Consider the following 72,089-nt stretch of genomic DNA (forward strand, 5'->3'; position numbering starts at 1 on the left):
GGAGCGTTACAAGCTTCACTAAGACTGTGTCTACACTACAAGTGCTACAGAGGCACAGCTGCAGTGTTTCACCTACGCTGGTGTAGTGTAGACATACCTACAGTGAGAGATGGGTTTTTTCTGTAGTTGTGGTAAATGCCCCCCCTCGAAAGGGGGTAGCTTAATCAACAGAACAATTCTTTAGTGGCAACAGCTATATCAGGACTTAGGGTGGCTTAACTCAGTCTCCCAGAAATGTGATTTTTTTTTTACACCCCTGCGCAATGCAGCTAGGAGGGCTGAAGTTTTAGATGTAGATCAGGCCTAAGAGAGGATCAAAATGACAGGCCACATTTTCAAACTTGGTCTCTGAAATTGCACCCTCGGGATTGCACCCTCATCAGTTGGCACACACCAGTAAGGCAGGTGTACAGTTCCCTGATGTGCATCTGCCACCTCACAGGTCATTTTTGAAACCTTGGCCTGGTATACAGACAGTAGCTTTATCCATCACCAAAATGCATCCACCTCTGAAGTGGAACACAGCAGCTGTTCAAAGGCGCAATGTGACACTGCATAATAATTTAGAGCAGTGTGGTGGAGTATATCCCCCACACAGACTCCAAAAGGGTTAATATTGGCCTAAGAGGCCAATTAATATACCAGGCTGCACCTGGAGGGGGAGCCAAGGTTGACTGAGGATGAAGCTTAGCTGGGGAAGCTCTGGAACAGGACAATAAACAGAGGAAGCTGAGAGCAGAAGAGGGCTGCTCTTCAGTATAAGTGAACTTCAAATAGTGATAATAAGCCGTCAGACAAAAATGAAATAAGCCTTGAAATGCTCAGACACCTAAGTGCCGAAAGCCTGAGGGTCATACTAAACTTCTACAATAGCACATGGAGAAAAGGGGAAATGCTTAAGGACTGGAAAAATGTGATTATTGTCCCAGGGAGGAAACCAGGCAAGATTCACTCTAGACCTGAGACATACAGACCAATTGCCCTCACAGCATGTTTAGGTAAAACTATGGAAAACCCGGTGACGGAGAAGTTAGTAGCACACTTGAAAAGATACAGCTCATAGATGGAACACAAAGTGGGTTCAGAAGAGGCAGGAGTGTGACTGACCTGACCATGTTGTATACATAGAGACACAAGCACAAAAAAGCTTGACAACCAAAGAACACATGACAGTAATCTTCCTGGACATAGCAAACGCCTACGATGTGCTATGGAGAAAGGGACCATTATGTAAGTGGCAGTCATGGACATTGTAGGAAGAATGTGCAGATGGATAAGGGATGTCCTAGGCAAAGGGTAGGGAAAGCTTTTTCCACCATATATTCCATTACAAATGGAACTCCCGAGGAGAGTGGCCTTAGCCCAACCACTTTTAACATCATGGTGAAATGAGCTTCCAAAGGAGATGAGTGCAAGAACAGGCACCACGTTATTTGCTAATGACTCTTTTGTTGGCACTTTCAAGGTTTCTGCTTTCGGGCCATCTAGAACAATCACTTCAGAAGAGTACAGAACGGGCAAATAGGTGGAGCTTCAAGATCTCCATTGACAAAACGAAGGGAATGATCTTCACAACACTGGAGGAAAATCTATCTATATACACCCCTGGGATAAGAAACGGTGATCTATACAGTGTACTAATAGACTTTTTATTGAGTATGGCTGCCAGGCTCTTAGGTCAGTACTGAAAACAAGTGTGACAAAACTAGACTGTATCCAAGTACAGGCATTACATATTGCATGTGGTGCCTTCATTACTATGCCTCTGTCTGTAATGCGGACACCAGCCAGACAAATGCCTGTCACTCTTAAAATGACCCTCCAAGACTTAGGCCTGGGCTACACTAGTGGGGGGGGGGGTTTGAACTAAGATACACAATTTCAGCTACGCTATTCGCATCACTGAAGTTGAAGTATCTTAGTTCAACTTACTTGGCCGTCCTCACAGCGGCAAGTCTACTGTCACGGCTCCCCCGTCAACTCCACTTACTCCTCCTGCCGAGGTGGAGCGCGGGTGTCGATTAGCAGATCGATTTATCGCGTCCAGACGAGACATGATAAATCAATCCCTGATACATCAAACACTACCTGCCGATCAGGCGGGTAATACAGACGTACCCTTAGGCTTAACTTTTTGGGCCAAAGTACTAGGTCATAGTGAAGATGCTAACACTACGCTAATATAGACTGTTTGTTGGAAATTAAGTGGAAGTAGGCCCAAACCTCAAAATTCCTCATGAAATTAGGGCAAAGTAGTAGATTAAGGATCTCAATGAAAAGAAAGGCTTAGAAGAGGGAAAGCACTTTATCACCTGAAAAGTATCCCCTCTCCCCCCGAGACAGACATGGAATTATATAATAAAATGAACAAAAGGAGAAGAATGATATAGATACAAGATATCGCAACTCAATATATTTATGACAAATGGGGACGCTATTACCAAAAGTATACTGAAAACTCCAAAGAGAGAGCAACAGGACTCAAGAAAGCTGAAAGACTATCTAATTTTACCTCCACCTTCACAGCTGAGCTAACAGGGATATTTCTGGCACTAACCTGGGACTTAGATTTGTGGCCAGCTGCTGCGGCCATCCTGTCTGATTTCTTATCAGAGCTGCAGGCACTGTGCAATGGCAAGTCTGACAGCAGAAGCAATATACTTAAGGAAATATTACTGCCAATAACCAAATTTGCACAATTGAATGTGGTCATAGTAATAGCATGGATCCCGGCGCATGTAGGGATAGCTGGCAATGAACTGATAGATAAAGAGACAAAACATGCTATTAAACACGAACAAGTTGACCTAGCCCCTTAAACAAACGAGAATTTAAACACTTAATCAAAAGTGAGCAAAGGAAAGAATCGCAAGAACTGCGGGCACATGAAAGAAAAGGGAAAAACTCCATGAACTCGTTGAAAATGTCGCTATAATGAGAGGAAGAGTGAAGTGGCTCTATTTTGAATTTTAACAGGTTATCGTGGATTAAATAGCAATCTATTTCTAATAAACAAAGCTAAGGACTGTCAATGGGATTCTGGCTTCTAAATCTCTATGGAAAATGAGATTTAGGATAATAAATCAGTGGGCCATTGCAATGCTGAGCACCGCAACCCATAAATGCCTTTAAAAATCTGGGTCTAAGTGTTATGTCCACTAACTAGAGGGAGCCCTTTCTATCATTTGACCCTTCAAACTCTTTAAAGTTACTTAGAAAATTCTAAAAAATATATCCTCCCTGACGTTTTACTAAAGACTTTTGTAAACTTGTAAAATCTCTGTTCTTTCACACCTACACAACGATCAGAGACCAAAACAAAATGGCTGCATAAAGATCTTGGGGTCAGTGGGTGAAATTCAAGCCTGTGTAAAGAGCCTGTTTTTCACAATGTTAGTGGGAGTTAAGTGATGGCTAAGCCTGTGCATTCACAAAGGGGTGAATTTCCCTGCATGGTGAATTAAGGCTGGATTGATCTGATCAGAGGATCTGGGACTGCCAACCTGAGGGGAACTTCGAGGATCACTTCTTTTTCAGCACTCCCCTTTCTTTGCATCATTTCCTCCAGCAGCACACTTCAGGGGCCTAGGAATGCCCAATTTTTTGAGTGATGGATCACTCATCGGACAAGAGTTGGAAGTAAATTTTTGGAAAAATAGTAAAAACTTAATTGAAAAATGGAGTTTCAGGGCAACTGAAACTATTTGCTAATTCAGGCTAAATTCAGCAAATAACTTTAGCCAAGTAAAAAGGAGGGAAAAACTTCCAAAAAGTCAAAATGGTTTGTTTTGACTTTTGGAAATGAACTATTTTGACATTTTGTTTCAGAACGATCTGTTTTGTTTCAAAATGTCATTTTGAATCTACATTTCATTGTAAAATGATGATTTGTTTGAGCCGAACAAAACTTGCAGTTTTTTATTTCAGTTTGAAAAAACGGGGAAAATCAGTTTCTCTTTGAAACAAACCAAAGTTTTGTGTGCCACCAAACCAAAAAATTAATTACTCACTTAGCTCTACATAGGACCTGCTCCCATAAATCCATAGTCACACAATCAGCCTTTACTCACAGGAGTAGAGCCTTATGGAAGCCAGCTGCACTCTAGCCAGTGTAGGGACTGGGACCTGAGTGTTTGCTGGGTGGGGACCATATTAATTAGTTTAGTGACTATTCTCTGGGTTAGTTTGAAATGTATCTGCAGTGCTGTGCATGGCATGCTGCACCGGTCACTCAAGTATGTTCACACAAAGATGATCCTTCTGTGCTCTGAACAAGTTTCTCTGGCTCCACAAAAATATTGAACCCCTCAGGGAATGCAACATATTTTGACTTAATGTTTTCTGACATTTCACTCGCCTTCTTAATAAGATGGGTGAAATGTCAGGAGAAATTAAATCAGTGAGTGCAGCAATCCCTCAAAGGGGAACATTTGGAGTTCTAATCCTTCCTCTGGATTTGCTTTTTAAAACAATTTGTTACCCATTCCTAATGGTTAAAATTACCAGTTTTCATAATTGTTACAGAAAGTTCTTATCCAAGTATCTAGTAATCAGTGGAACCACTCTTGTACTCGGTGATTTTACACAATGTCCTCTACAGTAATATTACACGTGCACTTGGTGACACTAAATTAGCACGTGTTAGTAGTGCTACTCTAATATTTGTCAGAAGTACTATATTAATCTACTTGGCGTTACTGTACCATTACTCAGTAGTACTATTTTAGTATTTTGTGGTATTGTACTAGAATTCACTAGTAGTATTTTGTTAGTACTTGGTGGTATCATACAAGTATACATTACGAAAACCAGTAGATTCTAGGAAGAGTCATAGCGCATGTCCAGACTAACCCGCGGCATCGGCGGGTTAAAATCGATTGCTCAGGGATCGATATATCGCGTCTAGTCTGGACACGATGTATCGATCCCCGAGCGCGCTTACATCGATTCCGGAACTCCATCAATCTGAACGGAGTTCCAGAATCGACACGGAGAGCCGCGGACATCGATGCCGCGCCGTCCAGACGGGTGAGTACCTCGATTTTAGAAATTCGACTTCAGCTACGTTATTCCCGTAGCTGAAGTTGCGTATCTAAAATCGATTTTAATACCTAGTCTGGACTGGGTGTTTGTCTATATGTCTTTATTCGTATCTGGATTAACTCCTTTGTCTTTTTATTATTGCCTTGGTTTTTTTAAAGGAGGGGCAGATATTGCTGCAGGTGACTATCTGTTCAAATGGCAAAGTATTCACCAAAAATGGCAAAACTCCAAATTTCCACCCTGAAGAAAATTGACAAAATTAAAGATCTTTCTCCTGGATTAGCAGTTTCTACAGTATAGTTTTCAGATACTGCAGAAGAGAAGAAAGAGGGGGGATTTGATAGCTGCTTTCAACTACCTGAAAGGGGGTTCCAAAGAGGATGGATCTAGACTGTTCTCTGTGGTACCAGATGATAGAACAAGGAGTAGTGATCTCAAGTTGCAGTGCGGGAGGTTTAGGTTGGATATTAGGAAAAACTTTCACTCAGAGAGTGGTGAAGCACAGGAATGGGTTACCTAGGGAGGCGGTGGAATCTCCTTCCTTATTTTTAAGGTCAGGCTTGACAAAGCCCTGGCTGGGATGATTTAGTTGGGAATTGGTCCTGCTTTGATCAGGGGGCTGGATTAGATGACCTCCTGAGGTCCCTTCCAACCCTGATATTCTATGATTCTATGAATCTATGATTCTACCATCATGGTCTTTCTGGGGTCCTCTCAAGTATGGAGCTTTTTTGTTTTTGGTCCATCAAAAGATATTACCTCACCTATCTTGTCTCTCTCCTATGCTGGGACCAGCACAGCTACAACAACACTGCAACACTCAGTTACTTAGGTCCTTGTCCTGCATTTGACACTCCCCAGGAAGTTCCCTGTACCTGGACAAAGCCGCACTGAAGTCACACTCATGTATGTGTCCTTCTAAAGCATCCTGTACTCTGCACAAACTTGAGAAATACTCCATTCCTACTATGAGTCCTGCGTTCAGCTCTGCATGCTTAAAGGGAGCATCTCCAACAGCACAGTGAGCACTAACACCAGACTGGGACATACTAACCCAGATAGAATGCTATCTACTGATAAATGAACACCAATTCTCCTCGGCGATTCTTGAAAGTCTCCATCCAAGTACTGACTCCACCTGAACCCATTTGGCTGGTCAGATTTGACAAGATCATAACTACTGGTAGCAGGGAATTATTATTTGTGGTCTTTGTAAGAAAAAAGTGGCAATCCTGGAAAGCTCTGAAACATGTATGCTTAGGCCTACAATTTCTAAATCAACTAGTGTCTCCATTTTTGGGTCCTGAATGGGAAACACCCTTTGAAAGTGAGGCACCTTTTAAGGTGTCTCACGGAGACATGCAAAATGTAGGCTCCCAAAATCACTAGTCATTTTTTAAATATGTTGGCCTTGGGCATCAGTAGAATAAGGAGAATAACTTGCGATGGCTACCAGACTCAATGCCAGAGTGACAGTCTGTACGCTATGTTCACTTTTTACAGGACTATGATAAATTTTGTACAAAGTATGCCTTGTGAGGTATCATTTGAAAACCAATAATTTGCTGCTCATTATTTTCATGGTAAAATATGTGTGGCAACACTGTATGTAAAGTTCTAAGATTCTGTTATATGATGTTACTTAAAACATATTCCAAATCTGGGGAAGCAGCCACAAATCAGTTCCCCAGATAACTCAGTCAGGTATTAACAAAAAAAAATGGACCATCATCTATTTAAGTAGCCATTCTTTGGCAGGAAAGAGGATGTGAGCAGAAAATCTACATCTTGACAAAGAAACAGCTTGGGGTTCCCATTCACACAGACTTTCTGTCTCCTGAACCTCAGCTGGAGATGCTTCTCAAAGAAGAGAAAGAACTATAAGAAGGGAAAAGAGATGCCTCAAATTATTCCTTCCTTTCTCTCTACCCACCAATTTTGACTTTTATGCCTCATCATTTGTATTCACTTAAAATCTATCTTTTGTAGTTAATAAATTTGTTTTATTGTTTTGTCTAAGCCAGCATTTGTCCAAACTCTATTTGGGATAATAGGATTTGTGCATATAATTTTCTATTAATAAAATGACTGACTTTATTTGAGTATGTATTGTCCAGAAGAAAGCAGGGCCGTACAAGACATATATTTGGGGGGAAAGTCTGGGAATGGGAATTTGCTGGCATTGCTTTGCAGAGTAATATATGAGTGGCTGGCCATTGCACTCTTACACTATAACTGAGAGTAACTTACAGGAGTGGTAACTCTCACAGCAAAGCCGTGTAAACGATACCCAGGTTGGGGAACTGAGGGAACACAGCTGTTCATCAGTCCAGCTTGTATGCTGGGCAATGTCACACTGGGTGAAAAGGGCATGATTTCAAATTAACCTGCAGAGACATGTTCTAATTGCTCTAATTTTTGAGTAAGAGGAAATCAGTTACTATAGCTGCATCATGGATTTTCTTCCCTTGAGAAAATCTGGCAAATCTATAAGCGCAAATGTTAACATAAATATTCAAGAAAAGCCAACTGATTTTTTTTCCAGTTTGTCTTGAGACTTACCATTGTCCAGGTATCATAGTTCACCTGAATATTGCTATTGATAGTACTGTTGACAGGCATCACTCAGCAGAACAGAATTTGTTCATTCCTCTATGGGAGGTTTTATTACTATATTTAATCTGGAACTGCTCTTAAAATGTGTTATCTTGGCACTGTCTGCCAATTTTTGAAACGTTTGAATACTCAGGCAGAGAAGTGATAGAGGAGAAAAGCAGAGTGAATTACATTTCTGGATGCTAACTTTGGAAGTTCTCCAGGGTCTCCTTTGAGCCTAGGTGTCTTTTTTTTTCTGGTGGAGGATGATCTCTGTATGCTGCACAAATCCGAAGAGCTGCATGATATGAGAGTGACTTACAGCTTGCTACTGCTCCCATAGTAGAAGTTCCACTGAGTTCAGTGAGATAGGGTCACTTCCCCAGAGCCCAAGAATGAATCCCCAAACTCCCGACGAAGCCACATGTGCACATGGTTTTACATGTGATAACTTTGGAAGGAACACATCAATGCACAGGTTAACCTTTCCTGACACATGGTCAGAAACCAAACCACCAAGAGTCAACCATTTTAAAAAATATTTTGCCATTACTCATGTTTACAAGTCACACCAGCTCTGTGCCTCAATTTCCCTTTTAGTACAAGGGGAATAAAACTACTTACGTTATCTGCATTACGGCTCTGAGTTCTGATCATTTTTATTATACAGGGTCCACAAGTATGCTAGGTGACCCACAAGATGGACAAATTGCATAGGGTCCTTGCCCTAAGAACATACAATCTATTTTCTGTTCATTAATATGAAAGGTAGTATATAATGGGAATTGAAAATATTATTATTATAAAAAAATATTCACTCCAGGCAATTAAAAATTGTTCACATCACTTGTGTTGCACATGGTGTACAGATGCCTACGCCTACGAATATATGAATCATGATCCCTTAATTCACTTTACTGCACTAAACCCAAGGAGAGATTTATAGTCCAGTAAACAAAAAGCTCTTAGCCCACTTTTAATATCTAATAAAATAACATAGCAGGAAAACAGCGTGAGCTACTGGACAGGGCCCTAGGCTGGGAGTTTAAAACTTGGGCTCTATCCCAGTTCTACCAAAGACAATCTGCGTGACCATAGGCAAGTCACTTCACCTTTCCGTGCCTCAGTTTCCCAGTACATAAAATGGGGACAACAAGATCTTTGTTAGTAGCATTCTTGGAGGCTTCCAGATGGAAAAAGACTTTTAAAGAGCTAAGTATTACTATTAATAGGCTAAAGGGCCCAATCTTGCCCATCTGCCCCAGCAGGAAATAAGCTATTGACGTGGGGCAGGACTGAGCCCTAAGTTTAGATGAAACCTGTTTTCATGGAGCTATCAGTATTTCCATTTGCAAATTCATAGATTCAAATATTTACATTTTGTCATTGCAACGGTGCCTGGATCTTAAGTCAATCTTGTGCTATTAAAGCTGCCCAATGCTCAAAAGGAGCAGCTGACTCGCCCTCCTTAGTGTCCTTGAATTGGTTTCCGCAAGACAGGTCTTGCTTGTAAATACAGAGCAAAGCACAAAGCATTTATCCGCTAATTTAAAGCTTGACTCAACTCACCCCATAGCTATAGAAATCCTGCGTTTGAACTGCGTTCCCATCATTCCCTCAAGTTACTGCTGACAAGATATTATCATATTAAATGATCACAGCAAAATGCTTTCCTAGCGCAAAGAAGAGGTCTCTCTCAATGAATATGCCATCGAGCCTTAATTGTGCCCCTCCACATAAAGACAGAGTCTCTGCTGCTCTGTATCTTCCATGAGAGCTATGTGGATGTAAACTGCAACAAATGAAAATGATAGCATTTCACACCTACTTTGAACTCATGTTGTACAGGTGCAGATGATGACAGAAGGTGCAAGGTGGTGACCAATCAGGCCCTGGCTCTCCAAACTTTCACTCTGTCCCCTTCTGAATATTCATTAGATGATGTCGTTTGCCATATATTTACTTATTATGATACTGTGACCGGGGTCCCAGTGAGGACCAGCTACGATCACTCAATTAGGGTGAACAGCAAAGAATAGGGCAGACGATCCCCCAAAAGCTGGTGGATATTCCAATAATTAGATTCGCCAAGCCAGCATTAAACAGCTTGTTTATTACCTTGCTTGTTACTCAGAAGTCCAAACAACGCAGTTCCCTTAAAGTGATCCAGCCCCAAACTCCATCCAGGTACCTAAGACAAATACGATGATTTCTGAAAATCTTATTTCATCATATAAAATAAAAGGTTCTACCAATCCCAAAGGATCAGACACATTACCTCCCAGGTTACTGAATATTCCAGATCTTACCCAAATAAACGCTACAGCCAATTCTTATTAACTAAACTAAAATGTATTAAAAAACAAAAGAGAGCGAGAGTATGGTTAAAAGATCAATATGCATACAGGCATGAGTTCAATTCATTTAGCTGCAGATTCATAGCAGAGATGGTAAGCTTTGTAGTTGTAAAGAGTTCTTTTAGAAATAGTTCATAGGTTTTAGTCCAATGTCCAAATATCATACACAGGGTGTACCAGCATAACTGGGACCTCAGTCTTGCGACTCAAAACTTCCCCTGATGAAGCCTAAACAGATCTGAAATAACAGAATCACGACCCAAGGATCTTTTATAAAATTTCATGTTAAAGTTGGGATTTCTTCGGGGAACAAAAGGTAATTAGGATGACTTTGAAGGAGGTCCATCACTGGTACTTAGCTATAGAATTAACATAAGGCCATTTGCTTGTTCCTCCACCATTCACAGATGATTTGCTGTACATTTCAAAGGAGCGATGAATACCAAGATATGCGGTGTTTACAATTCATTTAAATGCTAGGCTGTTCTTTTGACTTCTGAATTATCAGAATACACCATAGACAGGAACTGTTGATTACATTGTTGACCCTACTCATACATATGTAAATACACAGAAACACAAACATTATCTTCCCACATGTCTTTTGAGGGTTATTTATTTTGCAGGATGTTTAACTCTTTCTAGCCATGCGTCACAGATCCAAATTGATGCTTTTTTCCTCTCATTTTATTTGAAAAATCAGATCAAATTACATTTCAAGAGAAAAGTAAAGTCCAAATCAGGAAAATAAAGCATTCAGAAACCCTATTAAAAATTAATTATTTGGAAAAAAAATTCTGATTCTAATATCTTCTCCCAGACAAAGAACTAGCACTCATGGATGGAAGCAAGCCCTTATTAATTTAAAATAATGCTACTGTATTTTATTTGATGTGATTAGAAAACTGGGCATATAATTTGTGAATACCTCTGGCTTTTACAAATATTTGTGATTTTGTTGTTGTTGTAATTTTCAAGTTTTCAGACTGGTTTTAGTTTGATTTGAGGCATGCTTTGCCTCTAAGAAACCCTCAGATTGCTATTAACTGTTGAACTTGTTTCAGGGCCCCATTCACTCAGCATTACTACTGCAGTTGTCAGTTCAAAAAAATACACTTGTTTCTACTTTGCCTTTTATCTATTTCTCATTGTGGCATGTGATGTTTCATTCTCATTCAAAAGTATATCTTGGGGCGGGGGGGGGGAAGGAGGGGAGAAAGAGAGACATTGGTATCTGAAAATGTGGCACAGAAGCTTCAGCCCATGACTCTGGTTTGTTTAGAGTGTATTTGTCTGCTAGAGTTTCATGGTGGGGGCTGAGGGAACAGTAGAATCCAACAAATAAATAGTGACTGAATTTTAAGAAGTGCAATATCAGTAATGCAACTCCCTCTAGTGGTCACAGAAAGACTAACATTTATAGGCTCCCTTGTTGCTCGACTTCTTTAAAAATGATTTGGAAATACTTGAAGTCAAGTCATATCCTGCTGTTACAGAACCAGGGAAAGACACTGGAATTACCACCCTGTGAGCACCCTTTCTTGACTTTCAAAGCTTTGCAGCTCTCTAGTCCTATGTACATCTTGGCTGTCATGTCTTCCTTCCCTCTCACATTTGTTTCAGGCACCTTTTACTCCCAGTTGCTCCCTTTTCACCCTCTTTTCATGTTCATCCTTGCACCTTCTTCTATGACAACCCTTATCCCTGGAAGATTTTCTGACTCTGCACAGGGATGAATGTCAATCCCGGTGATTTATATCTGAACGGTTTCCTGTGTGCCTCTGTAAATTATAATCTCTGTCTGTATACTGTCAGCGCTCAGCACAACAAGAATGAAAATACCCAAAGTCCTAATGACAGACCTTTGCTTTAATATATTCTACTCAGTTTAAAACAAGAACAAGCTCATATAGATCCATTTTATACATCATAGATCTGATGAGGGTGAATACACAGGACTTGTGTCCGGCTTCTTCTTTTTTTGTTCCCTCGCTATATTGCTTTCCATATTTAACTGCCCTAGTTAAATAACCATCCGTGCCCTAAGAGAACTTATGTCAACGTTGTAATTTTTGGTTAAATACACGGTGGTCATCCAGAGATTTAAAATTAGCAAAGTAAAGTAAAGAGTGAGCTTTCCATATTTAATTCTGTGTCACACTATTGTAGGTCATGTAAAGCTAACTACTGGCAAACTTTAGAAAGATTTTTTTCCCCTGGATAAAGTGGCAAAAATCAAGTATTGTGCAGCCTAAGCAGCAAGTCTTAACTCCTGCAAACAGTTGTTACCATACGGCCTCCCATTAATTTCAGTGTGATTAATGTTTGCAGGAATGAGCGCTAAGAAAGCAGAATAAACAGTCTCATCAGCTCTCTTTTATTCTCTCTGCTAATGTAAAAAGGGAATTGAGGGAAACAATGAACAGTTACATTACATACTGTAGTCAATGGGACTCCTTTTGTTAATAATTTGAACTGGGCTTCCTTAACAAAAGATAACCACATCTCATGCCTGAGAGTATAAACTGATTGTCACAACTGATCCTTTCTTTTTGCTCAACACAACATTTCATGACTGGCTTAGCACAGTATACTTTTCCCCCCTTAATCTAAAATACCAGATATTGACCACTGTCAGAACAGGATATTGGACTGGATGAACTGATGGTTTGATCCACTACAGAAGACCCTATAAAAGCTCATTCAACGAGATCCTATTCTATACAGGTTCTTATACGCGCTTATCCCTGTAGCATCTGAATGTAGAATCTGAAAAGTATTTTTGATGATCTACAAGTTTTCTTAATCAAGGTAGTACTTCAAAAGTGTGTATCATATCCCATCCCCCAGAGGCTAGACCTCACGGAGGTTAACACCCTTCTCTACCGCTACCAGACAAGTTATCAGTAGTTGGTTCTCAGGATCAAGAGGTAGGGATCCATTCTGTAGGGGACTGCGGAAAACTGTGTCACGGCCTAGCTAGGGTATTTCCACTTTCTCGGCGGCCTTGTGAAAAGCCCCTGCTTGCTAAGTGGCCGGTCATTGTAGGACACGGCATGCCAGTTATAACTTGCTTTTAACTGGTTAAAACTAGTTTGTATGGCCTTAGGCCAGAGGGCGTACACCACCCGTGAACAGTCCCTGGCCTTTGGCAAAGGGGCAAACATAGCCTGCAAAAAGGCCCTTTTTGCATACGTATAAGTTGCTTTTGTATTGTGTCTATATAGCTGTATGCTCCCGGTCCCGCCTTTGGACTTCAACCCAGGCCGAGCTGAGCTTCGGTGCTGGGTTCCCCGCCAAAGTAACAGCAATGCCCAAAGTCCCCGTTGCGAATGTGTCACTTTACCTTCATTAAAGCCAAATAACTCACAGTCTGTGTGGGCCTCGTTCTTGCAGATCATCCAAGCACGTTACACATTCTTTGATACAGAAGGGCACAGATTCAAACCCTGCTTCTGGCAATGACCCCACAGTAAGAAACAGGAAACCCCAGGCTTTGAAATGCCAAAGGCAGGAGATAAAGTCACATGAATGTCATTTGTAATGTCATTTGCTTTTGAAACACAATATCTGAGACCAGAAACTTTTGACAGGTCAAAAAACTGCCAGCATTCATCCCCTCCAGACTGGGCTACTGCTGACTGTGCGAGCAACATGGAAAGTCCAGCTTATGCAGGCTACAGCCATCCACCTCCCTAGTATGAAACTATACAGAGACTCATCGCTGAATCCTAGTTCACTCTGAGTGTCAGTTCAAGGCCCCAAGTTCTCACTGGGTTGAAACCTGGCCACTTCAGAGATTGCCTCTCCATTAACAACCCACCAAGACTGCTGTTATTCCAGAGGTAATGCAGCTGGCAGTGGTCATATTTAAGCTCTTGAAAGACAGATGTAGGACATTTTTGGGCAAAGGCCTTTGACTGTAAAACAGTGTTCCGGAGGAGCTAAGTCTGAGTGCGACCATTTTCAGATACATTAAAAGACTCACCTTTTTGCCACAGCTTTCTATGGCAGCTGAAGGTGAGGAAGACAGTAACAAAGCAGAAAGTACAAGAAGACAAATAGAAGAAGCGTGAAGAGCAGGTGATCTTCTCAGTGCAATTGCTAATAACTTATATTCTATGGGGATGGATGATAAGAAATACTGAAGACAGATAGATCTGGGACCTAGTGGAGAAATTTTGTGCCAAGTCTGTCGTAAGCTGAAACACCTTGGCTTATGTCACATATCTAGATCAACTGACTGAGCACAAACAGTGTTTTTATGGCCTCTTTTATATTCTTAAGTAACAGTAAAGAAAATCTAAAAACAGCCTTAAATTGGCTTAACATTAAATCCACGTTGTTTGAAAATTTCCCATGAAGAGTTTCCAGCTCTCTATGTTTCCTCTCTTTAAAAAAATCTCTCTCTCCCAGGGTATGTCTTCACTGCAAAGTTAGCCTGGGTGATCAGCACCTGGGTCAGAGCACCTGGGTTATCCTACCCTGGCTGTGAGCATCCCCACTACAAAACCTTTATATGTTACTTCATCCCCTCTGTTTCTGCACTCGGCCATGTGGGTCTGGGGGCATATAGCCTTTTGTTTGTGTGCGCTGAGAGGCTCTAGGCTTCTTTCCCAGTCAGTTGCAGGAGAACTTGTCGGTCCTTCAAGGGAGACTGTGGGAAGGCATGGGAGGACTATCAGAACTTGAGTGATATAGCCTACTTCTTCAGTGCAAAGTGGGCAGGTTCCAGCTTGAGTTAAGGCAAGACACGGGCTCTAACCTACAACTTCAGCTGGGTAGGCTAGCCCAGGCATCTCCGTACCCGAGGTATTTTTTGTGTGTGGACAGTAGAGGGGATCGGACTAAGTCCTGGGTCAGAGCCCAGGTTAACTCTGAAGTAAAAACATACCCTCAAACGCTTGCCTGAATATAGTCTCATGCAGGGAGTCTCTGAGACTGCGGTCCTTTGTTTATCCCCATTCCAGGCATGACACAAATAAGTTAATGCTTCCTCATAACACACCTCCACCTGATCAAGAAGACCATCTCCATGGCCTGGTCAATCCTTGAACTGTGAACTGAGCTACACGAAACTTACCTCACTTAGTCTACCTAAAAGCTACTGGCTTAAGCAGAAAGATGATATACCCCATTACCAACCTCCATAGCCATCTTCTTCCTATCTCTTGTGGTTTGCCAAGATAATGGAGGTACATTTTCCCTGTCACTTTCCTTCCAATTTATCCTGTTGAGTTTCCTCTCAACTCATATGAGCTAAAAGGGAAAAATGTATTACACACCTTGACTTCAGATCTTGCAGAGTTCCCAGCTCAACTCATGTGGAAGCTTTGTGTTTTGTGTGCACGCTTGTTGTCGTATTCTGTGGTCCCTTTGTGGAAATGATAGGCTGCACTCTGCTTCTGTCTGAATCCATGAATTTCTCATTGACAGTAGCATGAAACACTCTTGCTTTATGTTTTTGTCTATGCATCATGGGCCAGATCGTGCAGATTTGTATAGCTGCATCGACTTCAACAAGGCGGTGTTGATTTAGGTCAGCTGAGGAGCTGACTCCTAACCTCTAAAACTGAGGATAAATTAGGCAAAGTAGAGAAATAGGCTAGGATTTACTGTTCTAATTTGAGATCTCCATGGCCCAGCACTGATTCAATGTTCTGATTTAATAATCTCTCTGGACTCTACATCTGACAGTCATGGCTGGGCTGACAGGCCTGAATATATTATTTTAAGGTCCGAAGTATTAATGTTCAAGGAAGGATATTTGATTTATAATTGTTTACCTTACAAATTGTCTACCTAATATGCAGGTTTATGGACATCAGTGAAGTAGAAGAATCAAGAGTCACCAGTCCAAGCCTGTAGGGAACATTTCATATTTCTAAGTAGTCAGCTCCCCATCAGCTCCCTCTTTGATCTTTATATTTATCTGCTCCAAATCTGACTTCACATCCAGATGATTATGCTTGTCAGTCACAAGCTGTTATCTGCTTTAGGGCCATACAATAAAGCTACTGTGAAACAGCAAATGGAAAGAACAGAACACAAGAGTTTTCATGGCAAACACCTTCACATTCTCCCATTCCCTAATCTCTGGGTGATGGAAAGCTTTTTGGATTGACATTCTTACATAAGTCCATCTAGCCAGCATCCTGTCTTCGGCCAATGCCAGGTGATTCAGAGGAAATGAACAGAACAAGCAGCCATTGAGTGATCCATCCCCTGTTGTCTGATAGTTTCTGCCTATCAGAGGCTAAGGATACCCAGTCATGGGGCTGCATCCCTGACCATCTTGGCTAACAGCCATTGATGGACCTATCCTCCTGGAACTTATCTGATTCTTTTTTGAACCTAGCTATACTTTTGGCCTTCACAATGTCCCCTGGCAATGAGTTCCACAGGTTGACCGTGTTTTGTGTGAAGAAGTACTTCCTTTTGCTTGTTTTTAACCTGCTGCCAATTAATTTCATACCTGCATCTTGTGGTATGTGAAGGAGTAAATAACAATTCGTTATTCACCTTCTCCACATCATTCATGATTTTATAGATCTCTATCATATCCCTCTTAGTCATCTCTTTTCCAAGCTGAAACTGCGCAATCTTTTTAATCTCTACTCATATGGAAGCTGTTCCATACCCTTAATGATTTTTGTTGCCCTTCTCTGTACCATTTCCGCTTCCACTATATCTTTTTTGAGATGAGGTGACCAGAACTTTACACAATATTCAAAGTGGGGGCGTCCAATAGATTTATATAGTGTCATTAAGATATTTTCTGTCTCACTATCTACTACCCCTTTACTAATGGTTCCTAACACTCTGCTGCTACACATTGAGAAGCTGTTTTCAGAGAACTATCCACAATGACCCCAAGATCTCTTTCTTATGCCGTGGACAGCAGGTAATATGAAGTGATACATGCAAACTGGTCTGTTGATCATTTATTCTGAGCTGGAAGTATACACAAAGTTCTGGGAAGTATATGCAAAGAAACACAACTGGCAAATCACGTCGGTAAAATCATTTAGGGAACAATCTAGTTCCCTCTGAAGCCAAGAGAAAAACTCCCATTGACTTCAGTGGGCTTTGTATAAGGCCCATAACACTCACTCCCTTTGTATCTATTGGAACAAATGCGAGTCAAGTGTTTTATAACAGCATGGGATCTGGTTTTGCATACTCTAAAACAATGGGTTGGCCAAATGTTTTGCAGAAATGAGTTAACATAGTGACTCAAGCTGAAAAGTCAGCAAAATCTGGTACAGAATCTTGGGAATTTAGAACCTCTTCTGGGGCCTTTGAGGGTTGATCCCCATTTTTCTTTCTGGAAAAGAACCCTTGGAATCTTGCAGCTTCTACTTAGTTAGCTCTGTGAAATGGGGCTACGCCAACTCTACTATCTATTTAATGTCTGACACATAGAGGTGGTTTGAAAATGGGTTGCTTTTATTTCCATGGAAAATCTTAATGGAAAAACTGAAAATCTCTGGCTGAAAATCCAAGGTTTCTGATGGGAAAATCAAAACAAAATATGTTTGAGTTGTAATTTGGCCCCAACATTCCCCTTTAGGTTAAGCTCCTGGGCTAGACTGCCTGTCCCATGATGCACCATGGTCTTTCCTCTTCTGAGCTGCCACAGTGCATCATGGAAGATGTAATCCAGACCGGGAGCCTGTATTGGCAGTATTACATGTTCCAAGTTCAGTCTAAATACAATACCATGAATGTTGCAGTCACATTAATTTTTCCAGCAAAAGGTAATCAACAAGGTGTAAATGGTGATCACTGTATACTCTAAAATGGATATAAACAATAAAAATGAAATTTTCTTTAATAAATGGTTTTTGCCTTTGTAAATTTCAAGGGTGTTTCTCTTCTCAGTCTCCAAATGGATCCCTATAGCTTGCAGATCCCACTGAAAATAAAAAGCTTTGGTTTGGCTTTGCTGTGCACATTAGTGCCTATTTCCTTGCACCTGTACCTTTTGCTTCTGCTTTCTGGTCACTTAAATGAACTAATGGGTGTTCTGTCATTTACAGTAAGAAATGAGGTATTTGACTGTTTGGGGGACAGGTAAAGGATTATTGCAGCAAGTCTCTGAATGCAAAAAATTCCACACTGATGGTCTGAAACTGAAGAGGTATAAATCAACAAAGATTTGTCCTTTTCACTTCATTTCCTGCACTGCAGTGAAATAACCATTGAGTACCCTTATGAACTGGCTAGTGCATATGTGCATCACTGCTCTATATGCCGTGGCATCAAATAAAGATTCTTCTATAGCTCAAGTGGCCTACACTCTTGAAAAAGGAGAACATAAGAACGGCCATACCGGGTCAGACCAAAGGTCCATCTAGCCCAGTATCTGTCTACTGACAGTGGTCAATGCCAGGTGCCCCAGAGGGAGTGAAGCTAACAGGCAATGATCAAGTGATCTCTCTCCTGCCATCCATCTCCATCCTCTGATGAACAGAGGCTAGGGACACCATTCTTTACCCTTCCTGGCTAATAGCCATTTATGGACTTAGCCACCATGAATTTATCCAGTTCCCTTTTAAACATTTAAACATTGTTATAGACTTCAAGTTTTCTCCTGGCTTTCCTCCCATGTAGTTTCTAGTTGCCAGGACATGCAGCATGGAGACAAGCGTGAAGTTTCTGGCTGGTCCCACATTTGTTATAACGCTTTTTTGTTCACAATGCAGCTCCAACTGCTGCTAGAATTTCTGTTTCTGTAGAATTAGCCCCAATGCAATTCAGACCCCGTGCCCTCGAAGAGTTTCTCCATAAATCCCAGTTTATAGAATGTACATCAGCGATTCCCCAGCACCAGAAAGTATACTGGAAAAGAGCTACTGAAGCCTACAATTTGTTATCCTTTGCAAAGCTGCTCTATAACTAGAATGAACTTGCCTTTTTCCGTTGCCAAATTTCCTGTTTCTGTATCCTGGGGCAGCTGTGGGCCCTGCAAAATTGGGTCAGAAACATAAAAGCTGTTTTCTTCAAGCTTTATTAATTTTCAAGTCATTTCCTGTTTTCCCACTGCAGCCAAAACCACCCCTTTGGCAGGTATTGAACTATGAAAACCCCTGATTCAAATCTGCGACCACTGAGTAAATGGCCTAGTAGTTGAAAGAAAAAATGACCCAGAATGACAGCTAGAAAGTTTCATTATTCTGCTTCAAAATGGCAATTTTGCTTTAGTGTGTGAACAAACCTTTCATGAAATCAGATCCACTCTACAGAGGTCTCTGTCTGACTTTTTGAATCATTTCTTATACAGAACCTCCCCTCCAACTAGGGTGACTAGGGACTGTCCCGACACTCACTGCTTTGTCTTACATTGGACTATTACCTCTCATCCCCCGTCCTGATTTTTCTGGACACCTCCAACCCCTTAGAAAACTTCTTCAAAGTCATGAGCAGGGAGGTCTCTTCCCTTACACTGAATGCAACCTTTTGAAAAGGGAAATAAAACAGGTGTTCCATTATTTGGGCCTTGTATTTATTTATTTATATAGCGCCTTCAGCTGGGATGGAACCATGAAGTCAGATGCTTCAGAAACGGCCTCTGATTTTGGGTGTCTAGCTTGAGGCACCATGGTTCTGATTTACGGAGCTGCTGATCACCCACAGCTGCAAAGAAAGTCAGTGGCAGCTATGCATGGTCAGCTCCTCTAAAGATCAGGGTCTCAGGATGGGAACTCCCAAAACAGAGGCATGGGTCCACTTCAGATAATATTGACCTAAGAGCTTAGGACTTGACTCACAACTCGCATCCCTTTGTGCTAGTAGAAGCAGAGGGAAATCATCCCAGAGAGAAGGCAGGAGAGTGGCTCTGCTGCTATCATTCCCTGAGATTTCTGCACAAGCGAATTGAAGCTACACCTGGAGCTCCTCCCCTGGAAGCTAACCAAAGAACACATTTCCCAGATCTCATCGCCAAGCCTTCTCCATGGCTTCCTGGGTGGCACTGGGCCCTCAGCAGAGTAAGAATTATGGCTGCCTTGTGCAGCAGGGTCCCCTGTCCTTCAGACGGACTTTGTATCACTGGGGTTTGAATTCTTTCCGTGGATATGAATCACACCATTAATATACAGCAAGGGATTATTTAATTCACCAGAGCAATACAGTCTTCTCTGGGGCAACATATGCCAGCTGTAACAGCACAAATCAATACCACCCAAAAGCTTACAACAGGGCGTTAAGGAAAAAAACAGGCAATTAAACTTACAGGGGAATTTGCATACAAAGAAGGTACAGCAGGGCCAAATCATCTGTGGCAAGCCTTGTGGCAAACACAACAACAGATCCCTTGGCCGCACCCCTCCGTGATTGTGTGCAGGAAGCCCACACACCTCTGAGCTCCATGAGTGACGGCCAGATTCTGGCTGTCTGCACTGGCCCCTTTTTCAGGCTCATCCCTTCCTGCACAGCAGACTCACTGTGATTCATCTGGGGTCAAGCCCTTCCCCATCTGCAGAGCTGGAAGCACCTAATTGAAAAATACGATCTGAAGTCTGGAATTTAAGCCCTGAATCTTTCCATTGACTTCAGTGGTCTTTGGATTAGATCCTTCTTGCAAAACCCCATGATTCAGAAGAAAAACAAATGATCCCAGATCTCATAATGCTTTTGTTGCTGAGACATTAAACTTTGCTGGATGATCTCTCTCCACCTCCAGCGTCTCTCACCCTCTGCTCTCACTAAATCAGAGAGACAGCCTGGCCTCCCAGGAGGCTGTGTAAATGACTGATAGGGTCAGAAGGAAAGAAGAGATTATGAAATGAAAACAAAAGAGCAGCTTGTGTTCAAGGCCCTGTCTCCCTCCTCCCCTAAAGCATTGTGATTAAAACCTCACAGAGCCGCCCTGTGCAACACCAGGCAGTTTTAAAGGGTGACTCACCCACTCACAGCCTGGTACATGCCAGTCTGAAGAATCTGACTGGTAAGACTTTAGGTGAGTCTCCTTAGTAAGGCTTCTAGGTATGGGACAGCCCTGGCACTCATCTGTAGGGATCCAGGTGCCAGTTCAGAAAACATTTACACACATGCCTAAGGGCATGGCTACTCTTGCAGATGTAGAGTGCTTTGAGTTAAACCTGCCTTCATAGAGCACAGCAGGGAAAGCGCTGCAGTCGGTCCACACTGACAGCTGCAAGCGCACTGGCATGGTCACATTTGCAGCACTAGCAGCAGCATTGGGAGTGGTGCATTATGGGCAGCTATCCCAGCTTGCAAGTGACTGCAATGTGCTTTTCAAATGGGGGGGTGTATATGGGGGGAGAGAAAGTGGGTTTTTGGGGGGCTGAGATCACGTCAGCATGCTGTCTTGTAAGTTCAGACAGCAGCAGACCTCCCCCTCCCACTCACCTCCCTCTCTCACACACAGCATTCCACACTAATGGTTGCTTTGTCTCAGAGCAGATAAGCAGCTGGCTGTCAGAAACAGAGCTTTTCAAAGGGCATATCCGCATTCCTGCAGTGATTCAAAACAATGACAAGAGTGGCCACTTGACTTAAGCGGATTATGGGACGTTTCTGGAGGCCAATCAGAGCACAGTAATGCAACACCCCATTCACACGGGTGCCGCAGCAAATGTTATTCTACTCGCCGAGGTGGATTACCAGGAGCACTCTAGCCGTGGAGTCAGAGCACCCTACGTGCCTTGCCAATGTGGACAGGGAGTGAGCTAATGGGCACGGGGCTCCTTTATTGCGCACTAACTCACAAGTGTAGCCAAGCCCATAGTCCATCCCTATTCGGCAAAGCACTTACGCACATGCTTAAATTTAAGCATGTGTTTACGTTCCATGAAATCAAGTAAAGTTAAGTTAAGCACATGGTTAAGTGCTTTGCTGAATAGGGTTGAACTGTAGAACTGGGGCCTGATTTAGGGATGAACTGAAGTCTCTTGCTTCATTAACAAAACATTATTTCTCTCTCTTTTTTTTTTTACAAAATATATTGGCTAGATTAGTAGAACAACAATATGTGGCGAGATATGTTTTCACAAAGAGCTCTGACTTCAGCAGAATTACACTAGGGAGGAATTTAGCCTATTATCTAGTTTCAAATTTCCTATCCCTTATCCTAGGTGCATGCCCATACATAAGGAGATTCCCCTTCTGAAGATTATTCTTTAACACTGTGATTTTAAAGAAAATCATTGCGGGTTTGTGGTTTTGGTTTTTCTTTTCATTCGCAGGGTCATAAAATGGCCCCAAATCCCAAATTTCCTTCATTTACATATTTCTTAGGGACCTCTCCTTCCATTTTCGACCTTGGATGTAAATGAACAATTTTCATAAACATTATGCAAGGGAGCCATGCACATGCACCAAAGAAAAGAGAGACTAGAGAAATAATTTGTCATAACAACTGGATGGGTCTCACTAGCTAGTGCTAGCTGAAGTGGCAGCTAAAGGCAGTATACTCTATTGGTTAATACAGAGCATTAAAAGTTGAAAGAGCTAGGTTCTTTTCCCAACTGTGTCACTGATTTGCTATATTTCCTTAGGCACGTTCCTTTCCTTTTTATTGTGCTTGGAAGCTGACTTTATAAAATTATTGATAGACCGGTAGATAGAATCCTCTAAAGCCTTTTTCTAGTGAGGAACTGACTGACTTACTGGTCAGAAGAAATTGGTATATATCATAATAGGCTTAGACAAAAATGATCAGAAGTAGCCACTGATCTTTGGAAGCCTCTTGAAAGCCCAACTTGGAACACTTTCTGTTCTATCAAATAGAATTAAATGAACTTTAAAGAATGAAGTTATTTAATCCAGCAAACTACATGTCCTCCTTCAAAAGGATTCTCATTCTGAAGCCAACAAGAGATACATCCATGCATATGTGGACAAATTTGACTCTAAACATGCAAAGTTCTCAGGATACCTGAAAATAGGTTCACTGATCAAGGGGGAAAAGAGGGCTAATGTCCTGGAAGGACCCTGACATTTCCATTTGTTTTTGTTCCAAATCAGAACAAAACCAAAACATTTCAAATTCTTCCAGGTAACATTTTCAAATATTTTTGTCTCAAGTCAGTCAAAACATCCGATTTTGACTTTTTAAATGAGATATTAAATGTTATACAATAATATAAAATAAAAACCTAAACAAGTCATTTTGAAACAAACAAAATCTAACCGTTCTGTTCCGATAAGGTCAAACTACTTTGAATATTTTTTAAAAATTAAATGTCATTGAAATCGGCACAATCCTGTGAAAAGTTTCATTTTCAACAAAATCGCATTTACCAACAGAAAACATTCTGTTGGGAAATTTTTAATCAGCTCAACCCCTGAATAATCCATCCCAGGTTTTATAGGAAACTTGGTACATGCTGAAACACAGTACATGGATAGATTTGTTTAGTTAGTTCTATGAAGACAACAATCCAGGCAGGCTGTAGTCAAGAAAAGCTCCTAACTCTTAAATTAACATTGAGCTTTAGTGTTTAATTCTAATTTCCTAGTGATCTGAGCTTCAACAAGGCGTATGTGGCTTTAGGCACTTAACTTACTAGTATAGCTAAACCTTTGGCACTGAATGCAGAACTGCTGAAAAATGGGATATGCTATTGCTGGGAAAACAAAATGACCCATGCTGAGACATCAAGCCAAATTCATCACCGGAATAAGGGGATCTTCTCCATTGAAGACACATGCCAATAACAATCCAGAAGTCTTATCCTTTGGAAGCAATCCCTAGGAAGGCTGTTACAGCATGATGAGTCAATGGGAGTGGCGGGAAGGGGGAACTTATCTATTTGTTGCCTCTGGTTCAAGAAGACCATCATATTCTCCAAAGCCAAATTAGTGGATGGAATGAATGGCGCTGAAACCAAGACATCGGTAATTTTGATGGATGGTAGCAGAAGATATTGTATATCATTTTCTATGGAGTAAACGATCAACATTACATTGCGCAGATGGGAATCAACAGCATTAATTAAGGTGCCTGATATGTAATGGGTGGGAGGGAGAACAAACATGGGTTTTTAAATCAGTAAAATAGCACATGGGAAAATTTCAAATAGAATATAATCAAAATCTTTTAAACAAAGGAGGTTAAAATAAATAAAGTGCAGAGTGTTTTAAAATATCATGAAGTTAAACTTCCATTTTTAATCCAATTTCTAGCTGAGATTTTTGTTCTCCTAGCAAATGCCATATACAAAACTGACTTAAACTGCTGTGAAGCACGCTGCCCCAAGCCAACCAGCTCACTGGCAACCCACAAATGCCATGTATTTGCTTGGAAAAACACCCAAAAGAATTCTGTTTATAGCACCTTTCATTTGCAGTTCTTTATATACACATTCAAATTTAGCCTCAGTTTACTCATCTGTACCTACTACTTACGGGGGCTGTGGGCCTTCATTCATTCATGTGTGCACGCGCGTAGCTCCCACCAGTCTGAGGACTTCACAGAGGCTGCTTCCACAGGTTCAGGATAGACGTGTGTGACAATTAGTGTTGCCCACTTCCACGGATTTATCGGGTAAGGGGATTTTGGCTCTGCCACTGGGACTCTCACCCCTAGATCTGCCCATCCCCTGCCCAGCAATTAATCCTGCTCCCAGTTCTGCTCCCACATCAGTTCTGCCCATTCCCCTGCCCCATCAGTTCACTGCCGCCCCTCAGGCCCCTGATTAGTTCTGCCCCTCTCCCCCAGTCTCACCTCTGCTTCTCCTGGAGTTCTTCATCCTCCTCCCCAGACCTGGGAGGGCTCAGCAGGGTGCTCGTCTCCCCCTTCCAGGCTGCAGGGGGCCAGATAGGCTCCAAAATCCCATGACTCACGGAAAAATTACGAGAGCTGGCAACACTGTAGTTGTAGGGGCTGCAGACCAGCAGAGGCCATAGGCCCTCCAGGCACTGGGAGCCAGGGCTCAGTTCTGCTTTGGATGCCATCCTGCTGGCATGAGAGCTGTCAGCCACCCAGGCACAGGCACTCTCTCTATATCCTGAGCTCCAAGCCCTCTGTCCCAGTCTGGCCTATTGATTTCAGGTTGAACTTTCTATTGTTGTTACAAGACTGGTTGGAGCCTTGTTTAGTTCTCATCCCTGAAACTCTTGCCCGTTCCCAACTCCTCCTTTCAGTTGACCCCTTTCCTGTCCAAGGAAAGAACTGTCATTTATTGTTATGTGGTGTTTGCTTTACTGTCCTAGTTAAGGAATATCCTAGTGGTCATAGGGTGTTAGGCCTTTGTACACCCAGCGCTAGGCGGAGGCCCCAGTTGGTAGGAATGCAGGGCACATTGCTCCTAAAAGGGGTGAGGGGAAGCGCAGATGGACCTTGAGTAGGGAGGACCAAGGAACTCCACTATTCTGGGGGATCAGGGGTGTCCCAGGAACGGTCAGTCAGTTACTCTACCTATCTGAGTTAATAAAGCTTTACAACACCCTTACATAGTAGGTACAGATGAGTAAACTGAGGCTAAAATTAAGTTACTTGTCCAGGGTCTCAGAGAGCAGAGTGCTCTCAGCACTTGCTAGAGCAGATACATGCCAACATTTAAATGCTAGATGACGGTTAGGATGTCACTTGAGGACACACAGACAGACACACACACCAAAATCAGACACTGTGTTTACTAGCAGCATTAAATCCTCTCTTCCACAATTATTTCTCTATCCCTGCACGCACACACACACATGGGCTTACTGAGAAGTGAAGAAAACACCATCAGTTTACTGCTGGAAAAAACCAGGAGAAACTATACTTTACCCTGGGTCCTTAAATATTTTTGAAAGGGGACTTTATAGAAAGGAGGGAACTCCCTGCCCACCTCCCTCTGCCTGAATTCCCCTCCCCCTTCACTAAAGATAACTGACTCAGGCATCTTCTAAAAATCCTGTGCAGATCTTGTAACTTTAAACCTGGTCTGAGATCATAATTTTAGTGCTGGCCAAACAGAGTGCAGAGGGCGGGCCTGACTCTTTTTTTTTCCAAGACCACCTTAGATAGCCTCCCACCCCTGAGTTAACAAAAAATGCTGACTCCATTCTCAGTTACTTTTCTTTAGCTATATAGTTATCACTCTGGGAAAACCTACCCCTCTAGCTACTGCACTCAAAGGAATATTTGGAACCCCCAAGTTTTTCCACAGTGATTTCTGCTTGTGATTTCAACTTTCCCCCACGCTGTCTCTAAAATAATCAGAATTTGGAATAGTTTCATCCCAAGATTGGAAACCTATTCTCTAACAGAACTACCAAAGATGTTTATTCAAACTCAACTCCTCATCTTCCTCCTAGGGAGCATGCCCTTCAGGGTGTTTGCTGAAGAAGGTAAGAAGAATCCTTTGATGAAACTATTTCCAATGATTTGTTGTAATTAACACAGATTGTGTTGTTTTTATTCATTTGCAGCGGGACTGGTCTGTGTTTATGAAGCCCTCCCTTTTGAATTCTTAAAGCCACTGTTGAGTGAGTGTCTAACATGAGAGAGACACATCCAAGTTTTCAAACTGGTAAATTTTACTGAGTGTTCAAAACCAGTTTTTGTGCATGTTGCCTTTTACACAGGAATGCAAGGGAGTGGGGAACTATTATAAACACTCAGTGAAAGCATTACATCAACAGCCCTTGAAAATGTCTCCAGTTTTACCATGTACTGTGTGCAGGAGGATACTGTCAGCAATGATTTCGTGTAACTGAAATTAAACAGTGGAACCTTTGATACCAAAGCGATTTTTATTCGAAGAACAAATTCTTTGTAACCAGATTGCACTGTATAGTTCGGTGCACTGTAGCGATGGAGGACTTTCACACTCCTTCACTTTCAAAGGGGGGGTTGCTAATGCTGATTTCACTATAAGCATGTTTGACTGTATTTCCATATAAACAAGTATTGTGACAGTTCTTGAGGAAATGTACGAAATGGCAAAAATTATTGATTAAGACAGGTTCTAAGCAAATGTAACTAGACTCTGAAATGTGCTCTGTGCCTGCTCAGGAGGAATACATTTTGCAAACTATGTCTTCTGAATGTTAGGTATTAGAAGCATGAAATACCCTGCATTCTTAGAGTTCTTGGATTTTTTTATCCAGCTAAAATGTATAGGGGTAGATCTGATCACTTACACTAAATAGCAACAAAGAGTCCTGTGGCACCTTATAGACTAACAGATGTGTTGGAGCATAAGCTTTCATGGGTGAATACCCACTTCGTCAGAAGCATGAGACGCATGGCATGTGTCTGACAAAGCGGGTATTCACCCATGAAAGCTTATGCTCTGATACATCAGTTAGTCTATAAGGTGCCACAAGACTCTCTGTTGCTTTTTACAGATCCAGACTAATACAGCTACCCCTCTGATACTTTACACTAAATAGTACCTTTAGTCCATGATGAGTCACATTGAAACTGAGTAATGTGCTATTCAATATAAATCACGATATCAGAATCTGGCCAATAGGTAATTAACATCAATGGGGTTGCAGTGGTGTAATATAGCGGGCTTTTGCCAACAGAATTCTGCATGACAGGCTACTATTTTTATAAAATGTGTTAATCATGCCCAGAATTTTCAAAAGCAGAAAAATATTTTGCAAGCTTTTGCTTTTGGGAAGCTACTGAAGATATTGGACCAGATCCTCAGCTGAATCAGCACAGTTCTGTTACAACCTGTGGCGCTATGTCAGTTTATATCAGCTGGAGATCTAGCCCACTGTCATTGGAACCGCAGGTGCTCAGCACCTCCAAAAATCAGGCTCAAGGTGTCTCAAGTTGGGCTCCCAAACTTTACAGCAACCTAAAGTCAGTGGACACTGTTGAAAATGTTTGTCTATTCCATTTTGTGTTCGCCAAGATAAGCACACATGGCTCAAATCTCCATTACCCTGCACCTCCTTGTATAGTCATTTACATCACTGCAAAGTGTCAAACAGTATTTTTCTGATTTAGCATCATTTTACATTAGTTTTTGTACTTACTTTCCATCGGTATAAATGACTCACGAGCAGCAGAGAAATGGTGAATCCGCCCAGCGCTGCTGCCCAATTTTAAATGCACCAGAATATCCAGCTGTGAAAAAATGAAGCAGGGAGATATGTAATTGCTATCTGTAATTACTGTAACCAGTTTTTGGGATGTCAGAAATGCAGCCGAAAGAGGGCTTTTTTAGTTGTTTAAGAAAGGAAAAAACTCTTACTTTCCCTGAGCGCTGACACAAGGAGTGTGGCTGCGACAGAGTGGGTGTTGTGCCCATCTCCACTGAATGAGTCACAACACTACAGTTCAAACTGTTAGCCAAAAACATGTTTAAACACAGCTCTTGCTGGCAAAGTGCTAGCATGGTTTTCCTGGGCAGCTTGGATGAAGCTGAACTCTGGTGACCTCTGTTACAAGTTGGTTTACAGAACCGTGCTATAGACTGGGGAGCATTTTAATAGTCTAATCTGTCATCTATTTTGGGTTAAGATTTTTGAGACACACAATTCCAAGTGGGTGCAGCACCAACATTGGTTGAATCTGCGTCTGGTGTAGTACCACTTTGTCATTTAACTTGTACCCATTAGTGATTATGGATAAACAAATCCCACAGGACTAATACAATTTCCTTGGCCAACATAAACTAAGCTGATGATTTATTTATTTATCTGTTAGACAGAGTTGTGTTTAAACATAATTATTCCGATCTTAATTATCTCAACCTCTGGGCCTGCAAAACTGGCTGGAGATTTTGTGGAAAGGGTCTTTCCTTGTAAGATTTCTGGTACTTCTTGCTTCCGCTTAGGCTAGAAATAAGCCTGGCATTGTCTCTGGGTGGCATTTTGGCCTTTCCATTTCTGGACCTGGACAGAATCTGAAAGGGCAGGTTCGGTTTGAGTTTGGGACAAAGTTTTAGAAAGATTCTTAAATGATCTTCCCCCAAGCTACTTAGTGCCTCATATACCCAACCCAAGACCTGCCGATAATCCCCTCCTATACTGGTATTCCATATCAACCACTGTACCATTGAAGCAGGTTGGCAGTATCAGCTACTTCCAAGTCTCTGAGTCTTAGCCAAAGCCAGATGTGCACAAAGCATCTGGGGCACTTGTGAGCCAACAAGCCTTCAAAACATATGATTTAAAGACAGCAGCCAGTGCAGACCGAGCAATGGAGAATACCAGCAAAAGTACAAATAGTTTTGTGAGGAAAATCTGTGAATCCTATGGGAACAGCCAATAATACAGAAACATTCTCAGCCCATGGATGCTAAGGTGTGTCTGCATTTCAAGATGGAAGTGTAAATTCCAGCGTGAAGAGACATAAATGTGCTAGCTTGAGAGAGGGAAGTTGTGGCAGCACAAGTGGTGGGAGGAGTTAGCTGCCCTGAGTACATACCTAGCATCGTGAACAGGTACATACTTGGCATGGCTAACCTCTCCAACTGCTCACACAGTGCAGCTACACTCCGCTTCCAGCGAGCTTGCGTGAGAATGTCTCCTTGAGCTGGAATCTACATCTTCATCTTGAAGTGTAAACGGACTCCATCAACAACATGGCCCACAATGAACAAAGAGCTATGTGAACTTTTCCTTTGGCCTTTGTGTCTGTCTTAGTATAGGGGAAAAATTCCCAATTCAGTTAAGAAATAGTCTTCCAGTGGATATCAGCCCTTATTGCAGAGAATGGACATTGTTTGCTTTGTTCTCCAATCAAATTCTCCACGTTAGTTAAAAGAAAATGAAAATTAAGTCCTTGAGTCTGTGTAACGTCACTGGAAAAGAAAATCTTCCCATTTAAAGATCACAGCAGTTCTTTCATTTGCTGAAAGTGCATCCTGAAAGCTGGACGCAAAGGCTAGATCCTGAGCTAGTGTAAAACAGCATAGCTCCACTGGATCCATGGACTTACACCAGCTGAGAATCTGGCCCTAAACAATTTACCAGCAAAGATAAACCACTGTCTGGCACCATGGCTGTGTATCAAAGAGACAAAAGTACAGTTACAGATCATGATAAACAATTACAGAAAGCATAGTCCAGAGCAAACAGGCTGCTGGACTCCACTTTAGTGTACTTCCTCCTCAGGACATTGTTTTAAGCAAGCCTGAAGCCACACACTCATACACCACAGAAATCTCATAAACAGACACAGACACACCCACAATTAATGCAGCAGCAGAGCTCTCACAGCTGTTTAGAGCACAGTTTGGTACCCTGTGTTTCTCAGCAAGATGAATGGTTGGGAGGAAAGGGGTGGGGTGGGGGGGGAGGTCTCCCAAACAGGAAACAAAAGAGAAAACCAGTAACAAACATTTAGAATTTATTTCAAACACGATGCCTCAGACATCTGGCCACAGGCCTCAGAGGGGACAGCAGTAATGGAACCACACTGATGTTGGCATTGTTTTCTATTGCCTTATACTTTTTCATCTCACTAATACCCAGAGAAGCTTTCTGTGGCTAACAAACTCTGTAATATCCACCAGAAATTACATCTGACAGACTTTGAGGGCAAAAGAGTCTATCCACCACTTCTGTCCCACTTATACTGTCTTATGAGGACTTCAAAAGTGTGTAGGCCTTGAGCTAACACTCTGCAGGGGGTAGATTTCATGCTGAATGCTTTCCAGAAGGGCCTTCATAATTATGAAACCCATCCACATACTATGTGTGAGAGATGGAGTGTATATGAGCGTGTCTTGCTGACTACCCGGAGAGGTACATCATGAATAGTAATAAATCTTTGTGAAAGCCAAATTCAAGTCCAAACAGTTTCAAATTTCTAGTGTTGAGCATATGTTCAGAGAAAACAATAAATATGGACATTAAGAGGCTGATTCAGCAAAGCACTTACGCATGTACTTAAAATTAAGCATGTGTGTTTAAATGCTTTGCTGAATCAAATATTTGGGAAGGAAGCAGTTCCAGGAAAGGCTTCTTTTATTGTAATACCAATGATTCTTCCTAGCCATTGTTTCCTCTTTTTTCATATTCTTTATTCTGCTTGAATTGTACATAGATTCAGTGTACCTTCTGCTATGAGATGAGCAGCGTGCTGCATGCACTGTACAAGAGGCTGACACACCACCTGAATTTATACTGTTTGCTTATGTACTTGTCAAATTTAGATCCCTGGGACTATCTGAGTGCTGCACTCTGCACTCCTGTAGTGCATGGATGAGTGCAGTACGTTACTGTACTGTAGTTTCAGATGCCAGGTGCATACCTTTAAGAGGCTAATACAAGACAGATTCACACCCAATCTGGACCTTGAAATCTGCAGTCTTGGTGAACTGCTCAAGCCCCAGAAAGCTGTGTTTCTGGCTCCTCTGGAGGCTGAGATATTCAAAATCTACTACGCCTGCAGATGGGGCAGCTGTTGCAATCGTGGGACAGCAACAGTAGTGGCTTAGCTAAATGCTACAGGCATCAGGCATCAGTAGATGCTAGGTGAGATGCATCAGAGGGGTAGCCGTGTTAGTCTGGATCTGTAAAAGCAGCAAAGAGTCCTGTGGCACCTTATAGACTAACAGACGTTTTGGAGCATGAGCTTTTGTGGGTGAATACCCACTTCGTCAGATGCATTTAGTGGAAATTTCCAGGGGCAGGTATATATATATATATATATATATACATACACACCTCCAAAATGTCTGTTAGTCTATAAGATGCCACAGGACTCTTTGCTGCTTTAGGTGAGATGCTACATTCATGGGACTGCAGTACTGAAGACAGAGGATTTAATAGACCAACATGGAAGACTCAGGAGACAGCATGACTGAAGGTGTAAAAAGCCCAGATGACTTGAGAGGTTTTTTCCCAGCTCTAACTCTATAAGGAGAATATTGTAAGGAACTATCCTGCAATGGGAGGTGGTGATCGAATCAACAATATTGGTCTTTTTCCTGACATCTTTGGTTCTATGGCTGGTTTTCTGCTGCAAAATAAAAAAAGCTATAATCTCTGAATAGTAAAGAGTCACTCTCCCTCCTTTGGCTTTGCCTCATATTCATGTCTATTGGTCATTTTCAGGATAATAGTTCTCCAGAACTCTAGTCATTTTCCCTTGCATCTGCCCCAGTTAGAATATTACTTAATTTTGCAGGTGTCCTTTATATGAGCAAAGTTAAGCACAGTATTGGAAAGCTCAGAGGATTTACTTAGAATCAGCTGTTTCTTTGCTAGCTGGCCGTGCAGGATTAGACTCAGAGATGGAAAAGTGCCGGCCTCGTTCCTCTGGCTAGACCCATCAAGGCACCAGAAACCATCTGCTGCGGGGTGTGGCGGCCAGATACACCAGCCACAGGAAATGTTTCCGACAGTTCAGCAAAATGTTGTCATGCAACACAAACCACATGGAGCGGCTGGACGACAAAGCACGTTGCAACATAAATCAGGCCCCATCTGGATCCCATACTGTGCATCAGGCACTTGCTTTCAACAAGAAGATACTTTCTTAGGTTCACAGAGTTCTCCCATTCACCTGCCTTCAGTGCCAAAAAAACCCAAACAAACAGACCCCAAGTCCATATGTCAGTACATGTATTGGGCACCAGCATCAGGCACTCCAGGGTTTAATTGACACAGACCACATCTTCCTAAACAACAAAAACAAAATCAGGGCAGCGCCTTTCAAAATGTCACTGCACAGCCACGTGTCATGCCATGATTTTCAGTCACAAACTACCATTAAGAATTATAAGACAAAAGAGCCAACAGCACTCTGAAAACAGCCATGCAATGCTTCCGAATAGTCCACTGTTGCTCCTCTCAGGATTTTATTCTGAGTTTCATGATATTTTATATTTTTGTTAAAGCCTCAGCTGCTGGAGTCATGTGTGTAAGTGAGAACTTCAGCTTCATTTTTAAAAAGTCATTTTCTAGTTGCAGAGAAAAAAAAACTTGAAAATGTGACCCCTAACAGCTCAAAATCCAGAAGGTAAATAAAAAGAACCTCAAATGTATTATTTTTCAAAAGGCCATGATTTTTAAGCTAATAGGATTATTTGGGGGCCTGACCCGTGATTTTTCAGTTGGCAATAATGTGGAACCCACTCAGTGGGTTACAGATTCTTTGTACTTAAACTCTTAAGTAACTGTCATGTAAGAACATGAGTACATCAGAACAGTCATACTGGGTCATACCAAAGGTCCATCTAGCCCAGTATCCGGTCTTCCAACAGTGGCCAATATCAGGTGACCCAGAAGGAATGAACAGGACAGGTAATCATCAAGTGATCCATCCATAATAGAAAACAACGCATTGCACATGTAGAGAGAAGTGAGCAGAGGTGGTAGGGTTGGATCTTATTCTGGATTAGGTTTAAACTGAGATTGAAACCAAATCATGGACAAGAAGATTGGATTTGAAATCTAGAGAGCTGCTCTTGTGAGATTTTGTTCTCAAATGTCAGAAACCCTGTGAGATCAGCTGTTTTTGTGAGTTTTCCACCACTTTTAATTTCCGTTTCCAGAAGTGGCCATATCAGAGCAAGTCCCAGAAGAAAGGCTCCTTGCAGATTCAGAACTCAAACAATAAGGGGCAAAGGTGGGTCCATACCCAGGGATTTGAATCTCAGACTCATGGGGGTTAGATCTATGGTAAGTAAAGGATATATAGGGATCACTTTGCCCACTACTAAATGGCAGCTGTCTCTGGAGTAGAATGAACGAGCTGCATATTACACACATTAACACTATGAATGCAATAGTTTACGGCAAGAAGTGAAGAACGCTGTCTCCAAAGGGGAATTTCAGCATGGAGAATGTAGTTACTTCAGGTAGAATTTGGTCCGGACACTTAGGTTAATACACCCATTGTTACAAACAATGCCATAGGATCTTTAACAGCCATAGGTGCTCAGGAAGTCTCCCTTCCAAGTACTTACCTAATACTTCTTTTGTGGTTTGGATACAGTTAATCAGATTGAAAGTTCCATTTTTTCAGCATGAACTAAATCTGTGGTAGCATTCATAAACTGCAGTGTCTGCAAAGTAGGCTACCACATAATATTTAATTATAACATGCCAAGATGGGGAACTGGTGGTTTGGGTCCGACTGAAACACAAGCATTTAGTTAGCCCATAATAGCGGGTATTTCATTGGCCTAGATGAAGATTTCACCATGGCACCATTGGGGGTATTATTAGACACAAATAGATTTTCCTTGGTCTAACTTTCTGATCCCACATTATTGGTGGTGGTTTCTCTCAAACTTCCATCTTTGCCTCCCAGACTTAGCCCTCTGGTAAAGAACGTTTTAAATAAGAAGCGACTTTGCTCCTAAAATCTGAGAATAAACCCTAAGCACCAAAATTGTCTGATATCATAATGGAGATGACTGTGCCAGGAGAGAATTTGGCCCTACTAGAAGCATGATGAGCAGTAAGGACGACATTAGCCATATTGTAGAACAAATGTGGCACTAAGTTTTCTAGTACAGCCCAGTTCTTAAACAGCTCCGTTAAGTGGAGAGGTGTTTCCTCTTCCTCAATAGCATAATTTTCATGCCACACAATGGCACCGTCTAAGCTAAAAATTAATATGTACATTCATAAGACCTCATATCTTGCAATAACCATTTTAATACAAGTAGTGACATGTCAGCTCTGCTCCTTTAAATTAAATGTACAAAGCAGTAAGTAGAGTTGCAGAGCCTAACTCTGGCTTTAGTTCTATGCACATAAAGAGCAGAAGCTGGCCCCAGATCTTTGGCAAAACTATCCAAGCAACATTTTGGAGAGTGGCATGGCGAATATATTGCTTCCCATCTTGGAATCATGTACAGGTGTCTTTGCTCCTATATTGCCTGAGAACACCACAGTTGTATCCTGCAATATTTTTCCAAAAGAAATTTTTATTGACCGTAAAGTCTTTCCTTCCAGAAGGAAAAACCAGGGTAGTTTAGCTTCAGCAACATATGACTCAGCAACTAATGGGATAATCTGCCAGTTTTGCCACCTCCACCAGTTTCGTAAATAGGATTTTTCAGGAATCTAAAAGTCACAGTCTTTTGAATATTAAGAAGAACTTTGTGTGTGGAATGAAGTCTGAGACCATGGAAATTGTGAAGCAGGTGACCAGTTTGCATCTAGAGCTGAACCTAGAGGTTGTGAAGTGCCACCTAAACCAAAATAAAAGAAACTGGTGAGTTTCACAGCTCTAGCTGAAAATAATGTTCTTCAAAAGCTCCTATTCCCCGCCCACCCACCCACACTCTTGTTCCGAATCAATCTTGTACTAGTTTGTATCCAATAGGTAGCAATTAATTTGGGGATGGAAAGAAGCCAGGTTTCCTCCAAGCTTAGGGTAGCATGTGTAGATGACGGTCCCTTGGCTTTCATGAAAATCTCTACGCTGTGTGATGCAGTGTGGACTGCACCTCCCAATGTTTCCTGATGTGACATATGGAAGCTTGATAGGTGGTTTTGGTATCTTCGGTCTTCTAAAGCTTCTTTGTTTTTCTTGGAGATACCTGAGAGACATGCTAACTGACATCTGTCATGCAATTCCTGCTCATTCTGTTGACCTACACAGCAGGCCTACTTTGAAAATAATCATAAGAGGCTTCTCCAGGAGATTGTCACACCATGATAAACAGTGAACCATGAACTCATCTTTTCAGATGTGGGCCATGGGATGTCTAAGCATTTGAAATATTTTCAAAGCAATACTGAGCTTTCAAAGACATTGTGTCTGGTTGTGGTGTGAGAAGTTGCAACTCAATAGCAGTTGGGGGCTGTGAACTGGAATGCACCCATTTAGAATTTGGCAATGCACAATGCATTGATTAATCCACATCTGCACCAATCTACAACTGAAATAACAATGACAAGAGATGAGGCAGTGGTAGGAGGGAGTCATGGTTCCAAAGGGGAATGTTTATGTTTACAAACTGCTTGGAAATAATAACAGAAATGGATGTCAAACTGAACTGCTGCTTTCTGCAGTGGTTCCCCCTAAAGTCTGGATCAGCTTGGGTGAAATTTATATCTGTGCACATGGTCACTAATGGACCAAGCCCATGCACTACTTAAGTCCCAATTAAGCCCCCTTTTGAAGGCTTAAGGGATGAATGGGTGTTGTGCTGAACACTTGCATGAGGTGAATTTCACTCCCAGTGAAGATAGTTTCCTCCCAGATTTGTTCAAATATTTTAAACTTGGGAAAGCTTGAAGGTGAAATCCGAGTCACATTTTTTCCTCTCCTGTGTGCTCACATTGGTTTGTAACCAAAAGATTACTTGTTAGTCAGGCTACACATGCTGGTTTATTACGGTAAGAGCACTTGCAAGCACTGGGCCTTCTACACTGCTTTTATGACTGGAGAGGTGCTCATAAATAAGGGACTGCCCCAGTTGCGTAAGTTTTCTCCAGTATGACTCTTGTGATAAAATCCTGGCCCCATAGTAGACAATGAAAACATTCTCATTGACTTCAGTGGGGCTGGGATTCCAGGCTTGGTCTTCACTGACTCAGGACTTGTCTTCACTACGGAGACAAATCGGCACTGCTGCAATCGATACACACTAGTGAAAACACACTCAATAAATGGGAGACTGCTGTCCCATCAATTTCTGTACTCCATTGACATAGTGTAGTGAGGACCCCACAGTAAGTAGATCTACGTCGACTTGAGTTATGCTACTAACAACCACCAGCTGTAGTGTAGACCACGCCTCAGATGGAGTTCATTCCTTGTGTACAATAGTATACATGTGGAAAATGCATTTAACTACATTGGTCACTGTGAATTCAGATTTAGGGTTGACAAACGTAACAGAGTATGAAGTTTTGCAAACCTCTGGTTTTTGGGGTCAGAGAACTAATGAGAGTTTACAAACCCTTTTCACTTGCAACTGAAACCCAAAAATAAATAATAGATTTTAAGGCCAGAAGAAACTGTTAGATCATCTAGTCTGATTCCTTTATAAACACAGGCCACAGGATTTCACCCAACTTCCAATATATTGAGCCCAATGTTTGATTATCTGCCAAAAAGGCATCCAGCCTGGATTTGAAGACATGGAGAATCCACAACTTCCCTTTGTTTGTAGTTTGTTTCAATGGTTAATCACATTCACTGTTATAACATTATGTTTTATTTCTAATTTGAATTAATCTATCTTCAGCTTTCAGGGATTGGTCCTTGTTCATATGTTTTTTTTTTGTGTGTGCTAGATTAAAAAGTCCTTTAGTACTTGATATTTTCTCTCCATAAAGGTACTTATATGCCATGATCAAGTCACCTCTTTATCTTATCTAATCGAAGATAAAGAGATGGAGCTCTTTCAGGATGTGCACTATATAAATAACTAATGCAAACATACAGACAAAGACAGATTTCTTACACTACCTTTGGCATACAAAACTGGATTATTTCACTGCCCCTCATGTCTCTCTTTGTGAAGCTCACTAATGCTCTACTTGTTCTGCTGCATTGTTTCCTTTCAGTGCCCACAGTATCAAGTAATTCTTAAGGGCTGAAAGCCGTAGCACTGCCAACAGAGTAATTAATTTTCTTGAATGGGGTTCTTGTTATGCATGTACTGAACTTCTTTCACTTCCCATGTGGGGTTTTCCTCCATTCATTGGTTTTCTCCATCTGTGCTTATTCTACGACTAGTGTATAAGGGATGTTTTTTCAGTTGGGAGCGGGATTATAACTTTAACTGATCCTGACAAGTTCCGTTGTTGGACTCTCAAGCAGATGTTTCTTGGTTTACACACAGTATATACAGCATTCTAATCCAAATATTGTAATGTAAAGACATTACTTTGTAAGCCCAAAGAGGGCTGAAGACAAAGTATTTTATTCTGTATCTGCATTTAGACTTTCTGTTCAGTAACTGGATTTTTCTTTTTAAATATTTGATGTTCAGTAGCCATTTCAGATCTGGAGAAATGCCTTTATTAAATAATTTATGGTTTAGAGCTGCTCCAGGGAAACATTTAATATGTATCAGTATTTGCTCTTTTAGAACATCTTCAAACATAGAAGAGAAAAATCAAACAATTTAAAAAAAATAATTTAGATAGAAGGATTTTTACAGTATTTTCCAACACAAGATTATTATTATATTATAAGATCACTGGGGCAGTGATGTTATGCGAATACAGTGCCTAGTAGGGATGTAAATATCAGGTAAAAAATTAACTGTTTAAGCAATTAAAAATATTTCATTTAAATGGTTAACCAATCGGGCGTGGCTGGGGTGGCTCCAGTCAGGGAGTGTGGCTAGGGCTGCTCCAGCTGGGCGGCAGTGCTCCGGCCACTCTGGCCAGGCAGCATGGCTGGGGCCACTGGGGTCAGCGGGCCAGCCGGCGCGGGGCTGCTAGGGTCAGCCGGATGGCCCAGGGGTTAATGGTTAAGGCGAGTTAGCCGGTAAGACTAATGCTTACCGGTTAACATTTTACATCCCTAGTGCAATGGAGCCCTGATCTTTGATTGGTCAAGGTGCTACCACAATACAAATAATATACACTATTCCTTAATACCCTGGCTCACCAGAAACAAGTAGTAAACAGTCCTTCATTCATTAACAGCACATAGATCTCAGGAGATAAATAATACTTCCATGTAGAATAAAGAGATAAGTAAGGAGATGGATAATGGGCTATACAGACTTACGTATGTAAGATGCAAGTTCAAATTCACCCTGGTAGTGACTGAAAGCTGTTACCCTTGGTGGCTGACTGGGGTCTGTGTGAAATTGCTTCAGTGATCATGATCTACTTACCAGTGGACATCATGGAAAACTACTGAAATTCATGCGCATATGAACTGTCTGAGCAGAGAGAACAATCAGGACTGAAGTAGTCCATCATTCAGGTCCAGGTTTTCAGAAGTGACTAGTGATTTTAGTTGCCTCAAATTTTAGGTGTGCAAAATGAAATATCTGAAAGGGGCCTGATTTTCAGCATATGGGTGCTCCGCACTTTCTGAAAATTAAGGCCTTCAAATTGTCTCTCTAGAGGAAGTTTGCATGGGCTGCTTCCCTTCTGTACTTGTTCTGGGCATTTATATAGGAATTTAGATCAAAGTGTTCAAAACTGAGTGTCTAACAGTAGGGTCCTAAATCCATATTCAGGCACCTAAATAGAATCTATTTAGGTTCCAAAATCTATATTTGTGCTTCTAAACAGAAACTTCTATGTGCCTAAATATGGATTTAGAAACTTAACTTTAGATTCTCACATTTCAAAATCTAGGAATAAATCCTCATGGCTGTCAAGGCACTATACATTCATCTACACTGTAATAAAGAAAAAATAGTGTGTATATTAAATCAACTGTTCTATAAAACCATTTCACAGAAGAGAGAGAATAAAGCAATGACCCCCTAATGTCAGACATACAAGAGATGAGGCTGCTATTAAGATAATCTAATAATAATTGGTGCAAATAATTTCCCCCTAAATAAAATATTAAAATTATGTGGTAAGCCGTGCTTGCTAATAGCGTCCTGTGAATAGCTTCCCTCTTTGCTCACACGCAAAGCACTGCAAATATATCACTTGACACTGTAAATCACACTGGGACATGAAAGGTACTGAATAAAACAATTCTATTCATTAAACATATTGCAGGAATACTGTGAAATAAAAACTACCCAATGAGGGAAGCAAAAAATCAGATACTGATTGTTCAGAATACTCTGATTATTAACAGGGATGGTTTTCAGATTTTTGAGCCCCTTGGTCAGGTTAATTTTGGGTGAACCAATTCTCTGTATTTTCCTCTGCCACAACTCCTTTTTTCATGCCCTCTCCAGGCACTAAACTTATCCAACACCAGTTCTATGTCAAATCTGGGCCTGTCACACAAGCTGGTGTACAGGGTATATACCGTACCTGTGGTGTTCCATAAGCACGTCTTTGGATTAAACAAAATCTGTCTTGGTAAGAAAACACTAAGGCCAACTGTTCCAAAACTTGCATGTTTCCAGTATGGCACCAGCATCCATACTTCAGTCTCACTGATTTCAATGGGACTCTTAGTGTGCTTAAAGATACATAAATGCTTCAGTGCTTTCCTGGATCAGGGCATTAGTACCTCAGTAGGTAGCGTAGTTTTCAGAGTTGTGAGTACCAACAGCTCCCATTGAATTCAAGCCTTAAAACTTTGTACATTTGAAGCTTTGTCACTGCCTACCCTTCCAAAAATCACTAGAAATAAATGATGAGTACTATGGGAAAAGCTAAAGTTACAAAGACATAACTAATGTTGGGGGCTCAGAATTTCACCTATTTTTTCTCTTTGATCGCTAACATTTTGCATCAGAAAGGCCTGAAACTCTGAATATTGCTGGTATTCGAAGCCTTGAGCTGAGAGTTTCAAGAGGAGATGGGGATGCTCAGCATCTTATAGGACTGGACCAGTATTTTGTTTTCTGTACAAAATCAGATGTTAAGTTGATTTGAAGTCTATACAGTAGCAAACAGATAAATTGTTTGACTATCATCGTTATGGCATTCCATTGCGGTTTAGTGAAATAGTCAGGACAACTGTCTTAATTAAATTATTTCTTGATAGAGACATTTCTAAAAAATGCACTGAAGCCCAGACTGGGGGAATATATATAGTGCAGTATGTGTTCGAGGAAAGAAGAACTGGACATGGAAATCAGTGAGTAATTTAGAGATCACTCCACAGCACTTGAAGAAATTTTGTGCAGAAACCAGATGCACGCTGAGCACCTCCATCAAGTGTTTAATAATGCTAGTCGTGGTAACAGGCAAACTCAGTCTAATTTAGAATTAAACTATATCCAATTAAACTTGCTTCTAGGGACTTGTCTTTGTATTATCCTTAGTGGAGAAGTGCAAAACCTTCCCAAATACATGCCTCTAAGAGTCCTCTTCACGGTTCAGTGCTCTTTCAGATGAATTCCAATGGCACAAGAGAGCATCTGTTCATTGTTACTTTAAGTCAATCACAGGTGAGTATTGTTTCGGCATCCAGGGACCGCTCTAAAAAGCAAAATCCTACTTCTTCCATGATAAGGCAAGCATCATGAGTTCCGTTTACAGTACCTGGTGGACTCAGCACCTCTGGCCAAAACTCTAGACAAACTTCAAACATTGTAAATAAAGAACAGCTGATTTCTTGGCCAGGATGTTTAATACAAACCAAAGACTTAGGCCAAAAGGTTAAACCAAAGTATATTGCTACTATACATGTGTAGACATATACATAGTGTGACAAAGTTCCTCCTCTGCTTTGGTGGGTCCTGTGCTTATTGGCAGATTTGCTCACCTCAGTGATCTCCCCCACAGTCTGGATCAGCTCCTCCTGTGTCTGATCAGGAGTTGGGAGGTTTGGGGGGAACTACTCTGGGTTCCAGCCCAGGGCCCTATGGATTTGCAGCTGTCTATAGTGCCTCTTGTAATAGCTGTGTGACAGCTACACCTCCCTGGGCTACTTCCCTTAGGTGTCCTACAAACACCTTCTTTATCCTTACCACAGGACCTTCCTCCTGGTGTCTGATAACACTTGTACTCCTTAGTCCTCTCGCAGCACAGCCTCTCAGTCTCAGCTCCTTGTGTCTCTTACTCCCAGCTCCTCACACACACTTCCTCTCCTCTGGCTCCTCCCCATCTGACTGGGGAGAGCTCCTTTTAAAACCCAGGTGCCCTGATTAGCCTGCCTTGATTGGCTGCAGGTGTTCTAATCAGCCTGTCTGCCTTAATTGGTTCTAGCAAGTTCCTGACTACTCTAGTGCAGACCCTGCTCTGGTCACTCAGGGAACACAAAACTACTCACCCAGTAACCAGTATATTTGCCCTCTACCAGACTCCTGCAATTGGCGCACACCTTCCTCCACCGCTTCCGAGGGCTCCGATACAACCGGCAGCTCTTTTACCTCCATCTGAGAGGTCTTCCGCAAGACCTCTCCGGGCTGCCGGTCTTCTACCAAGACCTCCTCCGGACCTGGAAGCTCTTTTCAACGACCAGGTCCGTGGCGGCCACCGTGGGGGTTGACCTCCTCGCAGAGCCCCTGCTACACAATCCTCAGCTTCGTGTGCAGGTGGCAGAGTCCCCCACGGTGTGCCAGAGGCTGGTCTCGGCGGGAGTCACCAGGGTCAGAGACCTCCTGGACTACGACCGGGGAGACTGGCTGGATCCCCTGACGCTCGCTCAGCACATGGGGCTCTCCAGACCTCGTACTCCCCAGCGCGTACTTCAGGAGGTGAAGGCCGCTTTACTGCCTGCTGCTCGGGCTTACCTCGACCGGGTCCTGCGAGAGGGCACGCCCCGCCCACCCTCCACCCCAGGCCCTGTGGACATTTTTATCGGGCCCCTGCCCCGTGGACCCAATCGGCCCCCTCACCCTTTCACTGCCAGCCGGCTGCATGATCTGCAGCCAGTTTTGTTCCAGACCGCGCCACGGAAACATCTGTACTCGCTCGTGCTCCATACCCTTCACTACCTCACCCTCGCGTCCCGCCCCGATACCAAATGGCGGGACCTCCTGCTGCCTCTCGAGGGTGAGGAGCCCCGGTGGGCCAGCTTGTACTCTGCCCTGGTCCTGAGGTCCGCTGGGGATATCAGTTGGCGGCTCCTTCACGGAGCCGTGAGCACGGGCGTGTACTTGGCACGGTTCACGTCTGTCCCTAACACCTGCCCTTTCTGTGGTGAGAAGGAGACCTTGGCGCACGTTTATTTGGAGTGCGTCAGGTTGCAGCCCCTGTTCCGGCTCCTCCTGAATATTTTCCTGCATTTTTGGTTGCACTTTTCCCCTCACCTTTTTATCTACACGCTCCCCATCCGTGGCCCCACGAAGTCGCGGGATCTCCTTCTCAACCTCCTCTTGGCCCTGGCCAAACTGGCCATCTACAACACCAGGGAGAGGAGGTTGGCCGACGGGATTTCCTGTGACTGTAGGGCCTATTTCCGTTCCTCTGTCTGCTCACGCATCCGGGCAGAGTTCCTCTGGGCGGCGTCCACTGGCTCCCTTGACGCCTTCGAGGAGCAGTGGGCGTTGTCCGGGGTTCTCTGCTCGGTGTCCCCATCAGGTTCCCTTCGTTTAGCCCTATGACCTCACTCCCGATCCTGTTTTTTCATTAGTTGTCCCCCGTAATTACTTGGTGTCCCAGACCTGTGGGTCCTCCCCTTAGGCTGGGGGGAGGCCCTTTAGAAGTGGGCGGGCTTCGCCTGCCCACCCCCGCTGGATGCCAATAGGATCAGACTCCTGCACTCCACCGGCCTGGGTCTGTCACAATAGCGATAGGTAGACATGGCAGTGGAGGTAAACTATCTCATGTTGAATATACTTAATTCAGAGAATGTTCAATTTAGCCATAATAAGTGAACATCAACTGAATCTCTAACTCATTTTCTGTGTTTCCCTTAGCAAGCACAGTTCAACTGGAAGATGAAACAGTATCAAACGATTTCAAAGACAGAAATGACTCAGAGATTGAAGAAAGGCCAACTCTGGTGGGTGTCTCTTGAACTGAGAATCTTCAGACCTAGCTGGCACTGTATTTCTTGTCTTCTTGCTTTGTCTTTTGAGCAGTCAGATTTTGAGCTTGTGGTTTTCTGGTAATAAGCGATGATTTGTTCCAAAAATAAAGGGTGGTCAAATACCAGTTTTTTGCTTTGCAAAAGTTTGGGTGGCGGGAGATGAAGCTGAAAATAATTATAACAACATTTGCTGAATTTCACAGAATATTCAGGGCTTGCTATGCACTGTCTTATACCAGTTCTGCCCTGGTGTGCCTCCATTGGCTTCAGTGGAGCTACACTGATGTTGAACTGATGTAACACAATGGACAAACAAATCTGTAAATTTCTATGACACTGGGTAAAACTCCCCTTTCCCTGCCTCTGCATTGACAATGTTTTGCTGTTAGTGATTGCTGTGGCAAGCAGTTCTAACTTTCAGTTGCATCAACTGTTGTTCCTTTACAGTAAAGTTGAATTAGTGACAATGAACAAAAACCCAAGGATTTAATTTTTCCCTTTAGAAACTGATGAACTGGCATATTGTCCTCTATACTGGAAATACTTCCCCACAGCTGCATTCCTAAAAGCTGGGCTTCATGGTGGACATAGCTTATTACTGATCAGTAATTCAGCATGTGTTTTTCACATTGCAAATCCAGACAGTCAAATATAGACTTATATTATAATTATGAAAACTTGTAAAACCCACGACAGCCAAACAGGGCTGTTTCTTTTCTGTCTTTGTGAAACATAGGGCTTGATTCTCAACGATCTTGAGCTGGGGATGAAAGGTACCTGTTTGTGGCTCCCTGATCATGTGGCTGCTTTGGACCCAGTCCTGGGGTAGATTTGAGCAGCCTAGGGGTTGCTGGACTGCAGCATGGTCACACTTCATCCCCATCAAGCCATTCACAGGAGGATCTGCAGGCAATTGCATAGGAGACTGCTATGCTTTCTATAGGCCCACAGGGGACTCCCTCAAACTAGGACAATAGGATACCTTTTCAGTCCCTCTGTGCTGCAGGAGTAGAACAAAAAGAGCAGAACTGACCTCAGAATCCAGACATTGGACTTTATGCAGGCGAGGAAATTAAAGTTCTGCCTTTATATATAAATGTTAAAGAGATTGGGTCTTACTTTGTCTCTCTCTTTTTACTTTCACTCCTCCCAGTTGCCTACAAAACTGCACACCATAAGAGACCTGTTCCCCTTAGAAGAGCTAATAACCACAGAAAGTATAGTTGCCAATAATGAAGACAGTGAGAACTCTACCGACGCGGATGTTGTCGAAAATTCTGAAGGTAGAAACCTTTGCTTGTGATTTTTAGTTTTACTCAACTGTAAGTTATGTTCACTGAGGTTCATGAACCTGTCAAATCCAGGCGGGGCCCATTCATGGCTTTGCACTGAAATCCAATGAATTCTAGTAGTTGCAACTGAGTTTTGCTTTGGCATATGAGGTTTGTTTCAAAATGGAAAGTCAAAGTGGAACTGGGATGACATTTGTCTAGCCTCAGGATGAAATGGTTCCACAGATCCCTGCAAAGCAAATTTCATACAGTTGTCTGGAACAGCCTCGCCATGAGCTCTGCTTTCCTAAGTATCTGCAGCCCTCCACCTCCCAAACTGCTGTTGCTCACACAAGCAGTTATTGGAGATGTCACTGCCCTCGGTCACTCCCTGTTCTACCCAGATATGGGAACTGGCTCTATCTGTTGATAAATAAGAAGACATTAGGTTAACTACAGCCCTCAAACAAAATTTCTGTCTTTTGTTGCTGGTTTCTTTCTCTGCTTTTCTATGCTGCAGTAGTTGCTTATCCTTGGACAGAAGATCAAACACATATGTTTAAAAATGTATGTTCTTCGGTCTCCTTTCCTGATTCTTTGTCTCTGCTACTAGTCTGGGCATCTCTTGACTTTGTTCATTATTAAAGAACAGAAGCAATGGTAGCCAACTCTGAATTTTACAGAGGGAGTTTCAGACTCACTGTCTAAACTACATGTGGGTGATTTGAGAACACTTTCCTCTAGGAAAGAAAACAGCAGTTGTGTTTCTTCTACTTCTGGTTGCTACTCAAGTAAGGAGTTAATAACACTGGCTAGAGAAAAAGATTGTGCAGCCTCTGTACAAACTTCCCACACACAAGCTTTGCCAATGCATTACCGTTCCAATCTGCAACACACTTGTTAGTTCAGGCTTGGTTCTTTATTAAGCAGAGGCTGTCACTCATGCCAAATTGTAGCAGATTTTTGGGGTGGATGCAGGCCAATGACTACTTGGAACTAGTATATGGTGACCAAATGATCTGGCCCCAAGTTTCTGGAGTTCAAAGGTATATGCATTAGTTAAGCCAACGCAACATCAAGTTCTTACCATTTTATTTATATACAGAGCCAGTTTTTTTAATTATTGAAAGAGGAAAAAAATTTGGTATCAGTCAAGTATGAAAAAAAAGGCTGTATACAAAGAATTTCTATCATTTAAGTCAGAACACCTTTTGTATTAAAAGTCTTCCAGTCTTCAAAATAAAAGCTGTTTCCCAACAACCATAATAATTATACTGTGCACAGTAATGCTCGCGAAACACTTCTATTCAAGGATCTTACAGTGCTTAACATTAATCAATATACAGCACCCCATTGCAAGGGAGCTAGTATTATCTTCATTTTACAGATGGGGAAACTGAGGCATAGAGAAGAAAAGTGACTTGCTCAAGGTCATCAGTGGCAGAACCAGGAATACAACCGAGATTACCTGCATTCCCAGCCAGTGCCTTAATCACAAACCATTCTGCCTCATAACAGCTGCAAGCCCTTTATAGGCAATCTCAACAGTCACCTAAAATAGAGAACCCTTCCCTAAATTAGTGCTATCCAGAATTTAATACCCAAAGAATCACTTTTTCATCAGGTGCAGCCTGAGACCCACCAACTATCTTCAGCATGATACCCTGAAACTGCATGGTGACACTGGGTCAGTATTCAACAATGCAGCATCTCCGACTCCATCTGATGATGAAGCAGCCTTTTAGCTTTCCCCATATCTCTTGTCCATTGAGAGAGGCGAGGTCTCCCCTTTCTCTCTCTCCCTTCAATCTTTTGGACACACAGGAAGAAGACCTCCTCTTAGCAGCTGAGAGGAGATGGAGAGGGTTTCTCTTTCCAAGCTGTTGGATGGCAGGGATTGTTTCTCCTCTCCTTCTTTCACCACCACCACCCCTTTCCTGGTTACTGTTAGGTGGGACAGGTACATGCCCAAGGGGGAATGCACCTCCTGGCAGCTCTGACACTGTCAGTGAATTTGATCAGGATCCCATCACAGGGAGTGTCAGAGGGAGCATCCTAAGGGCTTGTCTACACTATCAGCCCAATCAGCAGGCAGCCATTGATTCAGCAGGGGTCGATTTATCGTGCCTAGTGTAGAAGTGATAAATTGGCCGCCAATCGCTCTAGCGTCGACTCTGGTACTCCATCTCAACGAGAAGCACAAGGGAATCGATAGGATAGTTATTTACATAGATGAAGTTGCGTAACTTACATCGATCCCCCCCCATAGCGTAGACCAGCCCTAAGTCAATGTCTGAAGATCGCATTCAGGGCTTTGAACAGTCACAAATGTGTTATCACTGATCTACCCTATTTTTATTGGTACCTTTCATGTTAAGACTAAGAGGAATGATTAAATGCTTAGGAACTGTGAGAAGGAAAGGTTTGTGCATTATTATAAGCATTTTTAAGTGCCATAAAAGATTATGGCGTGTGCTGAGCCATTCTAGTAATCAGTGCCCAGTTTGTGCCAAAGAGCAAAAATATCTTCCTAGTGTCATACTTTTTCTGTCAAAACACAAACAAAACCGTCCTAAAAATGACACATTTTCCTTAAAACATTGGCATTGTGTCATAAAGTATCCTACAGCTGCACTGTCAGATTGCAAGCCAATAACAAGCTGTGCAGTACAAACTCGGGGGGGAGGAGGGGTTGGCCCCATGGAGTGCAGATACTGTAAGTGTAACAGATATGTTCAGGTCAGACAAGCTCATGGCATCCAAAACAAACTTGCCTTCCTGTCTGCTTAGGCATAAATCTAGAGCAGAATCTGAAACAAATAATGAAAGATTAACGTCTCTGGGCTCAAGCCTCAAACAAATCAGCCCAAGTTTGACTAGCCCACTTAAGGATCCAATGTAGGAAACAAAATGATATACCAAAGAAACTACACTAATTTTAATATCTGGAACACTGATCACTTCCCTGCCTGTTTGTTGTCCTGATTTTAACCAGGCAGGTGTCACTCTGCAGTTAGGTTAGCTAAGATATTGCTATGATTTATTATACAAAAAATTGTGTTAAAAGAACATTAAGGTTGCAAAGTCAAGCACTCAAAAGTTAGGAAATGCCACAGTTAAGGTTATCTGTGAATTTAATTTACAGTGGTGTTACAGCATTGAGATCAATAGAGCTACACTGGTGTTGATCCTGATTCACACCAGTTCAAGATCTCTTTAGATTTCAGTTTGTCTTTGGGCTGGCCTACACTCACAAGTTAGATCAACCTGGGGTGAAAAATCCACACCCCTGAGCGACGTAGTTAAACTGACCTAACCCCAGTGTAGACTTGGAAGAATTCTTCTGTCAACCTAGTCACCATCTCTGAGGTAGGTGGATTAACTGTAGTGACAGGAGAAATCCCTCCCGTCACTCTAGGGCAGCGGTTCTCAATCCATGGCCCAATTAGCACACAGATGCAGCCCAAGTCAGATGTGTGCTACAGGCTGCAGGCTCCGGGCTACTGGCTCCTGACTGCCGCATGGCCCCGCATGACAGGGCTCGGGGTCCAGGCTGCCGGCTGCTGCCCAGCCCCATGCAATGGGGGCCTGGCAGGATCTGGGGTCCAGGCAGCCAGCTGCCAACCAGCCCCATGCAACAGGGTCCCAGCGAGATCTGGGGTCTGTGCAACAGGCTGTTGCCCGACCCCATGCAACGGGGTCCCGGTGGGATCTGGGGTCCGGGCAGCTGGCTGCCGCCCGGCCCCACCCAGCAGGTCTAGGGTCGGGGTCCTAGCTGCCCCCTGCCCCCACACGGGGGGGGGGTCAGAGTCCCCAGGCAGCAGGATCTGGGGTCCAGGTCCCTGCCCCTCACCCCACACCCAGCTCTCTGCTCCTGGCCCCATCTTTGGAGGGATCTCTGGGTGGAGGGTGCTGAGCATAAGGGTTTGCAGGGGGTGTTAGGTGGGGGGCACTGTGGTTCTCAACCTGCGGCCCACAGTGATAAATAGGTTGAGTGCCGCTGCTGTAAGAAGTATCTACACTGAAGCACTACAGCTGCAGCTGTGCTGCTGTCACATTTTACGTGTAGACAGCCTTTATTTCAGCTGCGAGGCTCAGTCTCTTCACAACTCCTTTTACTCTACGCTCTCTGAGTGCTCTCTATTTACACTCACTCCCCAATTAACACCCTCTTAAACTGCACACCTGTCATGGTTTCACTCTCAGACCCATCGGGCTGTAGTTTTTATAACCTCCCCTACAGTGTGACATCACGGTATGAAGACCTAACAGTCACCGTATTAAAAAGTTATTTTGGTTCTTTCTTTCCAGATGAAGTGGGTGGTGAGCCAGGGACTACAGACGAGAAAGGTAAGTAACAAAATTGGTTATAAAAGGAGTAGATGCATTTAAATCCCACATGAGATATGGCTTTGAACTTTTAAAGGGCCTGTCTCAAAGCCCATTGAAGTAAATGGACAAACTCTCTTTGACTCCAACCGGCCCAAAGAAAGGGAGCGAGGAAACTGCTAAACCTAAATGATATTTTCATATGGTTTGCAGTATTGTTGTAGCCGTGTTAGTCCCAAGGTACAAGATAGACAAGATGGGTGAGGTCATATCTTTTATTGGACCAAGATCTGATGATGAAAGAGACAAGCTTTTGAGCTATACAGAGCTGAAGAAGAACTCCGTGTAAGCTCAAAAGCTTGTGTCACCAACCAGGGCTTAATATGCAATGAAAGAGGTGCTGGGGCTCAAGCAATTTTTTTTACTTTCATAACTGATGTGGGCAAGCCTGGAAGTGCCAGGGCTCTGAACTGCCAAGCGTAGAGATGCCGGAGCTTAGCCTGGCACAAATTAAGCATTATCACTGACAGAGTTTGATCCAATCACTCGTCATGTTTCTCTAAACCTAAATGACATATTTTACAGTTCACAGGATTCAGGGAACATTCCCATGGAATCGAATGAGACAAAATAATTCCATTTTACTACAAAGTATTAGGACCTCTTACTATCTGGCCCCATAGTTATACACGGGTTACACAGAAAACATGCTAACATCCTGAACATTTCCCACTCAGATGGCCTGGCAACAGTTACACTGGTTGGAATCATCGTTGGAATCATAATAGCGGTGGGAATCGTTACTGGAATCATCATTGCCGTCGTGAGGAAAATGTCGGGCAGGTACTCGTAAGTAGATTACTCGGCAGGCTTTATGGCTAGAGGCTGCTATAGCTCTGGTTTCAGTGACAGACACACTTCAAAAGGAATTCGATTCAAGATCCAATGAAGTCTTTCCATTGATTTCAAAGGGTGGGAGATCAAGCCCAAGGTCTGGATACATTCCAGAGAAGCAGCCAAACATTCAAGCAGTTTATCTGAACCACAGGAGAGACTGGAAAGCTCGCAGGAATGGGCCCTAATATCTCTAGCATGTCTACTTTTGGACACAGTGAAACATAGTTTGGGACTGCCCTTTATCATGGCATCCGGAGCTTTTCATTCCAGCCGTGGCTGGGAAACAGAAGTGAAGGGGGAAGAAGGGAAAGAAATATTTAAGCTTTAAAAAAGTTTGATCAACATCCACTTCCAGATATAAAAGCATAGAACCATAGGGTTAGACAGAACCACAAGAGCCATCTAGTTTAACCCCTTGCCAAGATCAGGATTTGTTGTGTCTAAACCACCCAAGACAGATGGCTCTCCAGCCTCCTTTTGAAAACCTCCAGTGAAGGAGACTCCATGACCTCCCTAGGCATCTGTTCCATTCTCCTACTGTTCACAGTTAGGAATCAGAGGGGTAGCCGTGTTAGTCTGGATCTGTAAAAGCAGCAAAGAATCCTGTGGCACCTTATAGACTAACAGACGTTTTGGAGCATGAGCTTTCGTGGGTGAATACATGCATCTGAGGAAGTGGGTATTCACCCACGAAAGCTCATGCTCCAAAACGTCTGTTAGTCTATAAGGTGCCACAGGATTCTTTGCTGCTTTCACAGTTAGGAAGTTTTTCCTGTTATTTAATCTAAAACTGCTCTGCTGTAGTCTGAATAATTTATGTATTTATTGGTGGTGCTGAGGGATGGTGTGTCAGTTTCTTTCCTCCACTCCTCCAACTGGGTCATCTACAATCCTTAATCATTTATACCGTAGAGCCACAGTTAGTCAGGCAGGGGTGAGCAGAGACAAGAAAATGTTCTCATTCGCTGACCTGTTTCTTGTGACAGTCAGTCCCCAGCTAAGGAACCTTTAGGGAATGATAAACTGATGCTGTCAGAACAGACTCACCAGAGTTAAAAATCAGACTGAGGCTTTCTTCTCTGGAACATGCCTCTAACTTCTCTTTAATATCTGTTCTGTGCAAGTTTCACTCAGGGCAACCTGTGGCAGAGTCATCTGTCTCATGCTGGTATCTACACAGGACCAGATTCTAAGATGGGGTTAACGGGCATAGCTCCAGTTCAAACCAACTGAGAATCTAGTCCTGTCTCTCAGCTTCAGTGTTTATGAGAATATCAGCACAAATCAAAGGAGACGGACCCAAAGGGCTGTCTCCCTTTAGTCTATTTTTTCAATTACATTAAATTATGATCTACAAATAATACTTTAAAATTAATTTAAATTGGTTTTTAAAAATTAATTAAAGGTATCCCTACTGAAAGAATTAGCGCTAAACTTAGCAGATTCTTGGTCAGAGAGTTTATGCATGAAATTATCCTGGCTGCATACACCAACCAGAAAGATGCAGGTGCAAACACCTATTTAGCTGTATTTGTATGTACTATTCTCTGATTTACATGCAGAACAAGGCAATGAAATGTGCAAATTAAGCACACCATTGCACACAAACTCTTTGAAAACCTGGCCATCACAAAAAACAAATAGTAAAGACAATCTTTTTGTTTTGATTTTATTTGCCCTGTTATATGTCTGGCAGACTTCTGAGTTCAGAAAATAATGGGTTCAAATCCCCCAACCTTCCCATATTTTCTTGAGTTTTTGATTTAAGTAAGCCCAAAGATCCAAATAAACATTGGCTAAACCCCACCAGTATCTAGATGGTTTTCATCCAAAATCATTAATCAACACAGATCTGTTGAAAAGCTAGTCCAGGCTCATTTCAAGATTCAGGAATCCAGTCTGAGAATTTAGTGTTTACAGTAAAACCCCCATATTGGAGAACTTTGCATGACTTTAGGTGCGATTCCAAATTTTTCAGACAATATCAGTTTCTACCTTCATTGAAAGACAGCGAGGTTATATGTATAGACTGAAGAATGGCAGCACCAGCTAGTAGTTAGTGCATGAGACTGAAACCAAGGAGACTTGGGTCATAATCCTGGCTCTGAAATTGATTAGTTGTGTGTCCTTGGGTGCACCATTTACCCTCTTTGTGACTCAGTTTCTCCTTCTGTAAAATGGGGGGTACTAACCATACCTATTCCACTTAATCAACCAAAGGCAAACCGCCCTGTTCCTCATTGTGCTAAGCCTAAGAAAACAAGCTTGGCTTTGTCTGACCCTGTAGAGTTAGGAGAATTCTCAGGAACAGCTCCACAGCCATTACTGCAATCTCAGGCTGAGGAACAGTCCACAGTCCACTGAGCCCATGTGCTGGCAAGAATGGCTAGTGGATCCAGGCAGTCACAAAAGCCTGGTCCCTCTGCCTTCCAAGTGCCCCTGCATCCCCCACCAAGTTCTGCTAGGTCAGTGGTTCTCAAACTTTTGTACTGATGACCTCTTTCATATAGCAAGCCTCTGAGTGCAACCCCCCCATATAAATTAAAAACACTTTTTAATATATTTAACACCATTATAAATGCTAGAGGCAAAGAGGGGTCAGGGTGGAGGCTGACAGCTCAGGACTCCCCATGTAATAACCTCATGACCCCCTCAGGGGTCCTGACCTCCAGTTTGAGAATCCCTGTGCTAGGTAATGGTTGAAGTGGAGCTTTAATGGAGTTCAGCTCTATATTGCAATTTTGTATCTGGGAATCTGTGTTTCCTCTCCCCATATGGCTGTGGAGAAGGAGAGAGGATTTGCCCTTTATGGTTTGTAATGCACATTGAAATTCTCTGACAGAGAGTGCTGTAAGTACTGAGTGTTGTTGTTATTTCCTGTTTAATTTATCCAGAAAATATGTTTGCTGTGAAATGGATGTGTACCCAATGCAAACAGATCCTTTTCATTTCCCATTTCTGCTCCAATAGAAACAAGGAAACAATATTTCTCTATACATTGTCAATGGAATCTATGCATACTTTCCATCGCCAACATCGTAGGTCATCATAATGAAATGCCAAACTGCTTTTAAAGTATTTTAAATGCTCTCCTGTCACCTATCATTTAACCGGTATGTGACTGTGTCTGGAGCAGATATTCTAAGTTTCCAGAGTCCCTTCAAAATCTCCCGCTCTGGTGGCATCTGCCTCCTTCCTGCTTTTGGAAGACAGTCTTCCACGCAGGGCCGGTGCTACTATTTAGGCTGCCTAGGCAATCGCCTAGGGCGTCAGGATTATTCAGGGGGCGGCATTTTGCCAGGGGGGTGGCAGGTGGCTCCGGTTGACCTGCCGCAGGCATGCCTGCGGAGGGTCCGTTGCTCTGCGGCTCTGGTGGAGCTGCCACAGTCATTCCTGCAGATGGTTGGCTGCTCGCGCGACTCCAGTGGACCGCCCACAGGCATGCCTGCAGCAGCTCCACAGGAGCCACGGACCAAAGGACCCTCCGCAGGAATGACTGCGGCAGGTCCACCGGAGCCGCGGGATCAGCGCTGGGGGCGGCAAAATGGCCGTGTGCCTAGGGTGCGAGAAACCCTAGCGCCGGTCCTACTTCCACATATGGTGGTGTCAAATGGAAACGCTATCCCCTTCAACCCTTGGATGTGCCTCTCAACTTTCTATTGTTCTCCGTTTAATCTCTTCCCTCATGTTACCAATTTACCATTGGGAGAGATAGTGCTACAGAGAGCTACCACCTCTACAATGGGACAATCAATAGCAGAGCTGGAAAAAGGATGAGGAAGGGATAAAATTGCAAATATGTCATCAATATTAGGACCTCCATTCAATTTTTTGTCAGATTTGAGCCCTTACACTATGTTAAAACCCATTCGTGAATTTGCACAGCTTCAAAACTGGTCTGCACGGTTTGCTTGAACGCACCTGCGTCAATGTTTGCAAAGTGCTCAGATCCTAGGATGACGAGGCCTTCTAAGGAGCTAGAGAGAGGATAATATTTTCAAAAATGCCTGACACTTGTGCTCTTATCATTTAGGCACTTTTGAAAATCCCACCCAGATACGGTGCTCTGGAACAGCACATGTTCTCATAATAGGGTTTCAGGAGGATTTAAGTAGCATTCTGCTGGCCACTGCACAGGGGTGAGTTTTACCTTAGGGTGACTCATTTTGAAGCTGGAATACCTAAAGACAACACTGGATCCTGCATAGACTGTCCTCTGTTCACTTCTGACATTCTTGGAATATATTCTAGTACTGACAAGATATATGAGCAGCAAGTCCAGCCCATGAGTGCTTTGCAAAACTGAAAGAAGTAAAAATGTATTGAATGCTGTATTTGGGGAATGCACTTGACCCTGCTTTAGTAAATGGGCAGCAGAAGCAAGCTGCACTGTTGATAGACAGGCACTGGAGAGAGGAAAATATTAACTGGGAAGTGGAGGAAAGAGGCAGTGGAAAAGGCAGGGAGGAAGAGGTGAGAGATGACAAGAGAGAAGACAGACAATGAATATATTTTTCTGACTCTGGGACACAAAATAGTATAATGTCACCCCATTTTTCCATTTCTTTTCACAGGCCCTAAAAATAAGTGAAGAAGGAAATCATGTCGTTTTAAGCCAGAAAATAAAAGTGCTTCCTATTTTACAACTGCTAGAGACTCTGTTCCTGTATCGATGTGAGAAGATGATCCATGGAAATCATGAATGCAGAATTCCAAATCCATGGGGATCCCACACAGCTTTCTGGAGGGATGCTTTACAGACTTATCAGAAATGCAATGATTCATAGGACTTTGATAATCAAAAGTATTTAAGAGGAATGAAAAAAACATGCTATAGAAACGAAAAACAACAAGTAAAGCCACATGCAGCTGAAAGGTGCTTTATCGGTAGTATAAATACAATTGTAGATAGGTGTTAAACCACGCCAGGAAAAAGTTGTCATCTCACATTGCGTCCTGTTGGTTCCTCTGAAAAGTTAAATCCAGATTCTCTTCTGTTATAAGCCCACTGTGAAGTGAGAAAGTCTGGTGTATCTTTCAGTGCTATAAATGTCTAAAACCACCAGTCCTTGTAGGATGTTGTTTTATTGAATCTGTATTGTTTAGCAAGGTATGAAAGTAATGTCACCCTAACAATCTAGAATTGACTTCAGAGGGAGACAACTATATTTAAATGATGTAAGCAAATTGCATTCATGGCCTGGCAGTTAAATCATTCTGGTAAGGAGGCTGCACTTCTATACAGAAAAGCATGGTTGGCCCAGCTGGAACTGACCTACCAACTCATCTCTCTGACTGTTGTGCCAAGACCTTCTGTCTTCCCTGTTGCAGAGATGAGCAGGGATTGGAATACACATCCTAACTTAAGCAGTGCTAGGAAAATACCCATTTTGGATGGGTCATCGTAACCTATTACACAACAAGAGTTGGATTTGATGTGTAGACGATGTCTGAATCAGTAAATGGCATTCTTTTTATACCGTTTTCTTTTCTTTTCTTTTCTTTTCAACTGCATGGCAGGCTGAGTTTGGCCACACACTATGCCACATCAGATCACCGCACATATTGATGAGGTGTAACACTTCTCTGGACACAACATAATTTTTACCATGGTATACATGATGCAGTGGGACAGGATGTAACTGAGATTTCAAAGTAAAAGGCTTTAAGTTCCAAATGGCTGCAAACTATCATGTTTTGTAAGGGCCTACTCTGGAATCCACTTCTACAGAGTGGACTAAACATGCAAACTTTTCCAGATTTGCTCTTCCATTTCCTTTGTCTGCCATGATCTATATATAGAGCTGAGCTTTGGAAATAAAAAAAAATATGGTGTATCTTATGTCAGATTTTGCAACCATTAATCTTGATTTTCTTTTATACTATACACAAAACCACTTTAATTCTTACCTTTCTGAATCTTTCTTCCTTCTGTTACTGTCTCTCTGTCCTGGATTCTGTTTGTCTTTTACAGACTTTGGCACATTTCTTTTATTAAAAAAATCAAGTGTATTTAAAAACGTCTATGTACCAGTCTAGATACACTCATGAGAAAAAATAATTTAGAAACCGTTTGCAGTGCAAGGCTCCAACTTATGCATCAGTGAATCCTGATCTCTGGTGACTACGTTGAGCTCAAAGTATAGAGAGATTAGGAGATGAAAGTAATTCTAGAGATCAGCAATCATTTTAATTTAGCAGACTTCAAGTTTATGGCCTCCATCACGTTCAGCCCTGTGTTTCGTCAAGCTGAGCTTGTGCAAACTTTTCTATTAAGAGAAGGGCCCAAACTGGAAAAAAAAATCAAATCTGGATCTGGGGGTTGGGATGTTTTGATACAGGCTTTTGCTCTGGTCCATTTATAGAGTCCAATTTGCAGACCTGGGATTTAAAAAAAAAAAATCTCAGAATTCAGATATGTTTCGGTACAGGGTTTTGGTTTGGGCCTGTATCTTTAAATCTATTTGCTTCCACAGTCACTGAGAGAACATTTGTAATGTCAGAAGTGGAATGTAACATTCTCTTCTTTGTCATCAACTAATTATAAAGGATGAATTTCACCCTGGACAGAGGTCAGCTCAAGGCCTATGGACCCCAAGGCTCACTTAAGGCAGGGTTTCTCAAACAGGGGTTGCCGCTTCTGTAGGGAAAGCCCCTGGCGGGCTTGACCGGTGTGTTTATGTGTCCTGTCCACAGATCCGGCCGATCGCAGCTCTCACTGGCCGTGGTTTGCTGCTCCGGGCCAACGGGAGTTGCTGGAAGCTGTGGCCAGGATGTCCCTCAGCCCACGCCACTTCCAGCATCTCCCACTGGCCCGGAGCAGTGATCCACAGCCAGTGGGAGCCGCGATCGGCCGGATCTGTGGACGGGACATGTAAATACACCGGCCCGGCCCGCCAGGGGCTTTTCCTACAGAAGCAGCGACCCTTGTTTGAGAAACCCTGACTTAAGGCCTACTTTGAAGATTTAAACGGGACTTAAGTGATGCACAGGCTTCATGCTGGCTCTCTACACAGGGGTGAAGTTCCCTTCATCTAATGGTACCAGAATATCTTTAATGTTTAAGAAGCCTGACTTAGAATAAAATGGTAATATGCCTTTCTGGCTTGATTCTGAGTGACTGCTCTCATAAAAATATAATCTAGAGCTGTACAGTTAAAGTGAGCTATTTCTGTGATGGATAAGATGGAGTTTAGAGTTGCCTGCGTAGGGTGGTGATAAGCATAAAACTGAATTATTGCTGTTCATTTGTTGTTAATTAAAGACTACTGCATTGCAATGTAATTCAACTATCAAAGTGTTGACACCCTAATATTAATCTGTTGCAATATAAAAGGATATTTTTCTATAGCTATGGAATACATTTCTCAAAAAATACATTCCTACTTCACTTCAATCTAATTTGGCTTAAATTTTGTCTACACACAAAGTTGCTCTGATTAGCTAAAATCAGTTTGATAGAACATTGTGCTAAACACATGTGGACATTCTGAAACCAATTTAAACATGGTGTGTTTCAATTTAGCTACAGAACAATTCTTTACCAAATTAGGCTGAATTGATACACAGCATTTTTAAACCACAAGGGGTGAAGTCCCGGCTCCAGCTAAGTCAATGGCAAGACTCCCATTGACTTGAGTGGGGCAAGGGTTTCACCCCCACAGGCCATATCGGGTTAACTAAAATAATTAAATTATAGTTAAGCTGGTATGTAGATAAGGTCTTACACAGATAGTCTCACTGCCTTCAGCAGGAGTACTCATGAGATTTTGCCCAATTGTTTTAAACAGTTCTGACAACTTAGCCTTTAATTTCCTTTTAAAGTGTTAAGGGCTGTACATTCTTCTTCCGGGTAAACACATCTGGTAACATGCAGTGGGATAAGTGAAACTCACACAAATGCATTGAAAAGAAAATATGCCCTGAGGTGAGCATCTCTACAGAATTCCTATTCCATGTGGCTCAGCTCAGATACAGATATTTGTGTTTAATAATTTAGAAATAAGTTTTGTATTTCATCATTTCCCACTAATCTCCTTTGTTTTGTTTATTTCTCTGCATAGTTATATGTTGGAATTTTGAGGGAACTAGTTTACTATCAGTATCCTAAGAGGACGAGGGGAATCCATATTTATCCTTGATATTTTTAAAGGATTATTATGTACTTGTTTGTGAATCTCACATACGACTTTCCTATCTGATTTTAACTTCATATGTGACCTGTATGAAGTTGCTGAAATGTGTGTAAATCCATGTGAAAGCAGCAAAGATATTGATTTTTCTTACTATGGCAAGATATGATTATATGAAGTGTAAATTACGTTAGTCTAGACTCTGAAAAAAGTCTTATGTCTGTACTAGAAACTTCCCTGCGTGGTGCACTTGATCACTGACCAAATGGATGCCATCTGGAATTATGAATTATTCAGCCATTACAGGGAATATCACAGATTTCACCAGTTTCCTCTGCAACAGTTCAGTTTGCTGTTGCTGACTTGCACTTGCAAAAAAAGAAAATAAATCCTTTCCTGTGCCTATCCCACTACCTGAATTTCCATAGAAGTAACAGCACACGCTCTCCAAAAATAGCATGGTAGGAGGTCAGGCAACCTTTATGGATTGATTCCAAAGTTCTCCTCCATCATTCACAACATGCCTACTCAGTGATAAGCATCAGCATCCATATAAGGTGTTTTGTTTTGAGGGTTTTTTTGGCCAATAATTCAGAGATTCTCACTAAGGGCCATAAACTACCCTTACTCCATGCATGGAACTGCCACAGTTATTCTGAACATAGCTGTAAATTCTGAACTTTGACCATTAACTCACACAAAGATAGCCCTAAATAATCTATGATTCTAAATCTTAAAGGATGAAATTCACTCTAGGCAGATGGCCAGCTCAAGGCCTATGCACCATCGAAGTCCTGTTTTGAAGGCTTGAGCATTGTATAGGTTTTGTGCTGGGCCTCTGGTCCGAAAGTTTACTATGTAAAACATTTGATCCCTCTTTGTCAAGGTATATCACTTAAAGCCCATCAGAAAAGTACAGTAACTCCTGGTAACGCTTCAAAGAAATTCCTTCCATATAGGACTGTGCTTCATGTACAATGTATTTCCATTTCTCTGTCTCACTTATTCTTTGTTTCTTGTGTTAAATTGTAAGCCAGAGAAACACCCAGGTCTTATTCTGCAAGTTTATATATATCCCAATCTTATATATGTGCTACAGGTGCATGGTATTGATAGAATAGTAAATTAGAAATGGAACATACTTATTAGGCTCTCTAATTCATCCTCCTTTCAGGGCTTACTTAGTAACATAACCAGTCTACTTTTAAATGGTTTCATATGCAGTTGCTAGTCAGTTCCTAGTTCATGGCACCAAATGATGGTTGTGAACTGATCATAATATAGTAACATACAGTGTTTGCTCAGATTGTTTATTCAGTTATTGACAGAAGTGCACCCCCCATGTAACACAAACAATCCTTTATTTTTCCAACCCGAGGATGTCATCCCTGCATTGTTCAGAACTGTCAACTGCAGAGACATCTGAGCAAGCAGGATAGGCAATGAAGTGATGGGCAGCTTTGCAGAATGGATTTGATCTTCTGAGCATATGATTTTTCATTTGGGTTTGGTTTTCTAGCTGTGAAGAACAAGGGAGGGGCAGCAGAACAAAGCACACTGTCCAGAGTGCAGAAGTGTCAGTTCCCAAGAGGTGTTGCCAGGAGTGAGAGTCCGTTCCATCCCTAATTCAGCATGTGAGTTTTGGCCTCTAGAGGTAAACACCATTGCTCCCATAGACGCACCAGAAATATATTGAGAATCACAAGTAAATATTCATACATATATGGATGCAAAGGCTCTAGCAATCAAACACAGCTTGTTCCTAGTTCAGAAACAAACACAGCTTGTTCCTAGTTCAGAATCTCATTCCAGTAAGTGCAGTGCTGAAGACTTAAAATCCTATCATGAAAACCACTCATTGGTTTTCATTGTGCTCGAAATAGTGCCCTTTACAACGAGAGAAATGTTAAGATTCCAGGTTGCATGGGTCTGTGGGTTAGATCTGTATTGGAGAGAGGTTTCTGTCTTTTGTTGAGGGTTAAGTTCTGCTTTATGCTTTGGGCTTCCTGGATTCTGGGCTGCTCCAGAGGTCATTCCTCCACTGTAAGTTACCTGCTGCTAATCTATGATGTGTTATCTGGGCCGATACTGTTCGTGCACTAGAGAAGTTCCGCTGCAGGCTGTTATGGCCCCTTTATATGGTCATGTTACGGAGCAGTGAGCCCTTGAATCTGGCCCCATATATATATATATATATATATATATATATATATATATATATATATATACACACACACATATATACCCTTTTGAGTGGCTAATCAAAATTCAAGGTCTTGGGGATGTTCCGGCTGGGAGTAGAAATTGATCATGGGATCTGGTATTTTCTTTCATGCAAAAGGAACGTACAAAGTCTCGCTTCTCTGAATGCAGGAGGAACCAAAACCAGGGGATAGCTTCCTTGCCTTCAGCCCAAGCTTCTTTCCCCAAGAACTCCTGACTCAAGATCTTCCTCTAGGCTCCTCCCAGGGTCACGCTGTGCTTACAGGTTGCTGCTTTCTTACTGCTTTTGAGTCTCTGTTTCTAGTCTGCTCCCTTTCCTATCCCCACTAGACTTTTTATATACACATCCACCCACCCACCCACCTACCCACACACCCACACACACAGAGTCAGAACAATATCCAGTGGAACACATCATCCACATGGTAGTTTCTCATCAGACTCCCTTATGTCTTGCTTTAGGAAGGGCCCTTTAACTCTCTCTTGCTGAAAACTTAAGTGAAGGGTGCAATCAACCATCACTTTCAATGAGGTTTTAACTCAACTCGTAATAAGGTTTAGCCCAGTGGGTGTTGGATTGGGATCATTCTGCCACCAACAGCAAACAGTAGCCAGCAGACAGGGATACATATTGCTTCTTGTTCAGGGGAGCAGCACATTGTCCTGGGCTGGGCTGTGAAATCCTGACCTGGTCCCTAATCCAGCAAACTGGATTAGTTAACATGTGCAAAAATGTTTACAGGATCAGACCCCAGGTCAGCTGGATTCCTGTAACCAAGAGCGCACAAGGGAATGACTGCTCCCCCACCATGACTTGTTGGCCACATCAGGATTTCATTCACAAGGAATAACGTTTAACATTTCAACACTTACTATTGTCAGGCAAACACCTCCAATTCCTCGTCAAGTTCACAGCGGTAATGCTCCCTTTGCGGCTTGGCTCTGGGTCATGAGTGTGACTCTCACTAACAATGGACAGGCACAGACCAGGTTTCCTGTGAGAAAATCAGATGTCACTGGACTCTCATAAAACGTTGTCATCTCAGTTTATGGATGTCTGGGAGGAAGACAGTGCAATGGACAATAAAGGCAATTGTTACTGTGTATATGCTGCAGAAGTATCAGTACAATAAGTCTTACAAATTTCCGCTATCCGCCATATTTTCACTGTGATAACTTAAAATAAGTTGCTGGGGATATGCTGAGATAGAGTGACCAGATGTTCCGATTTGATAGGGACGGTCCCGATTTTGGGGTCTTTTTCTTATAGGCTCCTATTACCCCCTACCCCCATCCCGATTTTTCACACTTGGTGTCTGGTCACCCTATGCTGAGATGTCAGAACAAATTAACACAAAACCCAACAACTTTACTGTAGCCATCATAAAAACTCATAAGGCACTCTAACTCTAATTTTTAAAAGTGTGTAAATATTTAACACTAATGATTAAAATCAAAACAAGAATTCAGTGTTTGCCATTAAAATGTGGATATTTACCATTTGAAACTAATTACCACTGCATATTATCTTAGATGTATGTTGAAATGGCTAGGTAGTATTTTATGCATCAACAGCACCTTTCATATTAAGTTTTCAAAAATCTTAATTATACATCAGCCCTGTGAGATAAGTAAGTATTAACCCCATTTCACAGATGGAGAAAGTGAGGCAGAGAGGTTAAATGACTTCCCAGGGTCACACAGTAAGTCAGTGACAGAGCTACAGTTAGAACTCCTGGAGTCCATAAGAGTCAGTCCAGTAACAACTAGGCCACATTACTTCACAGATGAAGTAACTTTCCATTACACATTTTTATGTATAACATGGCACCTTTATGCCCTTTAATATGGTGCATATAGACTGCAACTAACAGCACAGGAAACAGGGTAACTTGACTAATAGGCCAAAAATCCGGAAGCGATAAATGTCCGCTCTGTGGAAACCCAGATTAATTTAATACAGTGGAAACCCACCCAACATCTAAACTAACCCCTCTTAGACCATCCAAAAGGTTGCATTGAAAATAACAGCAAACCACTATGACTAACTCAGTAACTATCACAGCTGGCCCTCACTATCATTCCTGAATAGACTGGCACAACTATTCATAGTCTCTTCCAGTTAGCAAGATTAAATATTAGATTCTCCATCAACATCAGCACCTCATCACTGATAGCTTCTTAATCACACTGAAGTCTGTAGCTTCTAGTGTTGTTAGTGGTAACCCATAGTTATTAACAGGATGTAGAAAGTGGTAGTGGGTGTGTAACTTAACACTAGGTGCCGTAACAAGAAATTTGAATTCCTGCTTTGTGCATTTCTTGCAGCTGTAGCATGGAGCCATTTATGTATAAATAAACCCGGCATCACACTAGCCATGTGTCTCTTTGTCTGGGCCTTGTGGATTTAGGCATCAGACCAAACCCACAGCCCCCTGCTCAGCAACAAACAGTTGGGTTAGGACACAAAGGTCCCCATTCAATCAAGTAGCTTGGTAGACTTCTCTAGGCTGGAGAGGGGAGATTTTCAGACTCCGGTAAATGCTCAATTGGCTTAACAGGCAAAGAGCCCTGCAGATTCCATACGTTTTCAAAGGTACATATTCGGTTTCCAGAAAGCAGTTGGCAAGAATGATTGATTAATTACAGAGCGTGTCAGTAGAAACAGGAGATTTCAAAAACAACAAATGAGCAAGAACAATTTGGCCTCCTGCAACATAAGAACTGGAGATGTTCAAAAAAAGGGGAGGGAGGTGGGGGAGAATCAATAAAACTGAACTCTCTCTTTTGGTTGAAAATCCATTTACATCAACACTTCCAAACCACTCTAAAAGAGCCACAATGGGCCATGCTGTATGCTCTTTTAATAAGTAATAATAATATAGTCTTTTGCATTTATGCAACATTTCTCATCCTAAAAGATTCCAAAGCTCTTTGTGGACTAAGGCTCAATTCTGAGACATAGGCACCTACGCTGCAGCTCTCATTTCCACAGCCAAGTGCTCACATCCGCAGTTAGGCAGCAAAGGTGCCGAGCTCCTGCGGACATCAGCTGGAGCGGTGGGGTGCTCAGCACCTTGGAAAGTCACATCCAGAGCATGATTTTAGCACCCAAAATGCAAAGCTGGTGCCCAAGAGCCAGGCAGCCTGTTTTGAAAACGGGGCTCTTTGCAGCGATCGCTTCACCAGCCTCTGAAATACAGTCACTGCACAGTAGAACATAGTGAACAGTGAGAGCCAGCAACAACTACCCCACTGCATGGGAACAGGAAGTGAGGACTAACTCCTCCATTGGGAACCACAGGAGGAATTCAGGTGGGCGAAAGGTAATCGGACAAGAGTCGCACACACACAACAGGCCTCCCCTGTAGCACCTGCAGCACTTGGTTTTAAAGATACAAGTTACAATCCAATAGTTTTTGGAGATGTGCTACAGAGTGGATACTTTGCATATTGCTTTTCTTCTTGATTAGAGTGTTCCTTCTCATTGCCTTAGTTGCAAAGTAACCTGCCAGCACAGCTTATAGATATTCTATAATAAAGGGCCAGCAATATTAAAAAGACACTAATTTCTGCCCATTCAGAGCTCCCCTTGCTGAGCATACACATTATATGTGACACCGGTGCCTTAGGGTCAACAGGCCCCATCAGGCATCCCTTGGGCAGCCAAAGCTGTCATGGATGACAAGGGGAATTTTGGATACACAAAGAATGCAAGTTTGATCCATCCCACAGACTGTAAATCAGTTTCCATCCTATTTTTAATTCAGACCTTTACTATTTGCAGAAAGAACACTGGCTCAAATTCATCCCAATGGGCACGAAAAGAGTGAGATTTCACTTTCCTGCCTGGGGGACCTGTTTCACCCTTGGGGAAGGGTAGCTAAACCTGTTCATTTTCCAGGTGACCTGAACTGGCTCCCTGTTAGCCTGACTCTTTCCCTTTTGAGGCTGGACCCCTGGCTGCAGATTCTCTAGCGTCACAGACACTGAGCAGCTCAGAATTTACTATTGCTGGAGCCCAAGCCCTGAGCCACAACAGCAGAGTGAATCAAGCCTATTTTGTTTAAATATTAAACATTACCCGGTTTTGGAGAGCAACATTTTGACTTGCCTAACCATTGAGCTTTTCCTTCTGATTCCTTCTCTAAGCAAGATTAGACCATTCAGATCAGTTTAACAGTGGGCAGGAGTTTCACAATTTTATCAAGATAGTGGGTTATTTAAGAAAAGACGCACCCTTCCCTCCCCCCCGCACCCCAAGATCTATTTAATGTTCCATAACTCTTAACTGTTTTATAGCATGTATAGATCAACAAGAGGCCTTTTTTCAGCACACAGCCAAACTACATGTTTCTATCACAGAGCCAAGTTTCAAACATGTATTCATTCACTTGTAGGCCATATGACCTTTCGGGTAGACTTTGTGTCTGCTGGATTTCCATCGACGTCTCTCTGTGTGTGTACACTGCACACATTTATAAACTGCATCCCTGAAAGCTAAAATAGAAACTTCCCAAGACTAAACCAAAGCTACAGAGGTGCTTTCTTACAGCCTCCCCCCAAATGAGTTGATAGGTAAGAGTAACAGCATTTTATATGCAAGATACATAGTTTTCCTGGTGCCTTTTCTGTACTCCTTTATTAGTCAAATTCTGGTTATAACTAGGCTACTTTCCTGTTGCAGAGCTGTATCTGTCAACCAGTATTGGTAAGTGCAGAAAAAGAAGGCCCTACTGTAATATGATGGATCTATAGTACAAATAAGGAAAAAAATCCCACATGCTCTTGTTCCTTTCCAGCCTTTCTTTTCAATACTCTCAGGAAAAAGTTTGAGATTTGATGACACCAAGTTAATAGATGCCCCAATCCAGCAAAGTACCTTCACAGGTGCTTAACTTGTGAGTAGTCCCATTATTTCAACCAAACCACTCACATGCTTTGCTTCAGTACGTAGTCTGTGCTTAAAAGTTTTACGTGCTTCATTTTAGTACATGCTTAAATGCTTTGCTGGATTAGGGACAAAAGGAGTCCCTTCTGCTCAAGGTTTGCTCTGTATCCATCAGGAATGAGAGCTGGGTTAGTGGAATGTCAGCTCTTCTCCCTTTCCTGCTCTTTGTCATGATCCTTTATTATTTTTGCAGTCTCCAGTGGGCTAATAAATCTCTATTAGAGTAATTCTGAAGAGGGGAATGTCACCATCTCTGGTTTTTGCCTAGTTAGCATTATAATATTCACATTCCATTCCCAGAGGTACTGCTGCTTATATTAGTTCTGCAGTGGCTTCCAAATGGCCAGCTTGTAATGCTTTAGCTAAAAAGAATCCAGAAGTGGCATCCAGGGAGAAGGAACTAGATGATTGCTATTTATCTCCTAGGTATGCTGTCAGTTATTGTGATGCCAAAAGATTAGAATAAGAGACTGATCAATGGCAGTTCTGCCCAGTAATCTTTTCAGTGTTTGTGTGCGGTGTGGCTGGCAAGCTTGTTTTGTTTCTCTTTCAGGTTTCACACACACTTGCAAATATTTGTAATCTGAATATCTGATCTAGATGTTGAATTCATTCACTGATGTTTTGTCCCTGGTCTGTTCCTATGTTCTTTCGACTGTGGGGTGTTTGTTTTTTAAATTCACTGTCAGAAACAGGTGCAGTGCAGACATTAATTGACAGTAAAAATATATAACACACAGCTGGCCCAGTCAACCTTTTGGTAGCGAAATTCATCAAATTAATTTTTGATGAACATATTTGCAAATGATTCACCCAGCAGTACAGCTCAGAACATAAATGTGTACGTGTGTGTTTTGGGAAGAATAAGTAACAATTTATTCGAGAAATTAGCTGAATTCTTTATTCAACAACTATTACTCAGCCGTCTCTTTTGGAAAGGGAGGTGGGTCCACAATGAAACTGCTTGAAAACCATGGATATGACTCTTGTGTTTCAATGGCTGAGTGTTCTTTCAGTCGGTAGGCTCCTGGGGGAGTGGAGTTGTGTCAGAGGAACGCTGGATGAAGCCAGAACTTTCCTGCCCCATCTACCTCATGTAGTTGAGTTTATATCCTAATTAGAGTCATTATTTTTCTAACTGACCTCTAGCCTTTTAAATATTGTTACTTCAAACATACCAAGCTATATATACACTAAAATTTTTCAGTTCTGCAAAAACACACACAACTAGTAGATACTTCTACTGCAATAAACAAACAGATAATTTTGTTTGAGTGGAAGTAGTGGCCTGGGACGATGCCTGAGAAATCTGGCTTGCAATTCAGTCCTCGTTCCAAAGAGGTAATTTTAGGATAAAGCCTAAACATCCCTTCAGTTGCAGGGACACCATTGTGGAGCAGAAAAAATATTTGATTGTGTCAATACTGCCCCAAAATAGCATGTTCCAGCCAGCAGATTTGAAGCAACTTGTAATGGATGCTAAATTTTCTTTAACACAAACAGTTTTTCTAGTATGTCAAGTTTATTTTCCCAGAACGAGCCTAAGGAGATGAGAAAAACTGCTGCTTGATCATCCCTCCAACCGCATGGCTACTGTGCAAAATATACAGTATCATCAGCTCATGGGAACAATGAACTGTCATGTGCCAAGAAAGATACAATTTAAAAAATCCCATAGTTTATTAAATCGAAGGATGGCTGCATCTAATAGCAGTATAAAATTCAGGTACGCCACCAATCTGACCTGACTGGGCAATTTCAGGCGTTAAAGCAAAATGGTATCTCAGCTGAAGTTAACATTAGGGGGAAAGTGCAAAAATCTTAGAAATGTGTATGGCTTGATAAGAATAGATCAGGATTGGGATTTTCAATACCCCAAAAGAGAACCTTAAAAACCCAGACGTAGTCCCTGCAATGTAACTCGATGCATAGGGGTTACATGGCAAAGGCATAGCGTAGCTTTGCATTCTGACTTTTTACCCATGTTCAAAGCTCATTTCATTCACCAGGGAAGCTGCATTTTCGTGTGTCTACATCACATACCTACTACCTGATGCAAGCATAAGGTTTGTGCTCACTGACTAGGGTTCTGCAATCAGAAGGTGTCACATGTCAGGGATGACCTGCATTAGGACCCAAATTCAGCAACAAATACCTCTAGGCTTGCATGCTGCATAAGGCCTTGCAAGGACATGGAAGCCATAGACATTTCATCCTAAGTGGCTTTTGCAGCCTTGCACAGTCTTCCACAGTGCTTATTTTTGTATTGAATCAGGCACCTTTAGATGATCAAACATTGAGCCTTGATTTTCACTCTGAAGTTCAGTCATGTAAAAAGACCTGCCTTTTTCCTCTTAAAACCTTTTAGAAGGGGTACCATCTTCAAAAGAGGAAGGAGGATACACTGTGACAGGTAAAACTCTTGGAAACTCTTGCTCAGATTCACACATTAAAAGACATTTATGAAATTTTAGTTAAAGGACTATCAGTTGGAAGAAGAAATCACAGATTCTTAAGATATTGACTGTCACATCACCCTCATCTCTACACTGAGACCTTGAAGGTTAAAGCTGGGCATTCACACATGCACACATATGCACAAATTCATAGATATTTAGGCCCAAGGGACCATTATGATCATCTAGTCAATTCTAACCTCAAGCATAACTCATTCCAGAGATTTTTACACAGAGATTCCTGCATCAAGACCATAATTTCTGTTTGAATTAGAACATAGCTTTAAAAAAAAAATCTTCTCGTCTTGATGTAAAGATTTCAAGATACAGATAAGCCACCACAACCTTGATAAGTTGTACTAGTGCTTAACTGAAAACCAGTAGAGGGGGTGGGTCTGAGAACCTGGTTGCAGCACAAGAGGGAATATCCACACTGCTATCTTTAGCCCCACACCTGAGCCAGTTCACCCGAGCTCTGAGACTTGGTGCTGCAGGTTTTTCTTTGCAGCACAGACTGTCATAAACAGATAGCTAAGGGTTAATGTTCTTTTACCTGTAAAGGGGTAACACCAGTAACCTGAAACACCTGACCAGAGGACCAATCAGGAAACAAGACTTTTTCAAGTCTGGGTGGAGGGAAGTTTTGGGTGTGAGTTCTTTGTTCTTTGTCTTGGGTCTGACCCTCTCGGCTCTGAGAGTGATTTTTCTATCTCCTGCCTTTCTAATCTTCTGTTTCCAAGTTGTAAGTACAAGGATAGTAAGACAATAGATTTATATTGTTTTCTTTTGTATTTACATGTGTGTAGTTGCTGGAATGTGTTAAATTGTATTCTTTTTGGATAAGGCTGTTTATTCATTTTCTTTTACGCAATTGACCCTGTATATTGTCAACTTGATACAGAGCCTATTTTTAATGTCCTTTTTTCTTTCTTTTTATAAAGCTTTCTTTTTAAGACCTGTTGGAGTTTTTCTTTAGTGTGGACTCCAGGGAATTGAGTCTGCAGCTCACCAGGGAATTGGTGGGAGGAAGAAGTCAGGGGGAAAATCTCTTTGTGTTAGATTTACTATGCCTGACTTTGCATACCCTCTGGGTGAGGGGGGGAGAGAGATTAGCTCTCTCGGTACTTGTGTTTCCAGGACTGGAAGCAGGGAATCTCCTAGGGTCGTCCAGGGAGGGGAGCCTGGGAGGAAGTAACCAGGAAACAAGGGGAGGGGGTTATTTCCCTTTGTTGTAGGACTCAAGGCATCTGAGTCTGGGGGTCCCCCAGGGAAGGTTTTGGGGAGACCACAGTGAGCTAGGCACTGTATAATTCCTGGCTGGTGGCCGCTTTACCAGGTCCAAGCTGGTAACTAAGCTTGGAGGTTTTCATGCTAACACCCATATTTTGGACGCTAAGGTCCAGATCTGGGAAAAAATGTTATGACACAGACATACCCTGAATCCCCATTGCCAATTCCCTGAATCATCCAGTCCCTACCCCAGACATTTTCTAATGTATTGAAGCATCCATATTATTCCTGGGAAACCTTGCATGACTTATGCCTCACTCAAACTAGGAAACAACTCAGTTTCCTGCTATCAGCATTTGTGCTGTTCTCAAATGACACTTTTTTCTTTTTGAATGCCTGAGGATATTTTTCACATTCCTGTCCCGAAACATAATATAATGCAGGAAACGGGAAGAACTGGCAATCCTGCCAGGTATACTCCTGGGAGAAAAAGATGGGACTGCGAGCTCTTCCTTGTTTCCTGTCTGCCATTCTGTACTGAGTACGTCAGGAGCAGGAATGTGAAGCAGTTCCATGGGCATTCAAAAAATGTACTCTGGGCAGAATACTAGATTTCTTCATGGAGGAATATGCTGCCCCCATCTGCATCAGAATTCTCATTAATACCAAAGGGCTCACTGTGATGCTTTGGGCCCGACACCCAGAACAGTGATCCCCTGAGTTACCCCTCTGCCTTAGCAAGCGTGAGAGCTTTGCTGATACTAAACTGTGTGTCTGCCTCCTGACACACCAGCCTGTCTGCCTTGCCAGAAAATTCTTCAAGATTCTGCCAATCAAAACCTTGCCTTGTAGGTAACGGTCAGTGAACCGCCGCTCCTGATATGTCAGATATCTCTTGCAGTCCCTCTCACTGGACACTCACAGAAGTTACTAAGTTTGCTGTCTCCAAAAAGAAGAAGCACACACCAGCCTGTCAGGTTAGCTGAAGACTCACACTTCACTTTCCTACACAGCATGCCGATAAATTTATTCTTGTTTTATTACAAAATTATTAATAAAGAACACAGATGTAAGTGATACTAAGCAAGAGAAAGAAAGAGAGGTTTGGTTACAAACAAAACAAAACGCCTTCTAGTGACTAAAACAATCTTAGCAGGTTACAGTCTTTGCCTAAGAAGTTTTCTTTCTTACATCAGGTTACCAGTGTGATGGGCAGGACCACAAAAACCCCCCTGAGAGCTGCCAATTGACGTGCCAAGACTACCTCTGCTCCTGTTTTCCCCACCAGCTCAAGACTCCAGCATCCTGTCTTGCTGAGCCAGACACACCCATCTGCTCCAACAAAGACCCAAGGTCTGAATTACCTGCCCCAAAGCTGCAGGTTTACCTGAAAACAGCTCACAGAAGTGTGCTTGCCTTTAACACTCAGATGCCTAACTCCCAATGGGGTCTAAACCCAAATAAATCCGTTTTACCCTGTATAAAGCTTATGCAGGGTAAACTCATAAATTGTCGCCCTCTAACACACTTCTATAATACAGTAATATTGCATACAATCAGTTGATTCAATTGCTTATTCTTTGGGGTTCAGGCCCCTTGTCCTCCCCCTGGGGTGTGCAGACCCTGACTGTCACAGTCACAACAGGAGTCAGTATGTGAATCTTCGCAAAGATTCGTTTCCAGTCTTTCCTTAGCCAGGACGCACATTGCAATGATTCTGTGGGCACCCAGGCTACTCTATGCAATGCTCTGGCAAGAGGTGCTAATGTGCTGCCCATCTGGGGCCATTGATTCATAAGCACTCAGGATGACACTCTTCATAGAAAGGATTACAGACACCAGGCAGACACGGCCCTCAGCAAGTTGTTAACGGTTTTGTGCGAATCAAGGAACTCTCCTACATCTGGGCTGTTGGACCTTTTTTGTGTCTGCAAAGCAGTAGCACAAAAGGGGGGGGAGTGTTTAATAACAGAGCCACTGTATCAAACCCATCAGGTCCAAGTGGAACTTTGGACTAGGCGGTTCCCAGGTGTAGAGTTCAGGAAATGAAGGAGGAAAGGGGACATGGAGTATTTTTTGTGAATCCCAGAGACAAAGAGATGCTCAAGGCAGCTCCTTCTTGGGACAGGGCAGTAGTAATGCAGCCTTTCCTGAGGTTACTTGCATGGAATTTGTTGCCACCCTTCTTTGAGGCAAGAGGACTTGTTGTGCACATTTTGTAAATAAACAACTTACACTAAGAAAATACCTGACTCAGTGTCATCAATTTCTGCTCCCAATGGGAATCTGACTCGCAAGGCCTTGAAATCTACTACTCCGGCTTGGCAAAGGAGCAGCAATGCATTACCTGGACAAGACTCCACAGTACACATCACAAATAGAACTCAAGAGCTGCTGTCCCCAAAAGACATAGCCCTGAGAATCAAACAAAAGGAGTATCTCTCTCTCACACACACACACACACAGACGCACACACGCGGAGGCCAGACTTTCATCCGGCAGAGGGCAGTGGCACACATGCATGCTTTGTGCAGAGATTGCCACTGACCCTGGGCAGGTGAGCAAGAGTGGAGGGCAGAGGACACAAGAACTATTTTACAATGTGTACTAAAAATGCCTACAAGCTTTTGCAAATTCTTCAGGACAGAGACAGAGTCAATGTGTTGTAATGCACATTTCCACAGGATTCTGCAGACTCTCTTATCTGACTAAAAAATCTTTACAAATTGATTTGAGGAGCCTCTACCTTTGTAGACAATGGACATGAAGATTGCTGCTGGAAAAAAAACACACCAGTATCAGTTTATAACCCCTTGAACATTGGGAATACCCTGGTCATGGAAACTGCAGTACCCCTTAAATTACAGTGTTGTGAAGGTGGGATTAGTAACATTTTGCCAAATCAGAGATGATCTATATGTTCTGTGCTACTGTATGAGAAAACTAGGTTTGAATCTCAGGTTCTACCACTACAGGGTTGTTCGATTTTAGCTCTTCTTTAGGTTGATCTAGATTAGCAAAAGAGGTTGATAGTAGTTTGAGGTGAGAAAACACAACTGTTTTCCTAATGTATGTAGATGCAGGTCACCTTGATTTAGTTTAACACCTAATCTCAGTCTCCTCTGCTAGCCTAAACAAATCCTTAGAGCTTGATGGGATATTTGTGTTATTTTGGTTGAGAAAC

General features: G+C 42.3%; 1 protein-coding gene across 3 annotated transcripts; it reads left to right on the top strand.

Moving 5' to 3' along the window:
• Window positions 1–25,856: 25,856 nt before the first annotated feature.
• On the top strand, window positions 25,857–58,372 carry PDPN (podoplanin). 3 transcript variants are annotated; one of them, XM_050931573.1, is made up of 6 exons: window positions 25,858–26,300; window positions 43,304–43,389; window positions 44,570–44,699; window positions 48,999–49,037; window positions 49,754–49,865; window positions 54,488–58,372. In XM_050931573.1, the coding sequence occupies exons 1-6, from the start codon at window positions 26,231–26,233 to the stop codon at window positions 54,492–54,494; spliced, it is 444 nt and encodes a 147-aa protein (XP_050787530.1). In that variant the 5' UTR covers window positions 25,858–26,230; the 3' UTR covers window positions 54,495–58,372. The 3 variants fall into 3 exon arrangements, with proteins under 3 accessions (XP_050787531.1, XP_050787530.1, XP_050787533.1); XM_050931576.1 differs by having other exon boundaries at window positions 25,861–26,300; window positions 49,754–49,859; XM_050931574.1 differs by lacking the exon at window positions 54,488–58,372 and having other exon boundaries at window positions 25,857–26,300; window positions 49,754–49,869.
• The last annotated feature ends 13,717 nt before the right edge of the window (window positions 58,373–72,089 follow it).

The sequence above is a fragment of the Gopherus flavomarginatus genome, chromosome 21, assembly GCF_025201925.1.
Source record: "Gopherus flavomarginatus isolate rGopFla2 chromosome 21, rGopFla2.mat.asm, whole genome shotgun sequence".
Lineage (NCBI taxonomy): Eukaryota > Metazoa > Chordata > Testudines > Testudinidae > Gopherus > Gopherus flavomarginatus.

What these genes read in the sequence shown, in the direction of transcription:
- PDPN (XM_050931573.1), top strand. Translation starts at nt 26,231, where the DNA reads ATGTTTATTCAAACTCAACTCCTCATCTTCCTCCTAGGGAGCATGCCC. An exon ending in TTGAAGAAAGGCCAACTCTG is followed by an intron (nt 43,390 to 44,569) that starts GTGGGTGTCTCT and finishes CACTCCTCCCAG; the next exon opens with TTGCCTACAAAACTGCACAC. An exon ending in TGTTGTCGAAAATTCTGAAG is followed by an intron (nt 44,700 to 48,998) that starts GTAGAAACCTTT and finishes CTTTCTTTCCAG; the next exon opens with ATGAAGTGGGTGGTGAGCCA.